Source organism: Pongo pygmaeus, chromosome 9 (genome assembly GCF_028885625.2).
Source record: "Pongo pygmaeus isolate AG05252 chromosome 9, NHGRI_mPonPyg2-v2.0_pri, whole genome shotgun sequence".
In the NCBI taxonomy this organism is placed as follows: domain Eukaryota; kingdom Metazoa; phylum Chordata; class Mammalia; order Primates; family Hominidae; genus Pongo; species Pongo pygmaeus.
In genome coordinates this window covers 70439330-70506470 of record NC_072382.2, presented here as the reverse complement: position 1 = coordinate 70506470, position 67141 = coordinate 70439330, and the positions used below count along the sequence as shown (strand labels likewise).

The 67141-nt window shown below is 37.3% G+C and overlaps 3 protein-coding genes and 2 pseudogenes across 3 annotated transcripts; all 5 read left to right on the top strand.

Moving 5' to 3' along the window:
• Nucleotides 1–11044: 11044 nt before the first annotated feature.
• On the top strand, nt 11045–12055 carry LOC129008659 (olfactory receptor 52H1-like; annotated as a pseudogene).
• Nucleotides 12056–23947: 11892 nt separating this feature from the next.
• On the top strand, nt 23948–24896 carry LOC129008204 (olfactory receptor 52D1-like; annotated as a pseudogene).
• A 12009-nt stretch (nt 24897–36905) lies between these two features.
• Nucleotides 36906–37886, top strand: LOC129008658 (olfactory receptor 52P1-like). The gene has a single exon (XM_054441027.1). It carries the CDS (start codon nt 36906–36908, stop codon nt 37884–37886), a length of 981 nt encoding a protein of 326 aa, XP_054297002.1.
• An 8462-nt stretch (nt 37887–46348) lies between these two features.
• LOC129008930 (olfactory receptor 52P1) lies at nt 46349–47338 on the top strand. Its single transcript, XM_054441434.1, has one exon. The coding sequence runs from the start codon at nt 46349–46351 to the stop codon at nt 47336–47338; it is 990 nt and encodes a 329-aa protein (XP_054297409.1).
• A 9064-nt stretch (nt 47339–56402) lies between these two features.
• LOC129008524 (olfactory receptor 56B1) lies at nt 56403–57361 on the top strand. Its single transcript, XM_054440837.2, is given in 2 exon segments — nt 56403–57024; nt 57027–57361. Coding segments are annotated over 2 exon segments (957 nt in total).
• The last annotated feature ends 9780 nt before the right edge of the window (nt 57362–67141 follow it).

The window sequence follows — 67141 nt, the reverse complement described above, 5'->3', positions numbered from 1 at the left end:
GAAGGAGATCGAGATTGGAAGGGCCTCCCAAGCAAGAAGTCTTCTCTCACTTTCTCCCACCGTCTTTTCTCCTTCTCTCTTTCTCCTTCAAAGCAGGTCATAGAAACCAGACTTACTTGCTTATTCCCCAAGGCAGTTCATAGAAACTAGATCTCCTCTCCCTCAAAGCAAGCCATAAAACCTAGAGAAGTCACTCTCTGATCTACCTCCACTGAAAGTAGTCTATAGACCCATATTCCAGAGGGTCTTGCCCAATAACTGGAGTGAAGGAGGGAAAGGGCTTCTCTACACAGAGAAAGCCAAGAAGAACCTGAACAAATAGGTCTTCCTAAGTTCTCTTTAGTTTGTTACCATTAGATCATACCCTTTTAGTCCAATCACATTTCTACACAGCCCTCCATCCTTCTTTGGACCTAAGCATTAAAAAAACCCCTGGGTTTTGAGGTTTTTATATTTGATGTCTCCTGTGTCATGCAAAACTTTGATTAAATAAATTTATTATACTTTTGTTAATCTGTCTTTTGTCATAGGGGTGTTGGCCATCGACCTTGGAATAGATGAGGAAAGGGTATAACACCTTTTTACCCTTACACTATCTTCTTGGATTCAAAAATTCCCCACTCACCACTAATAGAGCAGAAGTATAGATTTTTTGGATGAGGAAGTGTTAATTAGGTTGAATCCTTGCTCATATCCTGGACTAACTTGGGGCCTTGGGACCTATAGATCCCCTGGCTCAGAGGCCCTCTGACCTAATATGTCTCTAATCCCTGGAGAACATGAGGGGTGTACTTTTGCATGCCACTCCTGCAGGCTCTGTGTTTGTTCTTCCCTACTATGAGCATGATCCTATGTCTGTCCCTTTTGTTCTGTGTCTGTCCTTCCTGAGCCTGGGACTGCTTCTCCTGTCCTTTGGTCTGTATATTGCCAGCTGTGCTTCCACACACCCTACTTTTTATCCTGCTTTTTGCAAAAAACAGTTCCATCACCAAGACATCCAAGGTATCAGCTGATGGAGAATAGTGAGGAACTATTTGGGAACAAAGCTAGTGGGGAGTAGAGCAGATGAGAAATAGATCTGGTGAAGAGGACAGAAGGAGTTGGGAAAAGGGTGGGCTCCAGAAAACAAGAAAGGCCAAGATTAAACCTTTGAATATAGTTTTAGATCTTACAGTTATTGTAAGAGACTAGGGTAAAAGAGAAATGTCTACTTGGAGCTTACTTCTGAGCCTCCCCCTCTGCTCTCTTCAAAATGTTTTCAAGTTGGCAGGGTACGGTGGCTCACGCCTGTAATCTCAGCATTTTGGGAGGCCGAGGTGGGCTGATCATGAGGTCACGAGTTCAAGACCAGTCTGGCCAAGATGGTGAAACCCCCATCTCTACTAAAAATACAAAAAAAATGGCCAGGCATGGTGGCGGGCACCTGTAATCCCAGCTACCAGGAGGCTGAGGCAGAGAATTGCTTGAACCCAGGAGGCGGAGGTTGCAGTGAGCCAAGATCACACCACTGTACTCTAGCTTGGGTGACACAGCGAGACTCCATCTCAAAAAATAATAATAATAATAAAACAAAAACATTGTAATTGTTTAATAATAGATATAATTGTCCCATATAAGCACCATTTAGAGGGAGGTAGTCTCTGGTAAGTTTTTCTTTTTGTTTCATATATAGGTCTATTTAGGTTTTCTGATTAGCCATAAATTATATTTGTTATTTTTAAGTTTCCTTAATATCACCAATTTTAATTCAATTGTTAAAACATTAAAATTGCTTTGTAAAATACCATCTTTGTTAGAAAATATATTTTTTCATTATTAGAAATTCTATTTTTGTCTTTGTATCTGAATTTCAGTCATCATGTTTATGTAATTTACTTGTTACATTAGAGATTCAATTCCACTAATTACACTTGACACTTTTTTCTTTTTAAAACAATTGATTTCCATTTTTGGATATTTAGTATATTTATATTATTTATTATTAAATCAATAATGTGATTAAGATTAAAATTTTAATCTTATGCAGCTTCTATTACTTTTTGAAGTTATGCCATTTAGTGTGATCATTCAGGCTTTTTTTCAGTCTATATCTACAGTTTTGCCTTTCTACCTAACTTAGCATTTGTTGCTTATTTATTTATCTAAACATATTTCTTAAAAATCTTATCCTCATACAGCTTTCAGAGAGATACTCTTTTTTAATACAATGTGAAAGTTTTCTTGTGATTTGATTTACATGTATTTTTTTGATTCATGAGGAATTTTATGGTATTTAGCATAAACTATGGATCTAGCTACATTTTTTCTATAAACAATAATAAATTATTTCTATGCTATTTGTAAAATAATCCAGTACTTTTAAATTTTTACAATTTAATTTTGATTCTTTCAATTACTATAATATGATAAAAATTACAGCCAATTTTGGAGCTATATATTTTGCTCTTTGGGTATATTTATTCTTTTTTTCACACTTTACCTTCTTTAATGAACATCTGGCTTTCATTTCTTTCTCTGATAGTGTTAGGGTGCTATAACCTTTAATCGTCTTCTAGCGTTTCTTACTAAATGTTTACATGGACTCATTTTTTTTGGTTCTCTATATTGAATCTGCTATTATAATCTAATGCTTCTTACTCACTTTTTTAGAGTAATGACGTTTTTATTGTATATATTTAAGACGTACAACATAATTGTTTTCTCATATTTTTAGTTGGCACAATAATTGTATAATACTGTTTATGAGTACAGAATAATAATATTCTGATACAATGTATAATGATGTAATCCAAGTGATTAGAGTACCTAGAACCTTAAATATTTAAAATTCACTTGTGTAAGAAACATTCAAAATCCTCTCTTCTAGCTTTTTGAATTGTACAATAAATTATTGTTAACATATTCACCCTATAGCGATGTAGAATTTATTCCTTTTATCTAGCTGTAATTTTGTAACTGTTAACCAATCTCTTCTTATCTTCCCCTTCCTCTATCTACCCTTCCCAGTTTCTGATAACCATAATTCCACTCTCTGCTTCTGTGAGCTCTTTTTGCTTAGCTGCCACATGTGGATGAGAACATGCAGTATTTACCTTTTTATACCTGATTTATTTTACTTAACATAGTAATGTTCAGGTTCACCCATGTTGCCATGAATGACAAGATTTCATTTTTTTATGGTTGAATAGTATTTCATTGTATATACATACACCATTTAAAAAATCTATTTGTTGTTAGGCATTTAGGTTGATTATATATCTTGGCTATTATGAATAGTGCTGCAATAAACATGAGGGTGCAAATGTCTCTTCGATATACTGATTTCCTTTTCTTTGGATAAATACCCAGTAGTGAGATTACTCAATCATATGATAGTTCTATTTTTAGTTTTTTGAGAACCCTCCACAGTTTTCCATAATGGCTATATTAATTTACAGTCTTACCAACATCTTCACCAGCATTTGTTATTTCTGACTTTTTGATAATAACCATTCAAACTAGGGTAAGATGATACCTCATTGTAGTTTTGATTTGCATATCCCTTATGATTAGCGATGTTGAAGATTTTTTTCATATACTTGGCTTTTTTTTTTTTTTTTTTTTTTTTAGACAGAGTCTCACTTTGTCACCCAAGCTGGAGTGCAGTGATGCTTTCTTGGTTCACTGCAACTGCCACCTCCTGGGTTAAAGCGATTCTCCTGCTTCAGCCTCCCGAGTAGCTGGAACTACAGGTGCCCACCACCACATTCAGCTAATTTTTTTGTATTTTTAGTAGAGACGGGTTTCTGCATGTTGTCCAGGCTGGTCTCAAACTCCTGACCTCAAGTGATCTGCCCACCTTGGCCTCCCAAAGTGCTGGCATTACAGGCATGAGCCCACTGTATCAGGCCATATTGTTTTTTAGAAAGAAAACAGTACAATTATTTTATTTGCACTTGACATGATCTTATGTTCAGAAAATTGTAAGAAATTTAATGAAAGTTATTAGGAATAATAAATAAGTTCAGTACAGTAACAGGATACAAAATCAATGTAAAAATCAATTGTATTTCTGAACACAAAAAATAAATAATAAAAAATAGCCTTAAAAATTCTAGTTACAATATCATCAAAAGCAAAATACTTAAGAATAACCTCAACAAAAGTGTCAACTTGAACACTGAAAATTCCAACATGGCTAGTGTTAGGAACACTCAGATATCATCCCTGAGACTCCTTTCTTTGACTTTGACAACTTGGCATTCCTAGAGGAAAAAGGGAATTGCATTCTAGGCCTTTATATTATTAGAGGTGGGCTTTTAAAAAAATCTCAACCATTTTTTTGTTCTTCAGACCATAATAAAGACCATCCGGTTTGTGTGTATGCCTCAGATTGCAATTCTTTCTTCTCAAATAAAATGTTTCATTTCGAGATCCATCTCTACATTTCAATTTTGACTTTGGTGTACATGGTGTCAGAAATAGGATCCAGCTGGGTGTGGTGGCTCACACCTGTAATCCCAGCCATTTGGGAGGCTGAGGAGGAAAGATTGCTTGAGGACAGGAGTTTCAAGACTAGCCTGGGCAACATAGAGAGACACTTTCTCTGTAAAATTTTTTTAAAAAGTTAGCTGGGTGTAATGGGACATACCTGCTGTTCTAGCTACTCACTGAAGTGGAAGGATCACTTGAGCCCAGGAGTTTGAGGTTACAGTGAGCTATGAGTGTTCCACTGTACTCTAGCCTAAGTTACAGAGTGAGACCCTGTCTCAAAACAAAAACAAAAACAGAAAAACCAAAAAAGTAGAGATTCAAAGCTGATTCAACTCAGGGAGAAACACCAGTGCCTGGAACTGTGGCATGAGATACACATATTGGGCTCCATAGGCTGCCTCTTCTACCCACTAAGAGTCTTGGACAGAACTCCCAGATTTGGTTGAAGTTATGTTTTATTTGGCATTTGTTTGGGGAGGGATCTTGCCCCCTTTTGTTTGAAGAGAGATCTTTCCCCCACCTGTTTAGAAAATCACTTACTGGGGACTTGTTGATTATTTGTATATCTTCTTTTGAGAAATGTTTATTCAGATCTTTTGCCCATTTATAAATATTATTTATTTTACCATTAAGTTGTTTATTATTTTACCATTAAGTTGTTACCATTAAGTTGTTTTATTATTTTATCATTAAGTTGTTTTTATATATTGTCCCTTGTCAGATGAATAATTTGCAAAGAAATTATCCCGTTTACAGGTTGTTTCTTCCCTCTATTTTTGCTGTGCAGAAGCTTTTTAGTTTAATCAAGTCCCATCTGTCTGTTTCTTTTTGATACCTGCACCTTTGTAGTTTTACCCTTAAATTATTTTCCTAGACCTATATCCTGGAGCACTTCCCCTATGTTTTCATCTAGTAGTTTTATAGTTTCAGGTCTTACATTTAAGTCTTTAATCCATTTTGAGTAGATTTATATACGTGGTGAAAAATAGGGGTCAAGTTTTATCCTTCTGCATGTGGATATCCAGTTTTCCCAGTATCATTTATTGAAGAGGTGTTCTTTCACCAGTGTATGTTCCTGGTACCTTTGTCACAAATCAGTTGGCTGTAAATATATGGATTTACTTCTGAGTTTTCTGTTTTGTTCAGTTTATGTGTGTCTTTACAGGTGAGGTAAGATTCTTGTAGGCAGCATAGAGTTGAGTCTTTTTGTTGTTGTTGTTCATTCACCCAGTCCTATCTGGGGAGATCCAGTGTAACTTCCCTCTCCAGGACAATGCAGTCACATGGAGTCTAGGCAGCCCTCTATTCTAGGCTCTCCTGTAGCTAGGATTGCAGACATCTGTGATGGTGTTGTGATCTGCTGGGAATCTTTCACTTACCTTTTCCCTGCAATGGTTAGTCCCTCTTGTCTCTGAGCCTATCTTGGCTGGCTGCTTTGCTTTCCTTTTTAAGCTGCCATCTTGAGTTCTGTGTCTTAGGGGTCTTCATCCCTTTCTTGCTGATTTACAGTGTTCTCCCTTTGATGCCCTCTTCAATGTGTGGTTATCTATTTTCGATTTTTTCATCTTTCTTTGTGGAGGGAGCCAGTTCTGGGCATGTCTAGTCAGACATCTTGATACATATTTATTCTTGAGTCAACAACAAGCTATGTTATTTATATTTTTAATTAATTTTATGTATTTATACATTTAATAAATATATTTAAATTAATTATGTCTTTTATCTTCAACACATAAAAGGGATGATCTTCTTTAATATCGTTAAAAATATTTTCTTACATATTTTAACTTTTATTTAAATATATATGTATATGTATATATATATTCTAAAATTGTGTTACCAGTTAAATTTAAATACTAGGTGGATTTTGATTAATGTTGCATTACATATATAATGTAATAAAATGACGTATCAGTAATTATTAATATTTTAACAAATGCTTATTTTTAATTTTTGGTAATTTGTAATGTTTTTATTAATTTAATTTTTCCATTTCAACTTTTTTGTTTTGCTTTGTTTTAAAATTTAATTTAATTTAATTTTAAGTTCTGGGATACATGTGGAGAATGTGCAGGTTTGTTACACAGGTAAATGTGTGCCATGGTGGTTTGCTGCACCTATTAACCTATCACATAGGTGTTAAGTGCCACATGGCTTAGCTATTTTTCCTAATGCTACCACTCCTCTTACCCTACTCCCCAACAGGCCCCAGTGTATGTTGTTCCTCTTCCTGTGTACATATGTTCTCATTGTTCAGCTCCCATTTATAAGTGAGAACATGGGGTGTTTGATTTTCTGTTCCTATATTAGTTTGTTGAGGATAATGGCTTCCAGCTCCATCCATGTCCCTGCAAAGGACATGGTCTCACTCCTTTTTATGGCTGCATAATATTCCATGGTGTGTATGTACCACATTTTCTTTATGCAGTCTATCATTGATGGGCATTTGGGCTAATTCCATGTCTTTGCTATTGTGTATAGTGCTGCAATGAACATATGAGTGCACGTATCTTTATAATACAATGATTTATCCCAGTAACAGGATTGCTAGGTCAAATGATATTTCTGGTTCTAGGTCTTTGAGGAATTGCTGCACAGTCTCCCACAATGGTTGAACTAATTTACATTCCCAACAACAATGTAAAAGCATTCTTATTTCTCCACAGCCTCGCCAGCATCTGTTGTTTCTTGACGTTTTAATAATCACTATTCTGACTGGCGTGAGATGGTATCTCATTGAGGTTTTGATTTGCATATCTCCAATGATCAGTAATGTTGAACTTTTTTCATTTGTTTGTTGGTTGTAAAAATGTCTTCTTTTGAGAAGTGTCTGTTCATGTCCTTTGTCCACTTTTTAATGGAGTTGTTTTATTTATTTTTTGTAAATTTGTTTAAGTTCCTTGTAGATTCTGAATATTAGACCTTTGTCCCATGGATTGCAAAATTTTTCTCCCATTCTGTAGGTTGTCTGTTCACTCTGATGATAGTTTCTTTTGCTGTGCAGAAGCTCTTTAGTTTAATTAGATCTCATTTGTCAATTTTTGCTTTTGTTGCAATTGCTTTTGACGTCTTTGTCATGAAATCTTTGCCTGTGCCTATGTCCTGCATTGTATTGCCTAGATTTTCTTCTAGGGTTTTTACAGTTTTGGGTTTTACATTTCAATCTTTAATCCATTTTGAGTTAATTTTTGTATAAGTCATAAGGAAGTGGTCCACTTTCAATTTTCTGCATATGGCTAGCCAGTTTTCCCAGCACCATTTATTAAATACAGAATTCTTTCCCCATTGCTTGTTTTTGTCAGGTTTGTTGGAGATCAGATGGTTGTAGATGTGTGGTCTTATTTCTGAGATCTCTTTTCTGTTCCATTGGCCTATGTGTCTGTTTTTGTACCAGCATCATGCTGTTTTTGTTATTGTAGCCTTGTAGTACAGTTTCAAGTCAGGTAGTGTGATGCCTCTAGCTTTGTTCTTTTTGCTTAGGATTGTCTTAACTATATGGGCTCTTTTTTGGTTTTATGTGAATTTTAAAATAACTTTTTTCTAATTCTGTGAAGAAAGTCAATGAAATCTGTGAAGAATGTCAAAGCTTTTTAAACAAAAGCTTATTTTTTAAACAAATAAATTACATATATATGAAGTTAAATGTTAAATTATATACTGTATATATTACAGTTACAAAAAATTTAAACTTTCCCTATAAATGTCATCCTTAGAATAGTTGATGCATATTTTTCTAAGCCTTTAAATGCAAATAAAAACACAAATAACAAATCAACACTAATAACAAATACTAGCACTGTGCTAATTTGTCTCTTTTTATTTAACAAATATATTTTGGCATCTTTTGATTTCTATACACATAAGTTTACCTCATTCTTTTAAAAGGCTAAGTATTTTATTATGTGAATATACTGTAAATTTTAAAATCATTCCCCTATTAAAATTTAAATGGATGCTAACTTTTCAGTTTTTATTCTCCACATTATAATTTTACTCAAATTTTCTATTTCAAATATTGCAGCAGTGGCTATTTATATACCTTTTCTATTTGCATAACTATCTTTGGAAGCATTTCTGCGTTTGGAACTTCTGTGACAATGGATATATTCATTTTATATTTTGATGCATATTGCCAAATTAGACTTTAAGAATATTTTATAGTAAACCCTTCTAAAATAGTTATAACAGTTCTTACTTTCTCAGACACTTCACAGACTTGGAGAGTTGAAAGTATGTAGGATAGAATTGGGTATTATCAATGAGATCATCAATCTTTAAACATATTTGCTAATCTGGTAAATAATATACTTTATTCATGTTTTATATAGAATTTAATTATTTAAGATATTTATGATATTCTATATATGTACTAAAGATTAGAATTTATTTTTATATAAATTTATTTTATATAAATTTTTATATGGTTGTTTGTATTCATTGCCAATTTTTCTACATGACTCAAGGGCTTCACCTAAGTGATTTGTAAGAATACTTTAAATAAATATTAATGGATTAATACATTTTTATTTGAATTAGTTTTTAATTATGGCAGTTTTAAAATGGGATTTATTGTCTCCTATTTAATTATTATCTCTCAGTAACAGTTTATCCTTCCAATTTCCATTTTGACCTTCTTTTTTCCCAAATACATCTATGTGTGTATGTGATAGGGGACATGGGATGTGGGATAGCTTACGTACAATTTTGTGATACTGAATAGAATATCTTAGATCTGGTATGCTAAACCTTTTTTGAGGCTTCTCTATGCATTGACCTCTTCTGTAACTGAATCTATTGGTAATGAAATGGACCTTATCTAGACTTTAGCACAGACAAAATCCACTGCTGCTGACTACCAACTTTGCCATTTTGTTCTATCTGGAAGTGATAGGCTTTCCACTTTCTGTTTCTCTTAATTTGGGATACACCCTATATCACATCTTTCCTTCTCCAGGAGAAATAATCTTATACTTCTGAGGTCAGCTTTAATAGCAGGCAAACCACAAAAAGTACATCAGAAAATATTTTTAAAATATTCTTTTCATTATATGTATATCATTTTGTTTCCTTTATCAACTTTTAATTGCTCAAGCAAAATGAATGCATTCAAATTAGAAAAAATATGCAGAGGTCTTGATGAGAATTGGTGGGATGTAGGATAGAGCAGTCATTGTAGGAGTAACAATAAGTGAATGTAACGTGAATATTTACTGATTGAATGCTTACTTATAATGTAATAATTATTTAGAAGATGAAGATGATGATTATGTGTGAGAAAGATTTGATTTAGGTAGCTTCAAGGTTTCTAGATTGAGAAATCGTGTTGTACTGCCATTTTTTGAGTTGAAAACCATTGTAGGAGAAATGGGTCTGGGGCAATAGAAAGACAAATGGGATAGTTTGGAACATACTGACTTGGATGCACCTGTAGGATTTCTAAGTAAAGATTACAAGCATAAGATAACTAAGTTTTAAACTGAGAAGAGAGGAATATTTTTTAAAATTATGCACTTCATAATCTTCAACATAGGGGCCACAGGTAAAACCATGATATTTGTGGAAATCTTCCAGGTACAGTTTGTCTACCAAGAAAGCAGCAGGCATGGATGCCTGGATAGAGCACTGCGAAATTCCAACACTCGAAGGACAGATAGGAATAAAAAAAGTGAATACTGAGGCTGCAGGAAAAGAGTCATCTGTCATGTCATGAAATAGAAGAGTTTTGGAAGAAAGATTCAACTGTTTCCATGAAGTCTCAAAAAATGAATCATTAAGCGAATTAAGCAGGGATAAGAATGCTATTGCACAATACTGCCAGGAGAGTGGGCTTCCCCTGCTGGTATATGCCTTCTTTGTTGGATAAGAGGAGGGTTCTACCTTCTTTTCATGAGACAAATCTAGCATAGCAAATTATTGGGGGCTGTCTTTTCTTGAAAATTTCTCCAACCTAGGAATGTCTGAAGGGGCAGATTAAACCACCTAAACCTTACATTTTTATAGAGGAATGTTCTCCATTTCCTCTTTATGTTGGTGAGCTTTTCTGTAAGAGTAAGGGCAACCCAGGCAGATGTTTTAGTGGTTGCGGGAGAAGCAAGGAAGAAAGAGACAGCGTTGTCTACTTAGGTTTTAGAAACTGAGCCTGCTTTTGTTAAACCCCTTGTAATTCTCTATAGTTGTTTTTTCAGTTCCCCAGAACAGGAGATTTCACAATAAATTTTGCTTCAAATCTCTGACTAGTATAGGGTTTTTCTGCCTAATGTTTTTTTATGTATATGTTTTCTTAGAAAACTTGCTGGGTTGCTGAGAGGTAGGCAAGACTGGTTTAAATTATATGACTTATATTTCTGCAAAATATTGCAATAGAATTTTTATTATGGCTTAAAATTATAACTGAAAATTTGACACATTTTTATTGTAAAGAGAAGAGAAGAGGGATAATTTGTCATTTCCTTGAGCTGAAAGTCAGGGGATAATTTTGGAGAAGGATCCTTCCTATCAGAGGCAGATCTTTGTAGATCGCTGTAACAATCAGCCATAAAATTTTTATTTTCAGTTCATGAGACACATCTAATCGACGACCATAATGGTGACATTCAACTTGAGCAGTTTCAATCCAGGCCCATTCATCCTACTGGGGATCCCAGGGCTGGAGCAGTTTCACATCTGGATCGGGATTCCCTTCTTTATTACCTAACTTGTGGCTCTTGCAGGCAATAGTGTCCTTCTCTACATCATTTCTATGGAGCAGAGCCTCCATGAACCCATGTTCTTTTTCCTTTCCATGCTGGCTGCTACAGATCTCATGCTGTCTAATACATGTTTACCAAAAACGTTCAGCATCTTCTGGCTGGGTCCTCAGGAAATCACCTTTCCTGAATGTCCTACTCAGATGTTTTTTCTCTACTACAGCTTTGCCATGGATTCTGCCATCCTTCTGGCCATGGCTTTTGATCGTTATGTTGCTATTTGCTTCCCTCTAAGATACGCCACTATTGTCATTCGTCAAATTATTACAAGATTGTGATGGGTATTATCAGCAGGAGCTTTTGTATCATCTTCCCATGTGTGTTCCTGTTAAAGAGACTACCTTTCTGTAAAACACTCATCATTCCCAACACATACAGTGAGCACATAGGCATTGCCCAGCTTGCCTGTGGGGACATCTCTATCAACATCTGGTATGGCTTTGCTGTGTCTATAGTGACGGTCATGTCGAACCTGATTCTCACTGGCATCTCCTACACTCTTATTCTTCATGCTGTGTTTAACCTTCCATCCCAAGATGCCCGCCGGAAAGCCCTCAGCACATGTGTTTCCCATATTTGTGTCATTCTTGCCTTCTACACACCAGGCATATTTTCTGTCCTTGCCCACCGTTTTGGTCACAATATTCCTCACTCCTTCCACATACTATTTGCCAACCTCTACATAGCTATCCCCCCTGCACTCAATCCAATCATCTATGGAGTGAAGACCAAGCAGATCTGGGACAAAATCATCCTCCTCTTTTTCTCTGAAGGGAACCAGTGACATGAAGCTGAAAGCTTGGGAAAGAAATCAGGTAATTATATTGTTTTTCTAGTATTTCTTGTTTATTTATTTATTTATTTATTTATTAAGTATTTATTGATCATTCTTGGGTGTTTCTCGGAGAGGGGGATATGGCAGGGTCATAGAATAATAGTGGAGAGAAGGTCAGGAGATAAACACATGAACAAAGGTCTCTGGTTTTCCTTGGCAGAGGTCCCTGCGGCCTTCTGCAGTGTTTGTGTCCCTGGGTACTTGAGATTAGGGAGTGGTGATGACTCTTAAAGAGCATGCTGCCTTCAAGCATCTGTTTAACAAAGCACATCTTGCACCACCCTTAATCCATTTAATCCCGAGTTGACACAGCACATGTTTCAGAGAGCACGGGGCTGGGGCAAAGGCCATAGATCAACAGCATCCCAAGGCAGAAGAATTTCTCCTAGTCAGAACAAAATGGAGTCTCCTATGCCTACCTCTTTCTACACAGACACAGCAACAATCTGATCTCTCCTTCCTTTCCCCACACTTCCCCCACTTCTTTTCAACAAAACCGCCATCGTCCTCATGGCCTGCTCCCGATGGTCGCTGTCTCTTCAGAGCTGTTGGGTACACCTCCCAGACAGGGCGGCCGGGCAGAGGCGCTCCTCACTTCCCAGACGGGGCGGCCGGGCAGAGGCGCTCCTCACTTCCTCCCAGACAGGGTCGCAGCCAGGCAGAGGCGCTCCTCACCTCCCAGACAGGGCGGCCGGGCAGAGGCGCTCCTCACCTCCCAGATGGGGCGGCGGGGCAGAGACGCTCCTCACCTCCCAGACGGGGTGGTGGGGCAGAGGCGCTCCTCACTTCCTCCCAGGCGGGGTGGCGGCGAGCAGAGGCACTCCTCACTTCCCAGACGTTGGGCGGCCGGGCAGAGGCGCTCCTCACTTCCCAGACGGGGCGGCTGGGCAGAGGCGCTCCTCACTTCCCAGACGGGGTGGCTGGGCAGAGGCGCTCCTCACTTCCTCCCAGACGGGGTGGCGGCGGGGCAGAGGCGCTCCTCACCTCCCAGACGGGGCGACCGGGCAGAGGCGCTCCTCACTTCCTCCCAGACGGGGTGGCGGCTGGGCAGAGGCGCTCCTCACCTCCCAGACGGGGCGGCCGGGCAGAGGCACTCCTCACTTCCCAGAGGGGGCGACCGGACAGAGGCACTCCTCACATCCCAGACGATGGGCAGCCGGGCAGAGACGAGACGCTCCTCACTTCCTATACGGGATGGCGGCCGGGCAGAGGCGCTCCTCACTTCCCAGACCGGGCGGCCGGGCAAAGGGGCTCCTCACATCCCAGACAATGGGCGGCCAGGCAGAGACGCTCCTCACTTCCTAGACGGGGTGGCGGCGGGGCAGAGGCTGTAATCTTAGCACTTTAGGAGACCAAGGCAGGCACCTGGGAGGTGGAGGTTGTAGCCAGCCGAGATCAGGCCACTGCACTCCAGCCTGAGCAACATTGAGCATTGAGTGAGCGAGACTCCGTCTGCAATCCCAGCACCTTGGGAGGCCGAGGCGGGCAGATCACTCGAGGCCAGGAGCTGGAGACCAGCCCGGTCAACACGGCGAAACCCCGTCTCCACCAAAAATACAAAAGCCAGTCAGGCGTGGCGGCGCGCGCCTGCAATCCCAGGCACTCGGCAGGCCGAGGCAGGAGAATCACAGGAGCCCAAGGCAGGGAGGTTGCAGGGAGGTTGCAGCGAGCCGAGATCACGGCAGTACAGTCCAGCTTTGGCAACAGAGGGAGACTGAAAAAAGAAGGAGAGGGCGACCGAAGAAAGGGGGAGAGGGAGACCGCAGAAAGGGGAGAGGGGTGAGGGGAGAGGGGAGAGGATTTCTTATTTTTTAAAAGCTGGAATCCTTACAACATTGACTTAAATGTATATGAAATCCTAGAAATCCACTATATGTTACAAGAAACAGTGAGACAAGATGAATAGGTAGATGTCAAGAGAAGCTAAATAAAAGTTGAAGAAAAAATTTCTTGTATAAAAGGATCAGAGGGAAATTTATATCTCATTTTCAGATAAGATTTCCAAGACTTAGAAGATAGCATTTGATCATATATAACTAGACAGATTAGTCTTATAAACAGGTTAAAAGACATAAGTAAAATCCACACAATTTGGGATACCTTTGTAGGATACTTTCCAGATGAGAGTCAGTAAAGATAGCAGCAAATAATTACCCTCTTTTAAGAATCGTTCAGGAAAATAAATCATCTAAGAGAAAGTGGTTCTCAGACTTTAGTGGTCATCACAATCCTCTGGGGAACTTGGTAAAAATGCAAATGCAAAAATGCAAGTAAGCTCTATCCTACTTTAATGGGCTTATACATTCTTCAACAGTTCTGGTGATTCTGATAGCTAGGAAATCTTGGCTCTTTCCATATCAAAAAAAAAAAGTCTGGTCCTTTGAAAAACACATAGGCTTGAATCTTATAGTAATTTTCTGGGTTTAAAAGTGACATAGCTCTCTTTTTTGCTCCATGTAACTGCTTCTTGACTAATACTATTCATTTATCCTAAAATGTCCCAACTTTAAATCTCATATCATCAAAATATATTATCAATTATCTCTACTTGTTGCAGTTATCTTCTGAGACTGGGTCATTCCTTCTTTGAAGACTTTTGGCTTCTGGCACTATATTATTTTCTCCAAAAAAAAAAAAAACCCTTGTCATGATTTTTGATGATTTTAGTGTCTGTATAGATGACTCTTTAATAATTTGTTGTGGCAGAAGGCTTTGTCCAAAGATGGCAATAGCTGTATTTTCCATCTTCCATGCTTTTCTGCATTGTAAACTTCTTGCCATTTCTACATCAATAAAGTCCAATCCCCTTTCTCATGAATCTGAGTTGGACTTAGGAATTCCTTGAAATTGCATTCACTAGAAGAAATTTCTGGAGCCTCTGAAGTTAGTTCATAATAGCCTTTGTAGTTTCTACCCATCTCTTGAAATGCTTGATTTTAGTAGGCCCCCTTTGAAACCAAGCTACTATGCTACAAGTATCCTAAGCAACATGGAGAAGTCATATTTAATTATTCTAGTGGATAGCCCCAGTGGAGATCCCAGCCAACAGCCAACAACAGCTAGCTATGTCGGTAAGCTACCTTGGACATTCAGTCCAACTGAGACTTCAGACATCTGTAGCAATAATATGAAAAACTGTAAAGTATACTTAATAAACATATGTATTTGGCTAAGGAGATTTCAAAGCAAAGTACTGGAAGTACCAACACTATTTTTATGCTACATATGGTAATGTACGTATAAATAAATATGAAGTAATAATGAAATTGTTTAAGGTTCAAACAACATTTAGAGTAAATACAAAGGTGACATATCTGGCTAGATTCAAATAAAAAATTAACTCTCTCCACCCCCAGCTTCTCCAAATGACAAAAAATTCTCACAGTGAAAAATGGTCCCAGGGTGTAGTATCATCTCCAGAAAAAGGCTGTAAGATCCTTTGCTAACAATAGAGAAATATTTAAGTTTGCATCTTATAGAGGTTTTCAGTTAAAGAAGCTTCTAAGAATCTTTAGAATTTTTTTCAGAGTTTGTAACTCTCAGACAAAATCAGAAAGGTAAAAATCTAAAAGGTATTTGCAGGTATGACTGTTGTTTAATAGAGTAAACTCAAATTTTTGTAGAGAACTCAGATTTTTAGAAAAATGTGCAGTTATACGTACCATGAGCTTTGGCGGAAAAGGACATAGTCATTGCAAAATAAAAAGATGTCTTTATATTTTTAACTTTATTAAGCAGGAAGCAGGCTGAGAAAGCTACTCACATGTACATACAAGTCATTTTTTACTAAAAAAAAAAAAAAGATGACATAGAATATAGAGTTAATTTTCCTGAGGTTGTAGTCAAGCCATGGAGAATTATTCCTAGGGAGCAGGATTGGCTTCTTATTAGGAAAGTGGTGATATATTTCTGGCTGTACTTTAGAATTATAATAGACAAGTGGCTGTTATAAGCCTTTGCCAGTATTTCACATGTGAGTATCTATTGCAGTTATTCTATCTCTGTATCACAATTGTATGTTGGCTGTGTAGGAGGCAGATAACTCTACACAGATTAATTTACTTCACAGATCTTCAGATTGAGAGCAGCTGCACTCATGGAGCTGTATAAAAGGAACTGAACCCAAGGGGTCTTATTCATACTTTGTCCTGATTTTCAGGCTGAGATTCTGGGCTTTGAACTAATCCCATAATGAAAATGAGACTTTGGGGTCTTCACGAAGAGGTGAACGTATTTTGTATGTATGAGGATATGTGTATTGTGGCCAGAGAGTAGAATGTTGTAGGTTTTATTTTTCAAAGATGGCAAAACAGTATCTTGCATCACATACACTTTTCTGTAATATTACCTCACCATTCTTCTAATAAGTAAAATCTATTTCCTTTCCCTATTTTTCTGATCTGGCCGTAGCAATGTTTTTGAAAAATAGATGTGACATTTGGGGATATTTGAGGCAAGGTTATAAGAATCTTACTGCTTTGTCATTGGTGTCTTTGAACATGTACTTTTTGGGTACTCTAGAAGACAGACATCATGCTGTGATAATCTAACGCCATATGGAGAGGTCATGTGGTTGACAGCTTTGGCTGAGCTCCTGGTTAACAGCACCAATACTAGTCAAGCCTAGCGATGACTACACATGCATAAAATGTCTGATTATAGCCACATGAGAGAGATATCCCAAGTGAGAAATGCCCAAATGATCTCAGTGAACCTATAGCATCATAAGAGATAATAATAAATTGTTTTAAAACTATTGTTTGGGAGTGGTTTGTTATGCAACAATAGTTAACTGGAATAATTAGATTCTTAGGTACTCTGATCTTTCTTCCAAAAATCTTGACTATCCTACCTCATCTGCTTAATTCCTTGGAAATACTTTTAAATTTGTATTTATAAAAATATGTGGAAATTATTAATAATCTAAAACTTAGGCAATTCACTCCTCACCTATCACCTCCTATTTTTCAGCTCATTTTCTCTTGAATCCCAATTCAACAATCTTTCAACTTAAGGACACTGATAATAAATTAATCTTAATATTTTTTCACATTTCATCATTTTCTTTATTTCTTAATTTTTGCCCTTCTCATTATTAATTTTATGGTCCATTCCTTTAATTACTTTTTAATACAAATATTCTCTCTCTATCCCTCTTTTCTCTTTCCTTCCCTCCCTAACACACACATACACTTTATTGTGCTTGTTCAGCCACACAGTAACTCTATCTAAATGTAACTCTCCACCAATTTGTACCTGCACCCATTGGCTTAGCAATTTTTTTCTCTCATCTTGAATTACCAATTTTCACTCTCTTTTGCATCTTTCTCCATTATTGCAAGCACTTGATAATATTTATCTCATCTTAAAATTGTTTCTCGACTCCAGTTCCCTTCTAGCTATTACTCCCAATTCTCTACTTTATTTTGCAGTATAACTCCTTGAAAGAGTTGTCTGTATTTACTGTTTCTAGTTCTCTTCCATTTTCTCTTTAACTCTGTCCTACCCAAATTTCATATTACTATTGCATAATTCTCTTCTTGTCAAAATCTATCATAACTGCAATTTCTAAAAACAATGGTCTCAGTCCTTATTCCTTGACATATCTGCAGTATTTCATACACCTTTAAAATATTATATATATATTTCTTTAAAAATTACTTTATTCACTAGCCTACAGTGGTTTTTCTTCTACCCTAAAACTACTACTTATTTGTGTCCTTAACTTGTTTTTCTTAATCATATAACCTCTAATGTTAGTGTTTAGTCTCAGTGCTCTTGCAGGCATTCATTTTCTTTTAATCTCATTTAGATATTGTCATTATGATGATGATTAGCAAATGTGTATCTCCACTGTGGATCTTTTCTCTAATCTCCTGACTTGTATATCAACAACTGCCAATATATCGTTTCCTCAGTGGATTAGGGGAAAAGCATGTGTCCTCACACTGAACCATAACTAGCAGTACCTTTGATTAAGTAGCTTATCATCTGGTATAATTAGATGAAGAAAAAAAGACAATGACTTACCCTAATAAACACAAAAGAATGTTAAAGGCAAATAAAGAATCAGGCCCAAGATCAACCTGGAGGAATTCAGATTAGACACAGTGATTCTTTTTTATGATAATAGGCTACATGTGGTACTGGATTAGGCAACAACAACAACAAAAGCTGTGGAAATTCTAATCCAAGATATATCTCTTCCCACACTATTCTTCTTCCGTGTTTCCTCTTTTCTCCCTGAATGTCTCTCCTCAAGAGTCTGGCACAATTTGGTTACAAATTTTGTCTAAAGGTTAGGCAGCTATTAAACCCTTAGGCAAGACCATGGTGATCACTTCTCCTGCCTTAAAAAAAAAAAATAGACTTTAAAAGAAGACCCTGACATGACTGGTGTGTCTCCCCAGAGATCTTATTTGCAAATTAACCACTATTTTTAGCAGTTGGAACCATTGGTGCTCTGAGCCATGGCACAGCCTCTCTTGACCAAAAAAGCCTTCCCAGGGTGGGAATAAATGGAACAAGAAGACCTCAGATTCAGGAACTATGCTCTTGTATTCAGTCCAGTCTTCTCCATGACTGCTGACCAATGAGTCTGGGGTGAGCATTATACAGATGAGGTAGACAGAAAATAAGGCTGAGGACTGTTCTGTGAAGCCAGGAGCAGAGGTAGGGAAAGAGAGAATTGACAATCCAGATATATGGATGTCTTTGGCTACTCTGGAGATCATCCAGACCTTCCCCTGGCTCCATTATAGAAACTACAGTTCCTTGAATTCCTCAGATTTTTAAAAATTATTTATTTATTTATTTATTTGTTTATTTATTTATTTTGAGATGGAGTCTTGCTCTGTCACCTAGGCTGGAGTACAGTGGCATGATCTTGGCTCACTGCAACCTCTACCTCCCGGGTTCAAGTGATTCTCCTGCCTCAGCCTCCCGAGTAGCTGGGACTTATAACAAGCGTGCGCCACCATGCCTGGCTAAATTTTTTGTATTTTTAGTAGAGACAGGGTTTCACCATGTTGGCCAGGCTGGTCTCGATCTCCTGACCTCAGGTGATCTGCCTGCCTCGGACACCCAAAGTGCTGGGATTACAGGCATTAGCCACCGTTCCTGGCCCCTCAGGTATTTGAGTAGACTTAATATGTACCAAAATTATCATTAATAAATCCTTTGCTTTGTGCTTGAATCCCTCCTGTTGCAGTTAGAGATTTTAGTCTCTTGCTGTTTCATTATGGGTTCAAAGCAAGCCAGTCAGATCTCTGGAGCAGCCTTTCTTAAAACAATGATCGAGTCTGAATTTCCTTTTTCTTTTTAAATAATTTTTATGCCTATGTTTAAGGTATACAACATGATGTTATAAGATACATATAAATAATAAAATGGTTACTATAGTGAAGCACAATAGTTGCATCTTAATCTCACTTGTATCTGTCAGGCTAGCCAGGCAGAAGTGAAGCTATGTATATTTGTTAGTAACTTCATACCTGAACAAATAGGACCTTAGTAGTGTTCTCCAAAAATTTATCTGTCTGATTTCTTGTCTTCTCAGTTTCTGAGCATACCTGGTATCCCCAAAATCTCATTTCCTCCACATAAGTAATCCTGGACTTTTGCGTGCAGAAACTTTAGATGACTGCTAAGCTAGAAATCCTTGCTGCAGCCTTCCTAGATCTGTTTCTATCCAGGGCAAAATCAGGTGACTGCCTCATTAAACACACTAACAGAACTTCTTCCTTTAATAAGATAAGCATTCCTTCATCCTTACTCTGCTCTTAGTGGCAGCATAGAACACACTGGCTCCTTTTGTGTTGAAGAACCTCACGATGTCACAATAGTTCCTTGACCTCACAGAAAATTAATGAGGGGACATAAATGTAGTACTATATTGGGGAGATTGGGATTATTGGGGAGCCATCTCATTTCATACCCCGCGAGAATTCACCTCATCCAACTGAGGACCAGTCTTGGACTTTGAAGAGAGTATTTGACTTAGAAGAGACTGAAACCACAGTGTCTTCACCCTTGTATTATGGACCCAAGCCTATGTGTTTTTCAACTTGAGGAACTAAATGCAGTTTCCTCTTTTGAGAGGTGAGTACATCATAGTTAGAGAAAGGGACTCAGAGATTTCAAAATCATGACAAATAACAGCGAATATTTTAGTTAGTGCTTATGAAGTTACAGAGACTGTATTATATGCTTCACATGCTTTTTCTCAATTAAGTCTCCATAAAAGTCTATGAAGTATTGTCTGAATTTCATAATAGGAAATTGAGGATGATGGGGAATAAGGAAAGTGCTCAAAGTAATACAATTAGCAAGTTAATGTAATAGAGCAATATTTTGAACCTAGGAGGTCTGAACATAGGTCCTGATCTCATATTTTTCAGACTAGGCTACAGAAGGAGAGCTTCAGGAGGATAACCACACTGGGAGTCAAGTCATACAAGAGTTGTCTGAAGCATTTGAGGAAGATTCAGATTTAGAGATAAATATCCTTTTCTCTGGGAAGCCTGCCCTAAGTAAACTGTCTCATGCAACTCTTCATCATAGCATATATCCACTTGGCATTTTATGCATGTATTGGGGATTATTTGATTAACTTTGTCTTCTTATTAGACTATAAATTTAATATACCATTGAATATGTATGTTCTTACTCTTCAATGTGTATTTCAAACACCTAGAAGAATAACTGGTAAATAATAATATTTCTTTGTCAAAAATATTTTGACAAAGAAATGAAAGGAAAAAGCAACCTTCTAAAGAACGTAAAACTGGAAGCTGAAGACAATGAAGAGAAATCATAGTGTTTAATGTGGGTTGTGGTTATAGACATTGACTCAATAAAAAGAAAAGCATTCTTAAGCTCAGAAAGTCTAAAGTTGAGAATGGCTGCCTCAAAAAAGGCAGACTTATACATCACTAAAGGATTTCCTATCATTAGAGATGTATAAGCAACTTCCATGTAATCACTTTTCACAAGATATTACATTTGGGAGTCAACACCATATAATTAGTGAACTACATATGCTTTGTAATTTACTTCCCAACTAGGTGACAATATTATGTTCCATTGGTTTATCAACAAAGTAAAATAAATAAATAAAAAATAAATAAAAAGAAAATATAAAAAAACTTAGATATTGCCAGAAACCAAAAACATTCATTTTTTTTTAATTTTTGAAGATGTATCAAGTTAAAGTAAAATTGGCAGTACACTCTATTGTCATGGTTTTAAAATACAAACAAAATAACTTTATAAGTAATTAAAACTGTAATAACGTTATTACCTGTACAATTTACAGTGACTGTTAATATAAAGTTAGTATAAACTTGCAATAGTATACGAGAAATGCGTATTGCAATTACTAAAACAAAATTTATAATGCTATATGAATTTATTCATATGAATGGATACTACATAAGTTCAAATGCTAAATGAATTTATTTTCACTATATTCAATTGAGCAGGAGATTAAAGGAAAAATATTCTTTTCTTAAAATTGTTTTATTTTAGCTTCAGGGGTACATGCACAGTTTTGTTATATGGGTAAGCTCGTGTCACAGGGGTTTTCTGCATAGATTATTTCCTCACTCAGGTACTAAGCTTGGTGCCCACTACTTGCTTTTTCTACTCCTCTCCCTCCTCCCACCCTTCACCCTCAAGCAGGTCCCAGTGTCTGTTGTTCCCTAAAATAAGGATATTCTTTATAATTGTTATAGAACTCTTTAATTCTACCTTAGGTTCTTCCACATTCTAAAATTCTTTTTAGGTGAGAATGACTGGATGAAGTTAACATTAATATCCCTTCTAGAAACAAGAATCTTTGAACCCCTAAGACTGGACTTCAACAAGGTAAGAATGATGGTTCTGACTTCACCTACAGGAATCCAGAATTTTTTTCTCATTTTTCTTTCCTATTGGCATAACCTCAAACCACAGGGGAGGCACTTTGAGAAATTCCCTGATTTAAGTCACCTGTAAGTCCTCAGTCTCTCCTTTTCTTCTTTCCTTCCCATGGCATGCCTTATCTTCTTGAGTATTTCCTGCAGCACACACCTGTGTGGCTTCTTGACTTAGTGGTCCCAAAGTATCATTACCCTAAAGTATTATATTCTAAAGCTGGGAAAGCAGACTAAGACAGGTATGTTTTATAATCAAATTAATTGATTCGATTAATTAAAGAAGCAGAAGAAATGTATTATACAGATTAGGTTATAAATCTGTATAAATGTATTATACAGATTAGGTTAGGTACTGAAGCAGAGGTGATAAGGAGCACCTATTAGAACATACAGAGTGGAAAGAACATGGGAGGAATCACAGATCCAGCAAGGGAAGATCTTATCTGATTCATAAGGCAGGCTCCCAAGAGGGAATACTATTTTGCAAACATGGTCACTTACTCAAGTCTGTTAAGAAATTCAATTATTACCAGCCTGGCCAATATGGTGAAACCCCGTCTCTACTAAAAATACAAAAATTAGCTGAGCATGGTGGTGCGTGCTTGTAGTTCCAGCTATTCCAGAGACTGAGGCCCAAGACTTGCTTCAACCCGAGAGGCAGAGGTTGCAGTAAGCCAAGATCACACCACTGGACTCTAGAGGACAGAGCAAGACTCAGTCTCCAGAAAAATAAAAAAAAGAAGAAAAGAAAAGAAATTTAATTACTGCATTTAATCTTTTATTAATTATTTATTAAATGTTATTTTTTGGCCTAATGTATATAAGGCATAGATGTTGAATACAGAGAACAAAAAATGAGATTCAGAAATTTCACTGTGTAATGGGAAGAGAGATATATACATACTTATTAAACAATTTTATATTTCCAAAGGGAGACATGCTGAAGATGCACAGTTCACTCTTCATAGGAGAAGGGATTATAGAAGGACTTCATAGAGAAAAATGTATTCAGCTGGTTTTTGAAAGACTGTTAGGAACTATCCAGGTGACCAAGTGAAAACAGCCATTCTATGCAGAAAAAACACCAAATAAAAATGAATACTGGTGTGAGAAAGCATGTTTTTAGACACTTCATGATGCATATATAATTGGAACATGAAATAAGTGGTGAAATGTGGTGCTAAAAAATGCTAGACAGTTAGCAAGAGCAACTGTATCAGACTCCCAGCAAGAGATAGATTACACGATCAAATAATTCAAGGAGAATGTAATACAGAAACCATTTGCAAAGGTGTGGTTATGTGTAAGAAAATCACAAGTGCTTGTGACATTCCCTAGGTAAGTGACAGTAGGCACTATTACAACCATTGGATTAAAGACACAAGAGGAAGATAGGATTGCCAGAGGCAACCAGGGCCAGAGAAGACTCTTAGATAGGGATGATATAAGCTTGCAACAGCCTTCTTGGGAGAATACCGAAGGAATAAACATCTGACTGTTTTCTCCTTCCCTCCTGTGTCCTGTTGGTGTTTTCTATTGCCAAATTCAGCCAGAAGTGAGAAGGCAAGGGAACCTGTCCATGTAGTCCATAGAGGTCAATGTCTCAGAGCTCAGAACATGATAGAAAGTGGTGGAGGGTAGAACAGAGGAGGTTAATGTAAGATATTCTGCACAACATACATGTAGAGAGGTCATATTTATATTACAGTTGGTTATATTCACAAGACAGAATATTTAGGTACCAATGAAGAGGCTTCACTCGAAGATGGAAATCCTGGAAGTGAACATATTAGTGACAAAGCTATTTTAATAACAGAGACAAGAAGTGAGGAGGGCATGAATTTGAGTAGAATTGGTGGGAATGAAGAAAGTTAAGAAATTGAATGAATAATTAAGGGAAGAAATGGCTTCTAGGATGACGTCATTTTATTTTTAACCACTTTTAGGAAGATAAAGCCTCTATTTTCTGCATTATTATGTTCTCTGCATCTATCCCCAATGACACTGCCCCCCATCCTTCAACACTTATTCCGCTTGGAATCCCAGGGATGCAAGACCAACACGTTTGGATTGCCATCCCCTTCTGCTCCATGTATATCCTTGCTCTGATGGGAAATGGTACCATCCTCTACATCATCACGACAGACAGAACTTTGCATGAGCCAATGTACCTTTTCCTGTGCCTGCTTTCCATCACTGACCTGGTACTTTGTTCGACTACTTTGCCAGAATGCTAACATCTTCTGGTTTAGGTGTCACATGATTTCTTACTATGGCTGCCTCACCCAGATGTTTTTTGTTCATGGAGTCTTTGCCACAGAGTCAGCTGTTCTGCTGGCCATGGCTTTTGATCGCTATGTGGCCATCTGCCGTCGACTTCATTATACATCCATCCTCAATGCCACTATGATTGGGAAGATTGGTGTAGCATGTGTGATTTGTGGTCTTCTCTTTGTTTTCCCCTTTGTCATCCTCATTGAACGCTTACCCTTCTGTGGACATCGCAACATCCCCCACACCTACTGTGAGCACATGGGCATAGCCAAGCTTGCCTGTGCCAGCATCAAGCCCAACACCATTTATGGTCTCACTGTGGCACTTTCAATCACTGGCATGGATGTTGTCCTCACTGCCACCTCTTACCTCCTGATCCTGCTGACTGTGCTGCGCCTGCCCTCTAAGGATGCTCAGCTCCGAGCATTTAGTACTTGTGGAGCCCACATTTGTGTGATTCTTATCTTCTATATTCCTGCCTTTTTTTCCTTTTTCACCCACCGTTTTGGCCACCAAGTACCTCCTCAAGTCCACATTGTACTTGCAAATCTCTATCTCCTTGTGCCCCCTGTTCTCAACCGCCAGGTTTATGGCATCAACACAAGACAGTTTCGCCTGAGACTATTTGGCTTTTTTATGAGGAGGAGGTAACTATACTCTCTACATGCACAGGGGACTAATGGAAAAAGTTATAATTAATCTTTTACCTTCTTTAGCACCTCTTATCTTTGGACTAGAGGTTTCTGCTTCTGCTAATTCTAGCACACCAGTATCATGTATTATTGGAGAGTTTTTGAAGTATTTAGGAGAACCCATCTATACCTGCTAAATCTGCAAAATATCATTTTTCTATAAAATTATTCTGTGACTTGTTAATGGGCCTATAGGTCTTGAATATTTCTAGGGAAAGGCAATGTAGTTCACTTGAAAGTAAAAGGCAAGGAGAGTTATTCTCTCCAAGTACAGAAATCTCATGTGCTAGAGTTGAGGAATTGAGAACACGCACACACACACACACACACACACACACACACAATTAATTAATTATTGCCAGCATTTTCTCAGACCAGGAGGGTCTTCAGTGAGAGTTTCAGCCTAGGCCAGAGATAGCTGTGAGAGCTCATCACCCGGGATTAGGTTGACAATACATGAGGAGGACTACAGGGGGAGAAGTCTGAAAGCACATAATTCCATGGAAACCCCATATTATTAGTTTCTCAAGGAAGTACTCCAAAAGATGTCACTTTTGGCCAGATGTGGTGGCTTCTATCTGTAATCCTAGCACTTTGAGAGGCTGAGGTGGGAGGATTGCTTGAACTTAGAAATTAAAGACTAGCCTGGGCAACATGGCTAGACTCTGTCTCTACAAAAAATTAAAAATGTAGCCAGGCGTGGTATCATGTGTGTCTGTAGTCCCACCTACTTGGGAGGCTGAGGTGGGGGATCACTTGAGCCTAGGAGGTTGAGGCTGTGGTGAGCCATGTTTGTGCTACTACATTCCAGCACAGGGAACAGAGCGAGACCCTATCTTAAAATAAAATAATAATAAAAACATCACTTTGTAGCTAATATAGTCACCTCCCGACTGACGACCTTTGCATTTTTCCTGGCATTTTAAATGTGATGGACTTATCATGTAAATTATTCTGAGAGGCAATGTGAACTTGATCTAACCTTTTGTTTCCTCCATTAGTCAATAGCACTTTGGGTATACAAGGGTGCTTAGGACACTGAGTTTCCTGTTAATGCTATCCAGACTGATTGGATGACATTAAACCTTCCCCAAACAGCTGGCTGCCATGCTTTTAGCACAGGCTTACCTTCCACAAGAATTGATGCTCCCCACCTTGGAAAAAATAAAAGCAAGTAACCAGTCTATTCTCCTATATAACACAATTATACTCTCCAGCATCAATTTTTCATCATATATTGTTCATTACCAGAAACCCTTGATCTTTTAAGGCATTCATGCCACTTTTCAACTTCAGTATCTAAGTATCTTTTTTTTAAGGGTCTGAGATTGATCCCACCCACAGTTGACTTAGTTGGTAATGTGATGTTTGATGAATAGTATCCTATAAACAGAGACCACAGTTTCTTTTATTATGTTATAGTAAAATATATATAACATAAACTTTGTTACTTTAACCATCTTTAAGTGTATGGTTTGTGACATTAATTACATTTACAATATTGTGTGACTATTACCATTATGTCCAAGACTTTTTATCACCCCAAACAGAAACTCTGTATCCACTAAGCAATAACTCCCCATTCCTCCCTCTACTCATGCCTGGAAATTTCTAATCTTCTTCTTGAAGAGAAAAACCTTCTGCAGAAACTTTAGAAATACTCTTCATTTATTTTGTCTTATAGTTGAGCATCTGTTCATAAATATTTCTTGAGGATCAACTATATTCTAGGTAATAACATAATTTCACAGGTGAATAAGGCCCAGTGTCAGACTTTAGGAAATCTACAATCTAGAAAGAGAGGAAATAATGTAATAACAAAATATGGCATTTTCAGTGATATAGTGTAAAAGATATTATGGGAGTGAAGAGGAAAGTATGTATATGTTAAATAATTATATTGTTTGTACACTGAAGTAATTATAATTTTATGGATTCATCTTAATTCTAGACCCGTTTTTCACTGGGCTGAGGCAAAAAGGTGCAACGTGTCCATAAGATGAGATAATTTTTTTTTTTTTGAGACTGAGTCTCCCTCTATTGCTCAGGCTGGAGTGCAGTGGTGCAATCTCTGCTCACTGCAAACTCCACCTTCTGGGTTCAAGTGATCCTCATGCCTCAGCCTCCTGAGTAGCTGGGATTACAGGCACCTGGAGCACGCCTAGCTAATTTTTGTATTTTTAGTAGAGACGGGTTTAACCATTTTGGCCAGGCTGGTCTTGAACTCCTGACCTCAGGTGATCCACTTGCCTCGGCCTCCCAAAGTGCTGGCATTACAGATGTGAGCCACCGCTCCTGGTGAAAGAATATTTTTCATCTTCTCACGATTCTCATGTTGACTAAGTAAGCCATTTCTATGGAAAATTTCTATCAAAAATTAATTATAAAAAGCTGCTTCCTACATATTAAGGAAAGAAAAATTAAACAACTATGAAGACTATATTCTCTGTTGGAAGTTATTAAAACTCACTTAAGACCACAGGAAATATATCTATAGTCAAAAACTTAGGTTTATTAATCCTGCTACAGCAAGCAAGAAAGCATTCCAAAAGAGCTACTGGGTAACTCGAGAGATTTGGGAGGGGATTCTTATATGATGTGAGCTTGTTGTGCTTGATAATTTTAAGGAGAGATCTTGGATCTTGGATCCAGTTTGGATGTGGTCAAACAATATGGGTAATTTGGAATTGTATATCAATATTTTTTAAATCTAGGAAATGTGAGAACAAAAGTGGGCTAGAATTAACACTGGTAAAGCAAAAGCAGTTACCCATGTTAGCAAGAAGAGTAATTCTGATTGGGTTTCTTGCTATCTTCTTCCACACTTTGTCACAGAATGGCCTGTCTGTGTTGCTCGTATTCTTCGGCTTTGTTTATGTTCAACAGGGAACAACATGTACTACATGCTGGTGGATTTATTTTTTTAATCTCTCATTGTCCCCTTTTGGCCAAAAGCAGATGAGAACAGCCTTCAACACATTAATTTGTGCATTCCAGTTAACCATTGTCAGAATTGTATTGATAGAAGGTTGCTCAGAAAACAGCCTGTAGTTAGTCCTGCATGTTTCTTTTGTTAAAGGATAATCTGTTGAATAATGTAATATGACAATCGCTATGCAGCATTATTTAAGACTTCAGACTGGTCTTGTATTGTACTAAACAAATGCCGTACAGACAATGACCAGCAAGTCAATGATTCGTAGTTCATGTAATAGGCTATGGAACCAGAGACCTAGATCACCAAACTCAGGCCACATAAAAACATAATCAAATTCCATTTCAGTTTATTTTTGAGATCCAAGAGACTTTCCTTTAGCCTAACCACACTGTTTCACCTAAAAGGTCATTTTCTCATGGGTACTACAGAAGGTCTTAAATGTGCCAAATGTCTCCTTGGCTAGCTAAGAAGAAAACGGTTAGTTTTTTTCTGACTATGGGAGGGGCAGTCTGAGACAGTGGACAGGAAGAGGGAGTCAGCTCCTTCTCCAGGAACTTCCTGAGTAACCCATACCTACTCATTTTGGAAGTCTATCTAGATGTTCTTCTCAGGAAAATATAATTCACTAGAAGGCTATAGGTTTTAAATATTTGAAAATCTGTAGGCATTACTCCTTTGTTACAAGATAGATTTATGTGTGTCAGGTACGCAGAAGTCCCCCTTTAGAACACAAACATCACTGTCATTGAATCATTTATTACCACAGGATTGGAATAATTTTGGATTTTTTTCAAAGGGAGCAAATTATCTTTGGAATGACATCGAACCTGTAAAACAGACTAGAGAGTACATGAAAATACTCACTACTGTAATAAAAATTGTCCCAATATTTGTCACTACCCCTACTGACCTTGAATATACTGCAAATGATGAAATAAATTTAGCATATGTATTGTGTTGATTCTAGATCCAGTCTAATATTTAAAATATTAAAGATTGAGGTCAGTGACATGAGGAAAGGGTGATACCAAAAGGAACTTGAGGAAATAAAGTTGTCTTCTTGAATATTTGAAGGAAGAGTTAATAATTGCTTGGGGGATGACAAATCCAACAATTAATTACATTCAGAGGAGTAGCTGTGGTCACACATGCCCCACCCCCCACCCCCACACCCCATCCAAGTATTGTTTTACTGTAAATAGCAGAGAAACACATTATAAAATTAGGCTGTGATAACAGTTAAAACATGCTTAAATGCATTTAGAAACCCTTAGACAACCACTAAGATACATCAAATTCAGATGATAAACAATTTTAGCAATAAGACAAAAAAAAGGAGAACAGAGATACAAAGAGTTAATCTTGTTCTGTTGTGTTGGCATGAGAAAGTACACTTCATGCCATCACCTGCTAATCAGAAAATTTCGGGTTTTAACCATTGCCGTGTAAGGGTCATCTGCTTCTGGAAGATCCTGAAAAGTCCTCGGTTTAAGGTTCCAATAAGTTTGTACTTACTAATAGTTTTTATTGGAAAAGGCCAATAACATTGTTAGCTGGAAACATGTATGTAATAATCAATCCCTTGAGGCTTTACTGCTTTGCTGGTTGTTAACAGTACTTGAGACATTTTCTCCAGTGTGAATCAACGCTAATATTTTTCTGGTGTTTCTAAAATATCCAGTCATATGAATAGACATATGTCAAAAGCAGACATACAAATGGCCAATAGGTACATAAAAAAGTTCAATATCACCAATCATTCAGAAAATGCAACTCGAAACCACAATGAGATATCATCTTACCCCCAGTTAGAAGGCTGTTGTCAGAAAGACAAAACACTAACAGTTGCTGCTGAAGATGTGGAGAAAAGGGAGCTCTTATATACTGTTGATGAGAATGTAAATTTAGCCATTATGAAAAACAGTATGAACATTTCTTAAAAAACTTATAATAGAAATACTGTACAATCCAGAAATCCCACTACTGGGTATTAATCCAAAGGAAAAAATAATTAGTGTTATCAAAGGGATACCTGCACCGCATGTTTATTGCAGTGCTATTTATAATAGCAAAGACATGGCATCAACCTAAGTGTATCAACAGATGAATGAACAAAGCAAATGTGGTATGGTGGTATGTGTACACAATGGAATACTATTCAGCCATAAAAATGAGTGAAATCATAATCATGTCATTTGCAGTGACAAGGATGGAACACTGTGTTAAGTGAAATAAAGCCAGGCAGAAAAACAAATATTACATCTTCTCACTTACATGTGGGAGCTAAAAGTATATGTGGGAGTTAATAGAGGTCAAGAGTAGAAGGATAGTTACCAGAGGTTGGGAATGGTGTGTGTGGGGTCAGGGGAATGAGAAAGGTTGGTTAATGTTACAAACATACATTTAGATAGAAAGAATAAAAATCTTACATTTGATGGAATAAGATGATTATATTTAACAACAATATATTCTATATTTCAAAACAGCTAGAAGAGGTAACTTAAAATGTCTCAACATACAGAAATGATAAATATACAAGGTGTTTGATATCTTAACCACTGTGAATTGATCATTACACATTGTATACATGTAACAAAGTATCACGTGTATCCCATAAATATGTACAAATATTATGTAAAATGAAAAGACCATAACAACAACAACAAAAAGCTAGAAATAATTTTTACAGAATTCTTATTTGGATTTTAATTGTGCTTGTGTTGAATTACTTTTGGAAAGTTCAGGGAAACAGGTGATTCTAGATTAGGAGTATTAGAATGACTATATATCTTTATCTAGATATTCAGAACTGAGTATCCAATTTGCTTTAGAAGATTTTATAAATTAAATGATATCTGTGGTAGATAATAAAAAGATGATTGCATAAATATTTCTTGTCCCCCATGATCCTCTTACATGGTTATCTTGTCTCTCCACTGAGAGGTTCAGGCTATGTTCTCCTGCCTTAAATATGGGCTGGCTTTAGTGATTAAATTCTAGTCAATAAAATGTGGTGCAAGTGACACTAAGTAACTTCTGAAACCAGGTAATAGAAGAAAATACTGTCGGATTTTTCTCCTCTCCTTCCCTCTCCCTTTTTCTCCCCTTCCTTTCTTTCTCCCAACTCCTCCTCCTCTGCCTCTTTCTCCTCCCTCTTCCTTCTCTGCCTTTTCTTTCTTCTTCTCTTCCTTCTTCCTCCTTCTCATCTCCCTCTGCTCTTCCGCTGCTGCTGCTTCTTTCCTCCTCCTCCTCCTTCTTCTTTCTCCTTCTCCTTCTTGTCTTTCTCCTCCTCCTCTTCCTCCTTTCTTCTCCTTCTTCTCTTTTTCCTTATTGTTCTTTCTCAGTAGCCTTTAATTCACATGTAAAATGTCTAGCTTCCCTAAAGCTGCCATAATGTCATATTCAGAGGGAGAGAGATGAATGAGGATCCCCAGTTATACCAGGCCTTAGCTATTTGAATCCTTCCAGCCCAGGCACTAGACTCTGTAATGAGTCCATCTTCAGATGACTCAAGCCCTCAGCCTTTGAGCTGCCCTGGCTGATGCCAAACAGATCCAACCTTGAAGCTGCCCTAGTCAGTAACGTAGGAAAAAAAACTCAGCAATTTTAGACTGCTGGGTTCTACCTAAAATTTCAATTTGTGAACAAAATAAACATTGTTTTATGCTACTAAGTTTTGGAATGGTTTATTATGCAATAATAAATAACTAAACCAATGTCTAGCACAGTTTTCCTTATTACTAATAATTATGTAGTGAAACAAAGAAAGTGTTTTTCAATTCAGTGATTATAGTTACCTGGAGTTAACCAAATGGCAAGTTCTGAGGAAACAACACCCCCCAGAAGAGTACCTTTACTTCAAATACTACCTACAAATCTGGGGGCTTCCTGCACCATCATTACTTCGGACCAACTGACTACAAATTTTAGGGCCATCATGGCCATCTTCAGATTCAATAGCTTGCTAGAACAATTTCACAAATCTCAGGAAAGAGACGTAATTGCAGTATTATAATACAAAGATTCAAATTAAAATTGTCAAAGGAAAGAGAAGCATAGAGCAGAGTCCAGAAGGAGTTCAAATGTGGAGCTTTGGTTATCCTTTCCCTGAAGTCATAGATGAGCACTGTATTAGTTTCCTTTCACGCTGCTGATAAAGACATACCCAAGACTGGGTAATTTAAAAGGAAAAAGAAGTTTGATGCACTCACAGTTCCACGTGGCTGGGGAGGCCTCACAATCATGGTGGAAGGTAAAAGGCATGTCTCACATGGCAGCAGACAAGAGAAGTTGTGCAGCGAAACTCCCCTTCATAAAACCATCAGATCTCATGAGACTTAGTCACTATCACAAGAATAGCACGGGAAAAGCCCATCCCCATGATTTAATTACCTCCCACTGGGTTCCTCCCACAACACATGGGAACCATGGGAGCTACAATTCAAGATAAGATTTGGGTGAGGAGGTGGCCAAACCATATCAAGTGCCATCTGTTCCTCTTGGTCACGATGTGTTACTATATGCACAGAGTATTGGTAACCAGAAATTCTCAGATGAGTATTTGGCATCCAGAGACTTTACAAGGGCTCAATCCCATACAGCTAACATGAATGACTTTTAATCTCTGGTCCCTCCAGAAGGTTGGGCTAACATTTATAGTCTACAGTTCCTTTTCAGGTTGGAACTAATATGACATGGCCAAAAAGACCACATCCCACTGCTAGACTATCTGGTGGCCAAAGCCCCAAGCAAAAGTCATTTTTATCAGGCAGCATGACAGGCCAGGGGGCTTGGAGTTCACCCCCCAGTAGCAGAAGGCAAGGGTCAAATGTGTCTTTGGGGAAACTTAGTTTTTCAATATATAATAACAATTCTAAAATGTTTGATTTATTTGGTCATTTACATTGTTTTTATTTATTTTGTTGTAAAGAGCGAAAGAAAAAATGTTCTTTAAGACATAGACAGACATTGTATACCTTCTCTTACCACTGCTATTCAATAAGGTATTGAAAGTTTAAAGTGACATAGTAACACATTAAAAAGGAATGGGGTTTTAAGAGTCACAAAGGAAAAATAAAGTTTCATTGCTAACAAATGGCATGAGTTTTCTACAGGGAAAACCCATCAAACTCTACAGATAGATTTTTGTAACTAATTATCTTTTAAGAAATTTGCTGAATTTGAGGTAAATCATCAAAAAACACAATTAATTATAGCGTTATATAAAGTAGCCATTAGAAATATATACTTTAAAATTTATAACTGATTATAGTGACAAAATATATAAGGTACTTACAATGAACATAAACAAAATGTACATGGAACCTATGTCAAAACAGGAAAGCAATTGAAATATGTTTTTAAAAGCTCTATTAAATAAATGAAAATATATATTAAATATGTATTGCAAATTTGAATCAATTACTTTTGAGATTGAATTATTAATATTTAGGAAAGTCAGACATATGCATAATCTTCAACCCAGGAATTTCACCCCAAATGTATGCTCTAGAGACATGCTCTACAAGTAAGCAAGAATTTAATAACATTATAGTTAATTGTAAATAACCTAAAAATTCTTCAAAAAGAATGAATAAAGTAAATATGGTATCTTCATTTAAATAAATGAATGAATTAAACATGGTGCCTTAACTCAATAAAATATCATACCTCCCATATAGTTGTAATAAATACACTGTATAGAAGCAATAAGTACTTATCCAGAACTACATGCATCAACATGAATATATCTCACATAATGCTGAACAAAACTTAACATGCAGAAAAATGACGTGACATAACATCATTTAAATACAGAAATTATTCTCTAAAATACTATGCATTATTTTAGGATTTATATATGTAGTAAAAGTGTAAATAAGTACAAAATGTTATGGGAATGATGATGCAATTCATTTCTAAAGGATTAAAAAACCACATATGCCACTTGGGTGAGCTGTACAGAAGGTTTTCCTGCTTTTTTTGGGTAATATTTTGTACCTTAGTCTACATTATGTATGTCTGGATGTATGCTGTATTATTATTTATAACTTTTCTGTGTTCAAAATATGTTAGAATAGAGGTAAACTTGGCATTGGTAGACAGGAAAATATCATAAGAGATGTAAGAAGGCTCCAAACAAAATGAATTATTGACATTCATTTGGACTTTCTCTGAATTTATACATTCATTTAAGGAGCAGATATAGCTTTTGCCACTTAGTTATGTTTTTGGTTTTTATATATAAAAGAAAAGAAAAATGAGTAAGAGCTCATGAAGTAGGATACACTTTTTGATTATTTTTATGTGAATTTATATATTTGCTTATTTATTACATAGTCACTTATTTGACACTATATGTGTACTATGCACCAAACATATTAGTGAGAAGCATACAGGATTTGGGGATATGGTCTATTATCCCACATTGGTGTAATTATACAAATGGCGAGGTTAAAAATTTCGGATGGAGAGGTAAGAGCCCACTGGACAATAGCAAAGGGTCTCTGATATAGCACTAGGGGGATATTTTGCAAGAAAATTTTCTTTAACGAGTCGTTTTCAGGGATTTGATAGGATCATTAATACAGAAGTGAGAGAACAACGCTTTTGACCCTTTGGTTGTTGCCACCTATTATTGTCTTTCATTAGGACCACCACAGGGCAGCAAGGAAAGAAATAACAGAGGACAGAATGTGATTAGAGCCAAGGCTTCTGCAGGAGACAGCTGCAGACTGTGGATATGTACCTCTAAGCAAGGGTACCTGTGTTTGTGTATTAGCAGATTTTTCTATTGTCCCAGGCCATTTAATTTGCCACTCACTTTTCACTGCCATTACTTCCTTCTTACTGACACCTGGCTCTGAACAACGTCTCTTTACAGAACTTATCTGTAGGCAGAACTTACACTACATCAGGATTTAGAATCTGGCTTTTATGTAGGCTTTGCAAGATTTTGTGACTGTTTTATTTTGTGCATTTTGCAGTGGTCTTGGCCAAGTACTTTTTGACAGAAATGAATAACTTTCTCTGAAGCAAAGAAATCTAGCTGTCTCTGAATTCAGAAATTGGAGAGATGCTGAGGCTTAGAGGCCATGAGGATGGGGTGCGATGGATTGCCAAAGATGCCCTGAGAAATGCCTAGGGCAAAATCATAGGCCTGGGACAAAGGTTAGAGGCCAAAAACCAGAAAAAGGCCAGAGATAGATAGAATTTGAGGCTGCTAACACTGTTTTGCCAGGATATCCATCAACAGAAGTTTTAGCTCTGATGCCTTAATCAGCATAATTACTCCGGCAGCAGAATAAGCATCTCCTTGGCTCCCACACCTACACATGCTTGGGAATGAGGGCCTTTAGAATGCCCAAACTGCTAGTCCCCAATCTAGTACCAGATTCAACTTTGTTTTAAAAATAAATTTTATTGTGTATATTTAAGGTATACAACACGATGTTATAACATATCTATATCTGTAGTATATATATGTTCCACTGTAGTGGAACAAATTAACATATTCATCATCTAACATAGTTACCCATTTTTCCTCATGTAGCAAAAGCAGCTACAATCTACTCATTCAACAAAAATCCTGATACAATATACTGTCATTAACTATAGTGCCCATGTTGTACATTAGGTGTTTTGACTTGTTCATTCTGCATGTTTGCTATTTTGTATCTTTTGACTAATATCTCTATTACCTCTCTGTGGCCCCGACCCTGGTAATCGTTTTATTCTCTATATGTTTGACCCCCCCTTTTTCCAAATTTCACATGTAAGTGAGATCATGTGGTATTATTCTCGCTGTGACGGGCTTATTTAATTTAGTATCATCTCCTTCGTGTCCATTTATGTTACATCAAATGGCAGGATATCCTCCTTTTTTAAGCCTGAATAATATTCACATTGTACATATACTCCACAGTTTACTTATTTATCCATCCATCCATTGATTCAGTTTTAACTTCACCATCTCTCTCTTCAAACTCCTCCAAGATTGGCAAAGACTGGAACATTTCCTGAATTCCTAAGATTAATTACCCTCATCTCTTGGGAGCTCAGGCAACCTCCAGGGTCAGTTTTACACATGATAATAGTTGTGCTTTGTGTGTTGGGAGGTGGAAGCTTGGGGTTGGCAGAAGTAAGCGAAGAGCTAATGCTGGGCACCCTGAGGGCCTTTACTTAGGTTACTTAAAAGACCACACCATGGGTTCTGGGTGCCCAAAAGTGAAGTATGGAGAGATGCAGGGCCACGGGTGTGCTCTCCAAGAGTCATATGGGTGTTTAAGATATACCTACATACATATGTACACACTCACACATATACATTCTCAGAAGGTGCCTGGGACCAGTTGCCTGTCCTCTCACTGCCTCTCTTTCAGGTAAGTGTTCTAGATGAGGGTGGGCTTTATGTTCATATTCTGATGAGCTTCAGCTGTCCAGCACCCCGTTGCCTACTTCATTCTTCATCATCATTGCACCATTCTCATCAATAAGGTTCCCACTCCCTCATATCCTGTATCTGCTGAAAATGTGTATTCTTTAATTTTTGGATGCATAATTCTATTATAAGCTTTTAAGTTATCTTAATTTAAAAAAATCTGTTGTGTTGAATACATTTCATCTTTTGGTTTCTGAAAGGGGTATATTGCATTTTGTCAGCTTCTCTTTGTATACCATGCATTTTTGCTGTACATACTTCAAGTTTTATTCTTTAAGTTGATACATGCTTATTTCTTAATATATTAAAATTTATTTAATAAGATATTTTATTAATGAATAATGAATCTTTTTGTCCTTAATAAAAACATTTAGCATAAAATATATCCTCTTGGATATGAATGCAGTTATACTTCATTATTGCTACTGTACTATTACAACTATACCCTATGATACATAACATCATGATTTCAGAATCATTTTTGTGTATAATGTTTCAATCTTTGTTTTCCATGTTGAAGCTCTTTTTTTAAATTGAAGCTCATGTAGCCTCTTTATTGTTCTCCACAGGTACTTCAGCAGGGTGCCACCATGACTGCTTGCAATGCCTCACAGGGCCACCCTTCTTTCTTCATTCTCCAAGGCATTCCTGGCATGGAGGACAAACACAGATGGCTATCTATCCCCTTCTCCTCCATGTATTTCGTTACAGTGCTCGGGAACTGCACCATCCTCCTCACCATCTCCACAGAGCGCTCTCTGCACAAACCCATGTTCCTGCTCCTCTGTCTGTTGGCCCTCACAGACCTGGGCATGTCTACAACCACTATTCCCAAGGTGCTGTGCATTTTCTGGTTTGGCCAGAGTGAGATCAGCTATGAAGGATGCCTGGTTCAGCTGTTCTTCATCCACTCCATCTCTGCCATGCAGTCAGCTGTCCTGATGACCATGGCCTTTGACCGCTATGTGGCCATCTGCAAGCCCTTGCGCTATGCCACCATCCTTTCCAATAGTCGCACTGGACTCATTGGCTTAGTGAGTTTGGTGAGAGCTATCCTCTTTATTCTCCCCATGCCCATTCTCCTTCAGCAAATGCCCTATCATGCCAATCATGTCATCCCCACCACCTACTGTGAGCACATGGCTGTGGTGAAGATGGTTTGTGTAGATACTACAGTCAACAGGATATATGGCCTGGTGGTGGCCTTGTTGGTTGCTGCGCTAGATCTCTCAGCTATTGCTTCATCTTATGTGCTAATCATCCAGGCTATAATGCGTCTCTCTTCTAAGGAAGCCCACCACAAAGCAGTCAACACCTGCACCACACACATCTGTGTCATGCTTATTTCTTATACTCCCTCACTTTTCTCTTTTCTCGCTCACCGCTTTGGCCAAGGCATTCCACCCCATGTCCACATCATTCTTGGCAACCTTTACTTCCTTGTACCTCCAATGCTCAATCCTATAATTTATGGAGTGAAAACTAAGGAGTTCCGGGACAAAGTGACCAAATATGGTTGCTGGAAAAAAGAACCCACAACCACTGACCGTGGTCAGAAACTTGTCTGGTAATCCAGCGGCTGTGAGTATTAGGAAGGAATGTTAAGCAGATGCAATTTCTGGGGGAATCAGCTAGCGGTAGAAATATGTTATGTTGGCAGATTTAGCTGTCAAGATGTTTATCCTTGGTCAGAGAAGCTAAGGGACAGGAGACCTTCTTGATCTCAGTAATTCCAAAGTAAGGAAATTATCCCCACTGTGAAATGAAAATAATGACATCTGCTTTCTATACTTGACAGAGGGGTTGGACAAATTACATGTTATAATGTCTGTAAAAGCATTTTGAACAACACATGCTGAACACACATAAGATGAGGTAGAATGTTTCCATATGGAGAGAACATATAAGCACCCAATAACCTGCCCAACATCAAATCAATGAGTTGTAGAATGCTACTTACTTTGCCAAGATAAGGCTAAGTTGTGTGTGTAGGGGTGTGTGTGTGTGTGTATTTGTGTGTTCAAGGGGAAGGTAAAATGGAGAAGATTGCTTAGGAGGAGTCAAAAAGGACAATGAATGTTCAAAATTGAGTTTAGTCACTATGTTATCCTTACTGCAGAAGACTTACACTTGAGCAACAGAACTGGCTGCTTCCTTATAAGCCTAGGGAATATGTACAGAAAACATAATCTGAAATTCCCAGAGAAATTTCAAAGGAAAAGGAGAAAATGGGAAATTCTTACTCTTAAAAGGTGGATATGCATTCTAACAAATTTTATATTTATAAAAATTCCTAGAGTCAACTGTTCTGCTTGTCTCAACTAATTCCAGCATATGACAAGAATCTCTAGCAAAGAGAAAATTCTGAGAATGTTCTGTGAAGGGTCATAGTTATAAAAGTCAGTTTTATATTGGAAATCTTGGTTACAGAATTCTGCCAGGCCATTTCTCTGGAAATCAAGGAAGAAATAATGAACAAGCACTTGGGGTGGTGTGTAGAGTTCAGATCGTGTGCCAAGATATGTGAATACATTAAGTTCAGGAGATATTGTTTATCACTTCTAGACATTGATTTGGAATATAGTGGCAAATATTTTAAGACTCATGAAGTTTGTAGCCTGAAATATTTTAGGATTTTTCATCATATTGTATAGCTAATATGTAGAGGCAGAATTCAGTGAAAAAGACATCTACTTTAAAAGCCACATGACCACTATTTAAATTAGACTGTTAAAATGTCAGGAAAATAAATGAAACTTTTCCAGAGTGTTGTTCTAGTTATACTAATAATTAAGGCTTGAAGTAAACAAAAAATTTAATAACATAAGCTGAGAAAGGTGGGATATTTCAGAGCTTGAAACAAACAGTCCAACCTTCAGGAGAGAAAAAAAAAGAGAGAACTAACTAGGAAGTGCCTTTTCTATAAATGGAAGACCAGAGATCAAGGAAAATTTGCAGGAGCATTAATGGCTGAAGAACAGAGTACTGCTTGTCTGAAATAAGTACTAAGTACATATTTAAGCCACTACAAACCTATGAAGAAAAAAAAGTCCTGAGCAAAATGTTGTGGTTAACAATTTTTTTTATTTTTTATTTTTATTTTTATTTTATTTTATTATTATTATACTTTAAGTTTTAGGGTACATGTGCACAATGTGCAGGTTAGTTACGTATGTATACATGTGCCATGCTGGTGTGCTGCACCCATTAACTCGTCATTTAGCATTAGCTATATCTCCTAATGCTATCCCTCCCCCCTCACCCCACCCCACAACAGTCCCCAGAGTGTGATGTTCCCCTTCCTGTGTCCATGTGTTCTCATTGTTCGGTTCCCATCTATGAGTGAGAACATGCGGTGTTTGGTTTTTTGTCCTTGCGATAGTTTACTGAGAATGATGATTTCCAATTTCATCCATGTCCCTACAAAGGACATGAACTCATAATTTTATATTCATAAAAAATTCCATAATTTTTAATAATTTTTGCTTATCTCTTTATTTTGAACTTGTATCTATCAATCTTGTTGAAATCTTTGTAGACTAACAAATTCTCTGTAGATTCTCTTATACTTTCTATGCAAATTGTAATACCATTCATGCTTCCTATTTTTTTATTATGTTTTCTTCTTATCGCATGGCTGTGACCTTTGGTACAATACTTAATATGGAAGGAGCAGTGGGATTGCATACTCCTTTTTATTCTTGCTTTAGAAGCATTTAGAAATGCTTCTAACTTTTTTACCATTTATTACACATTTCTAATTTTTTAGTTCAGCAATATCTCATACTACTTGTGTCTCGTATTTTCTTAAAAAGTAATATAGTCAGTCTAAGATTACATACAGATTTTCATTGGGCTTTTGTAGTAACATCATATTATACTTTCATCTTTGCAGTGTCTGATTTGTGTCTTATTTCCATTTCTAGTGCTTATTGCTAACACCCCAAATTCCTTGCAGAATACAATAATGACATAGTGAAATAAATGGAGAAAACACATTGGTTTCTTTATTAGTGAAGATTCAATCACAAACACAGAACCATTAGGAGAGATATATACATACACATACACATTCAAGGGATTGGCTTACATAATTGTGGAGGCTGGCTAGGCAAGTCCAAAGTCTACAGAGTGGACAGTCAGAAAGTAAAAATCACAAGCATGCTGGAATCTGCCCAGGCATGGGATGAAGCTGGTTTCTAGAGGTATGAGTCTTTCTTTTTCCAAGGAAGACCTAAGCCCCCTTTTAAGGCCTTCTAACTGATTAAGTCAGGCCCACCCCAGATAATTCACCTAACTTAAAGCCAACTGATTAGGGTATTCTGGTGTATCTCTGCAACAACTTTGCAGCAACACCTGTATTCGTGTTTGAATAACTAAGAGTGGTGTGTGTACAATACAATGGCTGTTATTTCCCTTCCATCTTAAGTCTCACAAGAGATTATTTCTAGTAGTCCACTTATCTGAAAAGATAATAGAAAGTGAATTCCAGGGAATATAGTTTTGCCTATGCAAATTGACACTCCACAGGGCTATTACATTCTCCATAGAATGCATTATTCACAAATTTTCCCAGAAGTTGCTGAGAAGTAGACTTGTTTTGTGGGATGAACAAAAAAATTCCCAGTGGGTGGAAGGCTTTTGGAGGCATCTTTAGCTCTAGAAAGATAAAATTTTTCAGGTCAAGATTCTAGGAAAGGAAAGTTGCTGCAAGCCTATTCTGCTCTAGATTTTTAACATGACTTATTAAGGATATTTGTGGTAGCCAAATTGTCCAGTAGAACTCATGAAGAGTGCAGACCAGATAGCAGTTTGGGGAGAAAAACTCAATCAAAAAACTTAAAAAAATTTTTTTTTGGGGTGGTGTTTCTTTAAAGTATGATCTCTTGACCAACAGCATTCCCTTTAATTGGAAATTTGTTAGTAAAGGAAATTTTGAGGTCTTGCTCCAAACTCACTGAATTAGAAACTCTGGGGATGTGGACTAGCAATCTGTTTAACAGGAGCAGTAAGTAGTTTTGAAGTACAAGGACATTTTCAAACCACTGGCTTAGAGAGCCTCTCAGGAGCTGAGATAGAGTATGATCACCAGAATTCAGATCCAGTCCAGGTGTGGGCACTGTTCATGGTTAGTATAGATCTCTTTAGATAGGGTGTGGCTGAAGGAAAAAATATCCAGGGGAGCTTTTGGAAAGAGAATAAGGGGACCAACTTAACTAAAGATGATAAGGAGTCCAACTGCAGTAAACTGTGGAAAAAGACTACAGTTCTACATTGACAATTCTCCAAACTCTCCCTGCATAATGTGGAATCCAGATCATGGCAGGAGCTACTTTTCTGAGAGGTTTAAGATACTCATTCATACCTGAAGAAGGTCAGGGATGTATGGTGGAGTAAATTACAGTAGTGGTAGGGCCATATCAAATAAATATTTGAGTATTAGAGTATTGGTACCAAGAGTAAATTAGTCCATAGAAAAATTAGGTTTTAGGTTTAATGCAAATGAGCTCTCTGACAATATAGTTTACTGAAATAAGTACAGTGGACAGGTTTCCAGCAAAGACCACCAGGAGATATAGGTTTGGTAATGCTTAATGCATGTCTTCTCAGGTGTGCTCAGTTTATAAGATAATTACTTTATATGGTGAAAAATTGTCTTTAATAAGTCACATCTCCTAGATATCATGTATGGGTACAATTTCCTATTGAGTTTCATTACCACCTTGCTACATCATTCACAGGTAATATAAAAAAATCAGCAAAGCATTTCACAAAGCCAGTCAGCAAGCCTGGGAACATGTGTAGTAAATTCTCTACAGTATTAGAGTCTTAGGAAAAAGTAAACATAGCAGAATGCGCCAGAGATAATCACAGAAAAGAGTGGAAGGGAAAGAAAGCATGTCCTGGAATCCTTTGGGTGGTAGAGCTGCCTTCAAGTAACCACAGTATTTGTATCCTCAATGACTCTAAAATGTTAGGTGTCCTTATGGAAATGGTGCCAGTACTGATATGTGGGGAGTTAAAACCAAACCAAAACAACAGGAAAAGAATTCCAAGGGAACAGACTACAAATATGTCTTCCCTGAATCTTTAACAAAAGCCTCTGGCTTCACCTTCACATTCTGATCTGGACTGCATTCAGAAGAGTAGGGCGTGAATGCCCAGTTTCCTAGGGAACATAGAGGCTCCCTAGGCGGCTCTAGCCTTAAACTCAGTGCAAGCCACTACACTCCCAGGGGGCTGTGAAATATATTTCAGATAGTTGAGGGTGAGCAGAGACTTGTAATGTTCTTGCAATCTTCTGAGGATGTTTCTACACTGTGGTGCCTTCTCTTTTCTGCTCTCCTGGAATCCTGTGAGTTTGGCTAGGAGAAGACTCTGGAAAAGGCATTTCTTAGCCCTCAAGAGAAGTTTTTCTGTGCAAACTGGTTATGGAAAGTTTGCTTGAAAGCATGGAGAATAAGATTTAAAGACCAAGAAAGGAAATTTCCCCGAGTGACACCTCTGTAGAGTCTGATTTGCAATTTTAGTTAGCAGGCATCCTGAAACAGAAATTATAGTTTGGCATTAGGCTGAGTAGTTGGAAAGGGGAACACAGCGGGGAACTGCCTGGAAAGGAAAAAGTAAGTGATGTGTTAACCAGATGAAAGACATGCAAGGCATTGTGAAGAAAGTTTATGGCATTTACTATAATATTCCTGAAATTACTAACTAGCAATAATTTCTCACGAAGCACGGAAGGGGGAATTTGTATGCCTAGTGAGGTGGACAGACACTATAAAGATGAACAGCATGAAACTAGGCAGAGGGAATCAACAGAACCTTAGATTTCCTTGAGCTTTTTTACCCCTAGTATTCTGACATCAGGCAGAGGCAGCCCAAGTGTAGCTATGCTCTGGTGCGGACAGGCTTACAGCCTTTGGTTTCAGGGCATGGAAAACATTCTCCACCCCCAGGTCTCCCCCCAGTTGTGATGTTAGAACTTGTATCTTACTGAAGATACTGGCTTTAATGTCACAATAAGCATCAGGTTTGTGATTGGGTTGGAGGACAAGTTCAAACTGAGGTATGAGTGCGAATGGTCACAAAAGTTTCCTTATACATTGTATAAGGAAAGACGTTAGACCACGTATCTGCAAGTTGGATGGAATAGTGTTGGAAGTGAGGGAATGGATAAAAGAGCTCATGGCTCTATAAAGGATTGGTGAGTGCAAAGGTTGGGGTTCCTAAAAAAGAAAAGACTAGAGGAACCAATAGGACCTGCAAGTAACGTTCACTTACATCAATTAAAGGAGGAGTGAATCTAATCAAGTAATATATGGTCATCTGTGCTCAGTCCAGTTTCTTCAAGGGAAAAACCTAAAATGCAAAAGGAACCTAAAAAAAAATCAAATTAAGCCTCCTGGCTCTGAGTAAGTGAATTTGTAAGAAGACCAAAAACTGTAGGCAATGCGGCATAAACTAAAGAGTTGGGTGATGCTGTGAGCGGGACTCCTCTACTTCTACATTCTGAGTTCAGGTCCATTATCTGTGTTGAGCCATCAGTTGAGCAGAGATCACATTCGCTGATAAATTAAATTTATGTCATAAAAGCCATAGCTGAGTGCATCCAATTTGGCTGAGAGCGATCAGGATAGCTGTTTTCCAAATTATTGTTGTATAGCCCTAGAAGGCATACAGAAAAAAAATTATAAAGAACATGTGTTTATAGTTTATCAACAAGCTTTCCCTACAATGGAGCAAATTAGATTGAATGTAAACTAGTTACTCATATAAACACGTACACTAAGACAAGATTCTAGATGGTTAAGAAAACTGCAGTGAGGATTCTGCACTGGATATGAGATTGTTTCCTATTAAAATGAAGGTGATGATAATAAATGACATTTATTAAGCACCTTCTGTTGATCACACGCTGTAGTAGATACTTTTCTTTAAATTCTCACCAGCTTGTAAAGTGTTATTCCCATTTTGCTTATTAGAAAACTGTGAGGTTCTAGAGGAAAATTGACTCATTCAAAGTAACACTGCCAATAGGAGGTAAACACAAAGATTTGTTCCCAGTTTTGTGGGTTCCAATGCCTACATTTGTTTTAACCACCGAACTTTGCTGCTTTAAATCCCCAAGATTTTATACCTCTGAAATAGCCTGCCTTGTCAAAGAATACATGAAGGCAATCATGAGATCTGGCATACATTCTTACCTGAATATTAGATGAGGGTCTGGAAAGTGCAAAACGTATCAGTAATGGTCACACATTTGACCACATCCAAACTTTCCCCTTAATGTATTTCTCTTTGGGAAAGATAAGCCCCTAGCTGAAATTGATTGGAAACTTGTATCTTTGCTGCCTCTGCCCTCCTAGGCATAAGCTTACAGAGCACTGTGTGCAAGACCCTTCATACACACCTCTGTTACAGGGGTTTATCCCTCTCTTTCCTGGAAGTCATATCATTTGTTGACCCTGAGCTGTGATCAGATTAGCACTGTCACCAAGCTCCTCTTCTTCAGTTAGTTCTTAAGTCTCTGAAAACAAAAAACAATAGTTGATATTGTTCACCAACATATTTGGGCTTTCTGGTGTGGTTTAGTCTTTTAAACCCATGTACATTCCAAAATAGGATCATCTGTGTGGTTAAAAAATGGAGAGGGCCCTTTACATTTATGTTCTCAGTGACTATATACACAGAGTAGCTGGTCTGTTAAGAAACAGGAGAGTTTAACTCTCCCCCACACCTAATATGTACACACCCAAAGGAAGAAAGAGATACGACAAAGAGTTGATTCTCCTTTGATAACTATATTCTAACTCCCCAGATTTCCTGGCTTTTTTGTACTGATCTTCACAGTATCTCCAGCTTTAAAAATAGGCTAGTTATATATGACACAAACATTAAATATTTGTGGTTGGACACCTGGATATAAATTTCCAGGCAGTGAAGTCCTCATACTCATCTTGAAAACTTTTAGCTAAAATGATTTCTCAACTTTTATGCTAACGATTGCCCCTCTCTTTATTCCCAACACCATGGTCCCACATACTCCGCATAATTCCTTTTAGCTTAAGTAACAACTTGCTGTGGATTGAGTCCCCTTAGGGGCTGGGGTACCGGAAAGGTCGGATAAATGAGAGAATAGTATAGATTTTTTTCCCATAAAAAGACATTAGTCATCACTGTCCAGGTAAAGTGAAAGTACTCTTGTAAAATCACTTCTTGCCATTGTGGAAAGGTAACATTGAGAAGGATTTGACTATGCCCTTTCTTAGAAATCACCAGGTACTGCAGATGGAATGTGAATAAAGGATTGACCAAGATGTGGGCTGAAAATCTTGGAATTTTCAGTTTCATAAATAGAATGAAGTCCAAAGGGTTACCTTCAACATTTTGGGGAAAGGATAGCTGAAGCATCTTACGAAATTTCAGATGAAGATTGAGCAGATATATGTGAAAATATATCTATAGCTTAGTAAAAAGAGTGGAAACGACTAGAGTAATATTAAGTTCAAAAATAATTACTAAGTACAGGGTCCCAAATTAGAATCTATTCCAATTTAAAGGACAAGAAAAAAAAGTCCAAGATTAACCAGTGAAGTATGTTTGTAGTTTGTGTCACTAAACTGAGAGTCACACCTAATTTCTTCTTATACTCCATAAAAGACAGTGTGTATGTATGTGTGTGTTTCTTTGTGTGTATGTATGTATTCAGGTATATTTGTATAGCCTTAGCTAGGATACAATTCTAGTTTATCTAAAGGCTTACTTGAGCCCTTTCTCACATTCATTTATTTTATTTAATAAGCATTATATATCAGGTATTATTCAAAGCTCTTCAGAAATCTTTAGAAATATTAACCCATATAATTCTCTTCTCTATAGGGAATAGATATGATTATTATTGCTATTTTATGGATGATGAAGCTTTCTAAACATGATATAGCTAGTAAGTGTTACTCTTCTCTCATTCCTATCTCTGTTCTATCTCGTTCCTCCAGGTAATGTGATACTATGTGGAGGTTTCTGACCACAGAGAATGTCCAGCACTCTTGGCCACAACATGGAATCTCCTAATCACACTGATGTTGACCCTTCTGTCTTCTTCCTCCTGGGCATCCCAGGTCTGGAACAATTTCATTTGTGGCTCTCACTCCCTGTGTGTGGCTTAGGCACAGCCACAATTGTGGGCAATATAACTATTCTGGTTGTTGTTGCCACTGAACCAGTCTTGCACAAGCCTGTGTACGTTTTTCTGTGCATGCTCTCAACCATCGACTTGGCTGCCTCTGTCTCCATAGTTCCCAAGCTACTGGCCATCCTCTGGTGTGGAGCCGGCCATATATCTGCCTCTGCCTGCCTGGCACAGATGTTCTTCATTCATGCCTTCTGCATGATGGAGTCCACTGTGCTACTGGCCATGGCCTTTGATCGCTACGTGGCCATCTGCCACCCACTCCGCTATGCCACAATCCTCACTGACGCCATCATTGCCCGCATAGGGGTGGCAGCTGTAGTGCGAGGCTCCCTGCTCATGCTCCCATGTCCCTTCCTTATTGGGCGTTTGAACTTCTGCCAAAGCCATGTGATCCTACACACATACTGTGAGCACATGGCTGTAGTGAAGCTGGCGTGTGGAGACACCAGGCCTAACCGTGTGTATGGGCTGACAGCTGCACTGTTGGTCATTGGGGTTGACTTGTTTTGCATTGGTCTCTCCTATGCCCTAATTGCACAAGCTGTCATTCGCCTCTCATCCCATGAAGCTCGGTCCAAGGCCCTAGGGACCTGTGGTTCCCATGTCTGTGTCATCCTCATCTCTTATACACCAGCCCTCTTCTCCTTTTTTACACACCGCTCTGGCCATCACATTCCAGTCCATATTCACATTCTTTTGGCCAATGTTTATCTGCTTTTCCCACCTGCTCTTAATCCTGTGGTATATGGAGTTAAGACCAAAGAGATCCGTAAAAGAGTTGTCAGGGTGTTTCAAAGTGGGCAGGGAATGGGCATCAAGGCATCTGAGTGACCCTGGAGTATAGAAGGGACTTAATCGAAAATTAAAAAAAAAAAAACTTTTCAAGATAATCCTCAGTATGTGAGACCAGAAAGAGCTTTTAAGAGGGGGATAATGTCTTCCGCAGAAATTTCTAGACCATTTCCAGAAATGATAAATCACAGAGAAGAGCATTCTTTCTTTCCTTTCAGAGAAGTGTAAACATGGGACAATTCTTGCAACCTGGGTAACGTGCAGATATTGAAAACAACCCACTGTCTTCTGGAGGGTTTCTACCTGCTGCAGTTTAGAAGAGTCCCTGCATAGCCAAAAGATCTCTTCTCATTTCCTGGCACCCTTCCAATATTCCAGGCATGGATTTCTAATTTCATACCTTAGGATATAGCAGCTAAATTACCAGCTGCAAGAATCAGAAGATAGGACAATATAGCCACAGTTAAAGAAGTTAAAGCTGCAAAAAATTTATTATGCTTTTCCATAAACCCTGTATTTCTCCATTAGAGCTTCAAACCAAGAGGAGAAAAAGATCCACCAATATCCACAATATTACTTAGAGGCAGAACAAAGGCTTGAAAACTAGAATCCTTTAGGACTTCTATGAATGAGGGCACAAGAGAGGTTAGGAATAACTCTTCATTTCTAGACATTTTCTATTTATCTCACAGGTACACTCCTGTCTCCAGCCCCTCGGGAACTAACCTAAGTCTGAATGACCTTGGATATCATCCCTCACAAGCAGTTTCCAAATATTCTTGTACATACATACAATGGGAGGACCTTTCAGAAGTCATTGACTTATCTCCTGAACCTATAAGAAATGGTCACTTACCCAAACCACTCAGAATGGGAATTCTTAATTATTAAATTAGTCTTTATTTATTAATTCATCTATTTATTTACAATGAAAAGAAGATCAAGCTTGATTCTAGTTAACTCCATGTGGTGATGGAAAGTTCCTAACTATATCCATGAAACTAAGATTGGAAACCAGTTACTGTGCATACTGAGCTTTCTGTCCACTCCCCACCAAATAGCTTCAGACAATTTATCAAACACATTCTCTTAACAAATTAGCACTTTCAATTTTGAGTTCGCCAATGGTACACATTTTTTGCTTGTCATCCGCTTATATGCCATCCTACCCTGTTAGGTGGAGGGAACACAAAACTCCCTTGTGGAAGTTCACAGATGCTCCCATCCTGGGAAAGTATCAGTCCTGAGGTAGAAAGCCAATGCCCAGCTCTTCAAAGCTCTGTCTCTGTCAGGAATATAAGTGTTTTATTGAGATACTTCAAATATGTTGGGATAAACAGTGCGCAAATAGTGAAACTCAGTGAAGTAGGCTGAGCACTGTCCATTTTTCAGAGAAAAAATAATCACTTTTTATAGGGATAGTACTAGTATATGGGCTGTCACTGGTTTTAATTTTTTTATTCTAACCCTCACATTTTTTTTATTATACTTTAAGTTTTAGGGTACATGTGCACAATGTGCAGGTTTGTTACATATATATACATGTGCCATGTTGTTATGCTGCACCTATTAACTTGTCATTTACATTAGGTATATCTCCTAACGCCATCCCTCCCCCCCCCACCTCCCCCCACCCCACAACAGGCCCCGGTGTGTGATGTTCCCCTTCCTGTGTCCATGTATCTAATTCTCAAATTGAGATATTCTTTTTTTTTTTTTTGAGAGGGAGTCTCACTCTGTCGCCCAGGCTGGAGTGCAGTGGCGTGATCTTGGCTCACTGCAAGCTCCGCCTCCCAGGTTCACGCCATTCTCCTGCCTCAGCCTCCCGAGTAGCTGGGACTACAGGCACCCGCCAACACGCCCGGCTAATTTTTTGTATTTTTTAGTAGAGACGGGGTTTCACCGTGTTAGCCAGGATGGTCTCGATCTCCTGACCTTGTGATCCGCCCTCCTCAGCCTCCCAAAGTGCTGGGATTACAGGAGTGAGCCACCGCGTCCAGCCGAGATATTCTTAATAGATTTTTAAGAATTATATACAATTCTAACACTACAGTTTATCAACAAAATTACTTTTGTGTTCTCCAAATTGACCATTTTTCTAGCACAGAAACCTACAACCCCAACTGTGTAACAATCTTATACTGTATCATGGGTTTCTACACTTTATAGAACGTTTCTAAAGTATATTGTAAGCAATATACTTATAAGCACTGTTTGTTCATAACTTCTCTCTTTAACTTGAATCTCAATGCTAGATGTCTATGTGTTCACCTTTTATGATTTGCAATAATAAGTTTATATCATGATCAACCCCTTATACACCTCCGGCCACTCATGTTTGTAATATTACATTAATTTCAGTTCCATAAAAAATGAAATGACAAGGAATAAACTGTTCAATTATCATCCTCATATAAACTTTTGATGTGTATAGCCATTATTTCCTCCTTTCTTGCTATATTTATTTATTGCCAATTTCTTTTTCTTCTCAAGAAAGCCTCTTATAATATGCCTTTGGGATCCCAGACTATCAGTTACTTCTTGCATTTCTCCTGTTTATAACCCATTTGAGTTTACTGGCACCTTTGCCCCATAGAAAAATTTCTCATAACCTTAGTGATTTTTTTAAATGAAAGTTTATGAAAAATATTTTTGGAACTAATTATTGCTGCCTTCTTATGTCCTATTCTTTTCTTATATTACAATCTAACTTCAACCAGAAGTTGATGTTTCCAGAGAAATACCTGTCATCAAAGTCAGCAGTAACTTTTTTTTTTTTTTTTTTTTGAGACGGAGTCTCGCTCTGGCACCCAGGCTGGAGTGCAGTGGCACGATCTCAGCTCACTACCAGCTCCGCCTCCCCAGTTCACACCATTCTCCTGCTTCAGCCTCCCGAATAGCTGGGACTACAGGTGCCCACCACCACACCTGGCTAATTTTTTGTATTTTTAGTAGAGACGGGGTTTCACTGTGTTAGCCAGGATGGTCTCGATCTTCTGACCTTGTGATCCGCCCGCCTCAGCCTCCCAAAGTGCTGGGATTACAGGCGTGAGCCACCACGCCTGGCCAGCAGTAACCATTTTTAACAGAACTACCTTAAACTGTGTTATATTATGACTTACTTCTCCAAAATCTATCCACTGTGATTTCTATGATCCCACACAATCCTAGCTTTTCTTTCATGTCTCTAATGTTTTTCATCCTCTTCTCCTTATTTTATTTTTAATGAACCTGACTTTTAAATGTTGGTGTTTCTCAGAGATCCATCTTTGGCTAACTTCTCACTCATTCCAGTCTAAGTCCATAGCAATGGGGACTATGAAAGGAAGAGCTGAAAATCCAGAACAGTGTCAAGGCAGAGGGCTTCCTGCAGGAGACAGCAACTAGACGTCTATGCAGAAAACACTCTGCTCTTCATTGCATTAGGAAACTTCTTTTGCCTTTTTGTTTCTTTAAATTATGACCGATGGTGTGCTTAACTAATTCCTTCCCACTGTCATTATTTCTTGCTTCTGATGATATCATCTTGAACTCAGCTTGACTGTAAGCAGACTTCAAATTATATTAGTATTTGGAATCTGTTCCTTGTAAGAGTAAGCAATGTAGGATGGTCAAAAGGTACAGCCTCATCCCTTCCATTCATGTATACTGTTCAGTTAATAGAGAATTTAGTCATAGTGTCTAATTTGAAGAGCAATGAAAACTAGAAACTTTCAGGAAGAATCCTTTTCTAAGTGAGCAATGGGCTAATGGACTCATATATTTGGCAGATTATGAAAAGGACATAGAGGAATTACTGCTCAATTACTTCATATTCTGCAGTCTAAGCACTGTAAGTTGCTGAGGGTCGGATAAATTCCTACATCTTATCCACTTCTCATTCATTGTAAATGAGATTCTTTAAGCATTTTGTATGTTCAAGAAGTTTACTGGAAGAAAGCAGAGAAATCAGCAGGGGAGGCAAGAATTGTGATAATATCGAATTATTATTTGATGTAATACAGTAAAGGGTTTTCTGGTACCTCCAGAATTGTTGTGTACGTCTCAGAATTGTAAGCCTTTTCTCTACATTAAAAATAAGTTTCTCATTAATCTGCAGCTTCCTTCCTGTTCTTGGTCCAAACATTTCCCTAAAACATTACCAAATGGTAGCTCTTAATTTTCTCTAACTAAACATAACAAATGTATTATATCACACCTACCTACATATGCAAACCTTTAACCACATTTTCTAAGGTTAATTGACAGGTACCATTCTTCCAGTTTGAGGTAGGTCCCTGCCACATGAGCCATGGAAAGTGGCTGTTATCACCCCTCCTTTTTTCAGCAATCATACGCTCTTATTTATCCAATTATCTCTGACTTATCAACAATCTATTTTTCTCTCTACCAAATAGTTCATACTGACCTCCAAAGATGCATTATTTTTCCCCATCTTAAAACAAGAAATGCTTTTTAAAATTTAATTTTTATTTTTGATGTATATTTTCACTTTTAATTGACTAATATATATAAGGGATGCAATGTGATATTGTGATATATGTATACTTTGTGGAATGATTATATCAGTCTAATTAACATAACTATCACCTCATAAAGTTATTTTTTTTTGCAGTAAGAACATTTTACATTTATTCTTTTGCAATTTTGAAACATACCATATATTATTATTGACTGTGGTCACCACGTTGTACAATAGTTCTTGAAAATTTACTCTTCCTGTCTAACTGAACCTTTATGCACTTTGGTCAACATCTCCCCATCCCCCAATTCCCCACCTTTTATCCTTTTCAGCCTCTGGTAACCACCATTCTACTTTCTACTACAAATGACTCTAAACCCCAACTTCCAACTCTAAACTTCCAACTTCTGCCCTACGTTTTCTTGTTTGTACAAACTTCTTTAAAATGTTATGTGCACAAATTTTTCTATTTCCTAGCCTTTGACTTACTCTTTAGCCCACTCCAATATGACTTTTTCTTATGCACTCCAAAAATAGACAGTTCTTTTCAAAAAGTCATCTGTAAACTCCAAGAGACTGAATCCATCAATATTACTTTAAACTATGTTTCATTAGGTCTGTCAGTACAGTAAAATTATGAATCAATTTCTTTGCCTTCTTCTTTAAAAATCAATCTGTCTTTTCCTGTATAGGTTATTTTCGGTCTCTTTTTCTTTCTCAACATTTACCTAGACATCATGATGAGTTTCTAGAAACTACACGCTAGACCACCTTCTTTCTGTCAGTATCCTCACTTGCTAAAACATCTATTTGTGCTAATAGCATTAATTCAAATATTCCAGTAATTTCCAAATAAAATACTAGTCACTCCAATTTTTCTCAAATTGTTCCTTTGCTCTCTGGAACTACTTTTTCCTCTCTTTGCTAAATAATAATCTCTTGGATGCTTCAAAGGTAGGCACCTCATATTGGTCATGACCTCATTTGAACTCATTCTCTTCCCTCATAATCTGGTTCTTTTCCAGTCATCCTTAGGTACATTAATGACATATTCCATTCCAGTGCATGTACGAGAAACTTAGCGTTATTTTGGGGTCATAAATATTATAAAATTTACATCCAGTATAACTTCTATATCCATCCATTTCTCTTTATCTTCATAGCTTAAAATAAAACTGTCTCACCCTTGAAGTACTGTTGTCAATGCTCATCCAACTTACTTATATTTATTCTTGCCATGTACAATCTGGTCTTCACATTGCTGCCATGCCTAAATTATCCTAAAACTTTTCAGTGGCTCCATATTGCTTTAGCATAAATTTGCTTAAAATTATCTGACCACTATGACCTCAACAGCACCATCTCACATCACCTCCCATGTTCCACCACACCTTGAGGTTTCCAGACACATCGTTGTCACCTTGAGGTTACCTTGTTGTTACACTGAGATTACCAGACACATTGTTGTAACACTCTGTTGTTACCTTGACTATGCCTTGATCCCTCTCATTTTAACATTTAAAGATTCCTGGATAAAAAGTATTTTTTATCCCCACCCCAACACAAACACCATAGTTATCTTCTACTCAAACAATTGTCCTCAGAACAAACATTTTTTCAGGATATCCTCTCTGACAACAAGAGATTATTTTTTTCTTCATGTGAACTCTTATCACTTGGTACTTTTAATTTAAAGCACTAATCCCAGTCTATTATTATATATTTGCTTGATTGTGTTGTTATAATTCTCTCCCCCCACCTCAACTAGACCACAATTTCAATGAGAACAGGAACGATGACTGTTCTATTGATCACTTTATGCCTAACATGTTTTTCAAACACAGACAGAACTAAATATGTGTTTTTGAATGAAAGCTTTCTCCTTTAAAAATGTTTAAATAAATCTCCTAGCCACAGAATTTAGAACACCCAGAGTTTGTGTGCTTAAAAACCATTCAAACACTCTAAAATTTCTCACCTTTATAGGTCCATTTTGATTTAATAAATGAAGATATTCTTCTATTCATGTAAATTCTTAGGTTACATTAATAGGTTACATGTTTTTGAGTTAATCTGCTTTCTATTCTAGTGGGATTTAACATCCTAGGAATTCAGCTTTCTCTATAGGTCTTTCATCATGTCTGCAAAGGAGATCTATTATGCTTAGGTCACTGAGCTGCTTAACTACTCTCCATAAATTTCAGAAGTTTATAATTCATGTGCCACATCTTAGCTGACAACACATTTTATCTTGTGTTAAAGCATCTTTCTCATAAAGTTCTGTCTTTGCCCAGTAGAAAACTTCTGCCACTCCTAGGATCCCAGACTGTGAGTCTGTGTTCATAAGCATGGTAAGTGATAAAATCTTCTCATGGTCACTTTGGCTAAATTCCAGAGAGTTCAATGGCTTATCCTAAACATTATGTTGTTTTGTCAACATTCTGCAAAAAAGATTGACATTTCTCTCTGCTTTAGTAGCATATAGAGGATTGGAGGGCCTTTGCAAAAAAGGTTGAAGTCAGAATTAGAAAATATTAAGGCTCACATGGTGCACTAGAAGTTACCTTGTCTGTAATCAAAAAACAACACTGCCAGATTATCTTCAGGGTTAATATATTAACTGTTTTATATAGCAGAATTTTATTCTATGTCATGCTGGAATATAATTGTAAAAAAAATTAAAAACAATTCTTTTTCTGCGAGCTCAAACACACTTCTCTTACTTGTATCACACATATATAAATCAGAAAAAAATTTTAATAGAGAAAACATCAAAGATACAATGTTATGCGATATTAGGATGTAAAGTAATAAATGAGTAGTAAGTAAAAATGCCAGGCCTTGTACATCAAATGGGTTACATACTTCCACGCATCCAGGATAAAACTATTGAGTTGAACCCTTCAGAATTCTCCTCTAAAAGCTCCATGTAAAACTAGCTTTATCTCCATTATTGTTTGTGCCCTTTAGTCATTGAAATTTTCTGTAGATACATTTAGATAATTTTACTCTTTATCAAATTACATTCACCATTAAAAAAGGATGATTTATTCCATCATTTGGGAGTATATGTTTATTCAAACATACAGGCAATAAGAAACATCTGAAAGGAAATACATTTACTTTTTATTAAGAATTGATACAACAAAAGAATTTTATTTTCTTCCAATTTTTTTTGGTATTTAACAATAATTATATCAAAAATAAACCCATAACTAATATATTAAAAATAACATTTTAAACTTTGAACATAGCTTTCCAGTTTTTGTTTCTTGCTCATAAACCTGCAATAGCTTCCACCGTGGCAAAAATATTGGAAATAAAATGCCTTGAAAAATTACTAATTTTAGCATAGAGTAAGTATTATATGTATCTGCAGTGTAGAATACAAAGAAATTCAAAGCAAGAGATTATATTAACTTCAGTTTGAGTCATATCTGAGAGTGTTTTATGCAAAATAAAGAATTGTAATAGTAAATAAATAATAAATGATAAATAAATAAAGGATTGTAATAATAAAGTATTGTATTTGAAAGAAAATGTGAAACCACGAATTATTTTAAGCAAAGGAATACCAATGTTTGAAAGATCAGATTGCTAGCAGAAAGAATTACGGAAAATGAGAAACATTTGCTCCAGGCAGGTTGCGGAAAGAATACTGAAAACAAAGAGTGCATATGAATAAAGTAAAGAAAAGAAATCAACAATATGATAAGCAATCACTTGCAGTAAGGGAAGGTTAGTTTTCTAGATTCAAGCTTGTCTGGTCGAGCCACCATGCAGAATAAAAAGTACATGGATAACAACAAAGTTGTAGAAAAGATAATGAGTCTAATTTTAACCATGATTTTTGAGCATTGAATGGCAATTCCTTCAACATTATGGACAAATAATTATTGTTTATTAAATAAGTTAAAATTACTGTTCAATGGTTAGAAGGTTTTAGTTGTACAAGATGAGTAAGTTCTAGAGACCAGCTGTACAACATTGTGCCTGTAGTTAACACTGCATAGAGCACTAAAAAAATGAATAGAGTTGATCTAATATTGTGTTGTTACCACAGTAATCTTTAAAAGCTTCTTATTAGTTTTACCTAAATCCTGTATTTATGTCTTTATAGGTTCTCTAAGATTCAACTATAAAAAAACTTACTAAGGTATGTCTTCATTATGTGACTTCTCACATGGAGAAATTCAGCCATAATCACTAACTTCCTTTTAAGCTACTCTTTTGCAACCTCCTCAGAAGTGCATACAAAGTAGAACATGAAAGAAAACTATCCCCAAATCCTCAATATGATTTATCTCTGGAAACCTTTACAAGTCCATGATATCAAAATTTTGGAAGGCTATGTAAGACATTAATGGGCATCTATATCAACTTGAAATGATGCAGCTATAAATTTCATCTCCCATAATTCTTCGTTTAAAAATTCTAGTTATTATTAGTTAATAAATCTCTGCATCAAGTCAAGTAACACTGAGATAAATATGAAGAAAACAAGCACATCTATTTAATCTATATAATTTCTAAAGAGATGAAGAAAGGCTTAGAAAAATACTACAATTTTATTTCTGTGGTGGTTCCAACCTGTGGTAACTGAGAACAATACAAATAGAGATTTGAAATTCATGTTGAATCATGAATCATATGTCTGCATCTCTCAAAATCTCAAATAGCTCCAAATTCCAGGTCTCTGAGTTCATCCTGCCAGGATTCCCGGGCATTCACAGCTGGCAACACTGGCTATCTCTGCCCCTGGCACTGCTGTGTCTCTCAGCACTTGCTGCAAACACCCTCATCCTCATCATCATCTGGCAGAACCCTTCTTTACAGCAGCCCATGTATCTTTTCCTTGGCATCCTCTCTGTGGTAGACATGGGTCTGGCCACTACTATCGTCCCTAAGATCCTGGCCATCTTCTGGTTTGATACCAAGGTTATTAGCCTCCCTGAGTGCTTTGCTCAGATTTATGCCATTCACTTCTTTGTGGGCATGGAGTCTGGTACCTTCCTATGCATGGCTTTTGACAGATATGTGGCTATTTGTCACCCTCTTCGCTATACATCAATTGTCACTAGTTCCTTAATTTTAAAAGCTACCCTGTTCATGGTGCTGAGAAATGGCTTATTTGTCATCCCAGTGCCTGTGCTTGCAGCACAGCATGATTATTGCTCCAGGAATGAAATTGAACACTGCCTGTGCTCTAACTTTGGGGTCACAAGCCTGGCTTGTGATGACAGGAGGCCAAACAGCATTTGCCAGTTGGAATGGGGAGTGATCTAAGTCTTATTATACTGTCATATATTTTGATTCTGTACTCTGTACTTAGACTGAACTCAGCTGAAGCTGCAGCCAAGGCCCTGAGCACTTGTAGTTCACATCTCACCCTCATCCTTTTCTTTTACACTATTGTTGTAGTGATTTCAGTAACTCATCTGACAGAGATGAAGGCTACTTTGATTCCAGTTCTACTTAATGTGTTGCACAACATCATCCCCCCTTCCCTCAACCCTATAGTTTATGCACTTCAGACCAAAGAACTTAGGGCAGCCTTCCAAAAGGTGCTGTTTGCCCTTACAAAAGAAGTAAGATCTTAGAGACCTTCTCCATGATGTACATGAACCTCAGCTTCTCCTAAACTGGATAGTAAAATTTCAAAGAGGATAAATGAGTAAGTGAATACCTTTGGGATTCCCTTTTTATATTTGTATGTAAATAATTGTGAAAGCTTCAGAAAAGATACAAAAAATCACAGTAGCCTAAAATATTGACAAAAGCTAAATATATAAATATATTTGAGAATATGGAAGGACTTTCTGCCAAATCAAATTGGATTTAAAGAACTTAATGATTGATATCATCTATCTCTTAAAATAAAAATGAATATAATCACACATTCACACATAAACACACACACACATACACTCAATCAGAGAAATGAGTGATTGAGACGTGAATCACAGGTCATGCTTGCACATTGTTAGCTGTAACTTGGGAGCAGTCACTCTGCCTGAACAAGCATTACTCCAGTAATATGAAATACAGAGGCCGGAAAAGAAAATAATTCAGACAAACAAAGCCAAATAGTCAATGATGAGGATTTAGGTGGAATATGAAATGACTCAGCTTGGACAGACAGAACCCAAAAGATTCATCTAGCTAGGAGGATCTGGTGCTTACGCCGTTTGCCTCCCCAGATTTTCTCTCTGCCCTTTGTGCACTGCTCTGTAAACTGGAGGGCTGACTTTCACATATTGTAAGCCCAAACTCCTTTGTCTTTCGGTGTTCAGTTGAATTGAGCCAATGTGATGCCGTGACAGATTAGGAGACAGCATTTGGGCTATTTATTATTCTACTCCCAGCCTGCTTTGACATCAGGGTTTTCACTGGATATGTCCCTTCTCTGGCCACCCACCTGCTACAGCTACAGCTCTTATGGAAATATAGTAACAGGCTTGCCTTGCCTTCTTTCTTCAGGCCAAGGGGCTGATAAAAGCTTCCTGATAGCAGTCTCTGAGTGCCCAGCATCTTTTATTTTTTAATATCCACTTTTGTTTTCTTAAAACAACCTACTACTCAATACCAACTTCATTAAACTGTCTTCAAACTCACATTTCTTTGTGCCTTTTTTTTCCGTTTCTGAGACCCTGACTGACTCACTGGCTTTATTTATATCACCAGCATCTATCTCTACCATAGCTACTCATCCACTACTACTACCACACCCACACAAGAATGTAGGCAGCTTCAGCAAAATCTTTAGATGATCAGATATAAAGACACGGTAGGCAGGAGGTAGATATAGAACTTTTTCCCTGTGAAATTTTTACTTTGAGAGTTTTCTTTGTTTTTTAGTAGTCCTAAACAATGAATGGGCAAAATAAGGCTTAATCTATTATTGTCTTGTATTTCAGTCTTTTCCAGGCTACTTTCCATTAAACACATGCTCAGATTAATGCCATTAAATAGCTAGGACATTCCTTGAAATATGAGTATTAATTTTGGGTGCAGGAATACCAGTTGCTAGAAAGTCTATTATACATTATATAATGTCAACTCCTCTTCCAGTTATATTTAAAAAGTAAACCCTATCCGTTTTCAGGTAAAATGAAAATAGTGTAATGTACCTTTGTTATTAGTCTGGCCTTTCACACAAACTTCAATTTTTTTCATTTAAAAGTTAATAAAGAGAAAAGACTCCATGTCCTTTGTATTCATAAGACTACTTTTTTTTTAATAACAATATAGTTGAGAACATTAAGATAATTTAAGAAAATTTATGTTTGACATTTTCTATAAAGTTACAAGAAGATAGTGTTCATATTAAATAAGAATCATCAGCTGGGCACAGTGGCTTACACTTGTAATCTGAGCACTTTGGGAGGCCAAAGTAGGAGGATCACTTGAGGCCAGGAGTTTGAGACCAGCCTGGGCAACACAGTGAGAACCTATCTCTATAAAAAATACAAATAAATAAAAATAAAATCAGGCAGGCATGGTGGCTCATGCTGATAGTCCCAGATACTTGGGAGGCTGAGGTGGGGGGACTGCCTGATCCCAGGAATTTGAGGCTGCAGTGACCTGTGATCACACCACTGCACTCCAACCTAGGTGAAAGAGTGAGACTCTGACTCAAAAAAAAAAACAAAAAACCATGATAAGTGGGCAGTTCAATGAAATTAAATGAGACGACATGTTATTCCAGCAGGAATAACTTACATATTACAGCCTAGAAAAATTAAAAATTTTAAAAATGTGTGCGCACCTTTCACATGTCCCTTCAAGGGAACCTGATATAAGTAGCATTGTTGACTGACGTCCTCTGGCTTCTACACCATTAGATGCATCTGCACCTTCACACGAAGTTCATGCTTCCCTTGGCTGCTCCCAGACAATGACAGTAAGAAGACGAGAGCTAGGCCATTCTGGCCAGAAATGAAACTCCTTTAATGGTCAGCTTTTGCATGAGGACTCTGAACTGGCCTGGCTAAGACTTTCTCAGAACTGCATTGAGGGCTGATACTTTTCTTAGGCAATCTCTCCTTCTCTTTCTCTTTTCTTGGTTGTCAGAGCTGCATCATGGTTTAAAGATTCTCTTAATCTTTTCCTCCCTTCTTATCCTTTACATTTCACATTTTCCCCCCAGTAAACCTATCTGATGACTAGTCCTATCTAGTTGTCTGCTTTGTAGAGGACTAAACCCAACACAGATCGTAATAGGAGTGAAACGGTACAATATGGGACACATTTAATCCCCTAGTACAAGGAATTGACTCAATTGTTGAAAATTTTACCAATTGCAATGTGACAAAACACCCTTGTGGAGGGAAATGCCCTGGCTGGTTCAACTCTTTAAGGCATTTGAAAGGTATGTGGAGGGGTGGACAATGGCAGAAAGGATAGTGGAGTCGACTGATTACTGCTATGCTATATGGAAACCACGTAGAGTAATAATGACAAAATGAAGGCAGTTAACAAATAGTAAAAATGAAATGTGATAGATTGCAAAGCTTGTAAAGATGCTTTTATCTCCTGAAGTAAAAAGGGTAACAATAGCTGGGGAGTACACTTGGGCATGAAATTTAAGTCTCAGCCAGATGCAGTGGCTCATGCCTCTAATCCTAGTATTCTGGGAGGTTGAGGAAGGCAGGTCTCTTGAGCCCAGGATTGAGACCAGCCTGGGCAGCAGGGGGAAACCCCATCTCTACAAAAAATACAAAAATTAGCCAGGTGTGGTGGCACATGCCTATAGTTCCAGCTACTCAGGAGGCTGAGGTGGGAGAATCGCTTGAGCATGGGAGGTGGAGCTTGCAGTGAGCCAAGATAGTGCCACTGCACTCCAGCCTAGTGGAGCTTGCAGTGAGCCAAGATGGAATCACTGTATTAAAAGAAAAAAATAAAAGGAAAGAAAAGAAGAAAAAGAAAATTGCATCTCAGAACTCCATGATTGTTTAATGCTTAACAAGACACAACTATTATACCAAGGTATGCACTCTGGTTTAGAAAACCTGGGACAATGAAACATGGGATGTGGATATCTGAATGGATGACCTTGAAGATGTATTTTGCAAACTAGCTCACTCCTTTATTTATAACATGAGAGCTAACACTACACTTATGCAGGAAGATAATAAAGAAGTTTCTCTCATACAAGACTATGGTTACTGCCCTCTCTAGATTGTCAGGCTGGTAACTAAGGTTAAATTCCAGTATGATTACAGCATGAACAAGCTGCAAGAATCCAGGGGATTGAAAATTAAGGGAGCTTAATCAAGAGGATAAGATCTTAAGACATAAGAACATAGAGAATAAGCAATAATTTTTTGACTTGGGAAAATTATTGTGGACACTGTATTGAACACCCTGGTCAGAATTCCTGGAGACGGGTCAGACTTCACTGTGACAGTGACTCTTAGAAGCCTGGAAAATGTGACGGATGATGATGAGTCAAGTGGCAATGCCTGAGTTGCCCTGGCAGTTGGGCATTGCATTGCACTTGGGCAATGCAAAGATGAAGCAGCTGGGGATGCTGAAATTGACATATTATATGAGGCCAAAAGAGTCACCAGAGAAGTATGTTCTATGGAACGCCCCAGAAAACACAACATTCACCAAGGAATGCACAAATGAGTGGGGGCACCAGTATTACTAAAATGTTCAGCTATGGCTCTCCTTTTCAGAGCAGGTGTGAAGATAGGAGAGACAGTTAAAGAGCTGGATTGTCTAGTAGTTGTGGGGGTGATAGAACTTTGAAGTAACAGATAGCAAGTTGAGGCAAATAACTGCCAGAAGCCAGGGGACAGCAATTACTTAAAAACCAGCAAGGGTAAACTAGCCGCCAAAGAGGCTTCACCTGTAGGGAGTTATGGAAATGGTGTCCTTAAGAGCAAATTAATAGGCAGCCAACAAGGGTGACGCCTAACATCTGCAATCACAAGAAAGCAGGAATGGAGGAGCTGAAAAACAGGTAGATGATATTTTAAAAAATACAGAATTTCTGAAACCAAAAATTCACTGAAGGAATTACAAAATACAGTTGAAAGCTTTAAATGAGACCAAGCAGAATAGTACATTTCAGAGACTGAAGTCAGGTTTTTAAATTAACCTAGAAGAAAGCAAGCAAGTAAGAAAGAAAGAGAGAGAAAGAGAAAGAGAAAGAAAGAAAGAAAAAGAGAGAGAGGAAGAAAGAAAAAAAAAAGGAAGGAAGGAAAATTTAAAAAATGAACAAAGCCTTTGAGGAACATAGGTTTATGTAAAATGATGAAACCTGTGAGATATAGGCATTCCTGAGGGAGAAGAGAAATAAATAAAAAGTTTGGAAAACTTATGTGAGGAAATAATTAGGAAAATTTCTCTAGTCTTGCTAGAGGTGTAGATATCCAGACACAAGAAACTCAGAGAACACCTGAAAAATACTTTGCAAGATGAATATCACGAAGGCATATAGGCGTCAGACTATCTAAAGCCAATATGAAGGAAAAGATCCTGAAAGCAGCAAAAGAGGCACATCAAAACACCTATAAAATAAATCTCGTCAGAGTAACAAAGCACTCCTCAACAGAGCTCTTACAAGCCAGAAGGGACTGGGGTCCTATTTTTAGTCTCCTTTAACAAAAGTACCACCAGCTAAAAATTTTGTGTTCTGCTAAATTGAGCTTTGCAAATGAAGGAGAAATAAGTGTTTCCCAGATAAGCAAACACTAAGGAAATGTGTCACCACTGTACTGGCCCTACAAGAAATTCACAAAGGAGTTCTAAACAAGAAAATAAAAGGGTGATATTTGCCACAATAAAAAAACAAGTGAAAGTAAAAAACTCATAGATCTTCTAAAGCAACCACAAAAATGGGACTACAAAGCAATTAGGTAACAATGAACATCATGACAATAACAAAATCTCACGTATTAATATTAAGCTTGAACATGAATGTACTAAATGCTCCACTTAAAACATATAAACTGAGAAAATGGATTAAAAACAATATTCAACCATGTGCTGCCTATTAAAATGCACCCAACGAGCACAGACATTCACAGGCTCAAAGTAAAAAGGTATAAAAAGATGTTTCACACAAATGGAAAACAAAAGCAAGGAGGAGTAGTTAGCTATACTTATATAAGCCAGACTTTATATAAACAATAGTGAAATAAGACAAAGAAAGACATTGTGCAATGTTAAAGAGATGAATTCAAGAATAAAATGTGACAATTCTGAACATATATGTATCCAACATGAGAGCAACCAGTTTTATAAAATAAATACTATTGGACCTAAGTAAAGTGGTAGGAACAACACAATAACAGGAGGGAACTACAATACACCAGTGACCACCCTAGACAGATCACTGTGGCAAAAAAATCAACAAAAAAAACCCTCTGGACTTAAATTGCCCTCTAGATTAAATGCTAAACAGACATTTACAGAACATTCTACCTAACAACCACAGAATATACATTTCTGTATATTTCTGTTGGCACATGAAACATTCTCAAAAATTTCTCAAATGCTAGGCCAGTCTCTATAAACTTTTAAAAACTGAAATAATATCAAGCATCTTCTTCGACCACAGCAGATTAAACTAAAAATGAATACCAAAAGGAAGTCTCAAAAATATACAAATACTTGGAAATTAAACAACCTGCTTCTGAATAATCTGTAGATAAACAACAAAATCAAGGCAGAAATTTTTTAAACATTGAAACACATGAAACAGAGACAGAATACACTAAATCATTTGGGAAGTGGCAAAAGCTGTGCTAAGTGGGAAGTCTATAGCATTAAATGCCGACATTAAAAATATAGAAAGATTTTAATTTAAAACTCTAACATTGTACCTCAAGGAACTAGACAAACAAGAACAACTAAAACCCAAATCTACGATAAGAAAATAAAGGACAAATATCAGAGAAGAGATAAATGAAATTGAGATAGAAAAATACAAAGATAAAGAAAATGGAAAGTTTGTTCTTTGAAAAGATAAACAAAATTGATAGACCACAGCAAGATTAATGAAGGAAAAAGAAAATTTGAACAAACAAAATCAGAAACAATAAAAGTGATATGACAAATGATGCCACAGAAATATAAAAGATTATTAGAGACTATAATGAACACCTCTGAGGGTACAAACTTGCAAGCCTAAAAAAGATGGATAAATTCTGGTTGACATACAACCTCCTAAGATTCAATCAAGAAAAGGTAGAAATACTGATCAGACCAATAACAAGTAGTGCAATTGAATCTTCTAACAAAAAATGCCTAGGACCAGAGGCATTCACAATCAAATTCTACCAGACGTATAAAGAAGATTTAGTCATAATCATACTGACACTGTTTCAAAAAATTGAAGAGGAGGGAATCCTCCTTAACTGGTTCTATGATGTTTGTTTCACCCTGATTCCAAAGTTGGGTAAGGACGCAACAAAAAAGAAAATTACAGGCCAATCTTCCTGATGAGAATTGATACAAAAATCTTCAGAGAAATACTACAAGACAATCCAACAGGACATTAAAAAGATAATACACCACAATCAAGTGGGTCATATTCCAGTGGTGCAAAGGTAGTTCAACAAATGCAAACGTGGTTCAACAAATGCATGCCCATATGCCCCTGAGGCCTAACATATGGGCATAACACAATTAAAAACAAAAGGCTGGGCATGGTGGCTCACGCCTGTAATCCCAGCACTTTGGGAGGCTGAGGCGGGTGAATTACCTGAGGTCAGGCGTTCAAGACCAGCCTGGCCACCATGGCGAAACCCCGTCTCTACTAAAAATACAAAAATTAGCCGGGCGTGGTGGCGCATGCCTGTAATCCCAGCTACTAGGGGAGCTGAGACAGGAGGATTGGAGGATCTCTTGAACCTGGGAGGCAGAAGTGGCAGTGAGCCAAAATTGTGCCACTGCACTCCTGCCTGGGCAATAGAGTGAGACTCCATCTCAAAAACAAACAGACAAACAAACAAAAAACATATAATCATTTTAATACATGTGGAAAAAGCTTTTGACAAAACTCATCATCTCTTCATGATAAAAACTGTTAACAAACTAGACACTGAGGGAACATACTTAAAAAATAGTAAAAGCCATATACATCAAACCAACAGTCAATATCATATTGAATGGGCAAAAGTTGAAATCATTTTTCCCAGCAACTGGAACAAGCCAAAGATGCCCATGTTCACCACTCCTATTCAACATGATATTGGAAGCTCTCTCTAGAGCAATAAGGGAAAAGAAATAAATAAAAGGCATCCAAATTTAAGAAGAGAAAGTCAAACTATCTCTATTTGCTGATGATATGATCTTATATGTAGAAAACCCTAAAAACTCATCCAAAAGGCTTCTAGACTTGAAAAGTGACATTGGTAGCATTTCAGGATATAAAATCAAAGTACAAAGATCAGTAGCATTGTCATACACCAATAACGATCAAGCAGAGAACAAAATCAAGAACTCAATTTCATTAACAATATCTAGAAAAAAATATACAATACCTAGGAATACAAGTAACTATGCTGGTGAAAGATCTCTACAAGGAGAACTACGATACACTGATGAAAGTAATTTTAGATGATGCAAATATGGAAAATCATCTCATGCTCATGAATTGGAAGAATCAATATTGTTATAATGACCACACTACCCAAAGCAATCTGCAGAGTCAATGTGATCCCTATCAAATTACCAATATCATTTTTCACAAAATTAGAATAAGCAATTCTAAAATTCACTTGGAACCAAAAAAGAGCCAAATAATCAAAGCAATCTTAAGTAAAAAGAAAGAAATCTGGAAGCATCACATTACCTGACTTCAACTACAATGCTATAGGAAACAAAACAGCATGGTATCAGGTGACATCACATTACTTGACTTCAACTACAATGCTATAGTAACCAAAACAGCATAGTAACCAAAATGCACGGTAACAACATTTTCTTTTTTGTTGTGTCCTTACCCAGCTTTGGTATAAATAAAGACACATAGATCAGTAAAACAGAAGAGTATTCAGAAATGAAGCCACAGGCTTGTGACCAACTGATCTTCGACAAAGTCACTAAAATAAACACTGGGGAAAGGTCATACTATTCAATAAATGGTGCGAACAATTGGATAGCTGTAGGTAGAAGAATGAGCCTGAACCTCTATATCTCACTGTATGCCAAAACTAATTTAAGATGGGTTAAAGACTTAATCATAAGATCTAAAACTATAAATATCCTAGAAGAAAACCTAGGAAAAATTCTTCTGGATATTTAGGCAAAGAATGTATGAGTAAGTTGTTGAAAGGAAATGCAATCAAAACAAAAATAGATGAATGAGGCATAATTAAACTAAAAAGCTTCTGCAAAGCAAAAGAAACAATCAACAGAGTAGGCTGACAACCTACAGAATGGGAGAAAATATTGGCAAAGTATGCATCTAACAAAGGAGTAAATCCATCATCTACAAGGAACTCAAGCAACTCAACAAGAACACAAATAACACCATTCCAAAGTGGGCAAAGGACACAAACAGACACTTTTCAAAAGAAAATATACAAGTGGCCAAAATACATGAAAAAATACTGAATACTGCTTATCATCAGAGAAATGCAAATTAAAACCACAATGAGATATTATCTTACACCAGTCAGAATATCTGTGATTAAAATGTGTATAAACAACAGATTTTGTCATGGAGAAAACTTATATACTGTTAGCGAGAATATAAATTAGGAACCTTTATGGAAAACAGTATGGAGATTTTTCAAATAAATAAAATTAGAACCACAATTTGAACCATTAGAACCACCAGCAATTGCACTACTCTGTATTTACCATAAGGGAAATGAATCATTATATAAAAAAGATATCTGCATTTGTATGATTATCTCAGCACTATTCACAATAGCAAAGATAGCGAATCAGACTAAATGTCCATCAATGGATGACAGGGTAAAGAAAATGTGAGATAGGCTGGGCACAGTGGCTCATGCCTATAATGCCAGCACTTTGGGAGGCCGAGATGGGAGGATCACTTGAAACCAGGAGTTGGAGACCAGCCTGGCCAACATGGTGAAACCTGTCTCTAGTAAAAACACCAAAAAAAAAAAAAAAAATCGGGCATGGTGGTGCTGAGCCTGTAGTCCCAGCTATTGGGGAAGCTGAGTTAGCGGTGAGAGAGAGGATTCGAAATACATTGGTCAAAGGTTACAAAATTAGTTCCAGCTATTTGGAATTCTGAGGGGAAGGAATCGCTTGTGACCAGGACTTCAAGGCCAACCAGCCTTTGCAAAATAGAGAGACCTCCTATCTAAAAAAATAAAATAAAATAAAATAAAACAAAAATGCAGTTATATAGGAGGAATAAGTTCAAGAAATTTATTGTACAGCAT

Excerpts from the sequence above, each read along its gene's own strand:
- LOC129008658 (XM_054441027.1), top strand. The coding sequence starts at position 36,906 with ATGACTGCTTGCAATGCCTCACAGGGCCACCCTTCTTTCTTCATTCTC.
- LOC129008930 (XM_054441434.1), top strand. The coding sequence starts at position 46,349 with ATGTCCAGCACTCTTGGCCACAACATGGAATCTCCTAATCACACTGAT.